The 70262-nt window shown below is 32.5% G+C and overlaps 7 protein-coding genes across 20 annotated transcripts; 6 read left to right on the top strand and 1 right to left on the bottom strand.

The window, feature by feature from the left end:
- The first annotated feature begins 8775 nt into the window (after nucleotides 1–8775).
- LOC129315904 (protein DETOXIFICATION 40-like) lies at nucleotides 8776–13135 on the top strand. Its single transcript, XM_054960057.1, has 7 exons — nucleotides 8776–9390; nucleotides 9579–10210; nucleotides 11917–11973; nucleotides 12080–12318; nucleotides 12431–12549; nucleotides 12660–12746; nucleotides 12827–13135. The coding sequence occupies exons 1-7, from the start codon at nucleotides 9052–9054 to the stop codon at nucleotides 12890–12892; spliced, it is 1539 nt and encodes a 512-aa protein (XP_054816032.1). The 5' UTR covers nucleotides 8776–9051; the 3' UTR covers nucleotides 12893–13135.
- Nucleotides 13136–15528: 2393 nt separating this feature from the next.
- On the top strand, nucleotides 15529–21026 carry LOC129315682 (glutamate receptor 3.7). 2 transcript variants are annotated; one of them, XM_054959587.1, is made up of 6 exons: nucleotides 15529–16386; nucleotides 16846–18197; nucleotides 18679–18956; nucleotides 19125–19156; nucleotides 19410–19895; nucleotides 20404–20541. In XM_054959587.1, the coding sequence occupies exons 1-5, from the start codon at nucleotides 16131–16133 to the stop codon at nucleotides 19850–19852; spliced, it is 2361 nt and encodes a 786-aa protein (XP_054815562.1). In that variant the 5' UTR covers nucleotides 15529–16130; the 3' UTR covers nucleotides 19853–19895; nucleotides 20404–20541. The 2 variants fall into 2 exon arrangements, with proteins under 2 accessions (XP_054815562.1, XP_054815561.1); XM_054959586.1 differs by having other exon boundaries at nucleotides 15536–16386; nucleotides 19410–19816; nucleotides 20404–21026.
- A 3204-nt stretch (nucleotides 21027–24230) lies between these two features.
- On the top strand, nucleotides 24231–28747 carry LOC129316311 (glutamate receptor 3.4-like). Of its 4 annotated transcripts, none has more exons than XM_054960664.1 (7): nucleotides 24231–24394; nucleotides 24806–25183; nucleotides 25510–26849; nucleotides 26938–27215; nucleotides 27474–27505; nucleotides 27644–28053; nucleotides 28138–28747. In XM_054960664.1, exons 2-7 carry the CDS (start codon nucleotides 24892–24894, stop codon nucleotides 28591–28593), a joined length of 2808 nt encoding a protein of 935 aa, XP_054816639.1. In that variant the 5' UTR covers nucleotides 24231–24394; nucleotides 24806–24891; the 3' UTR covers nucleotides 28594–28747. The 4 variants fall into 4 exon arrangements, with proteins under 4 accessions (XP_054816639.1, XP_054816641.1, XP_054816640.1 ...); XM_054960666.1 differs by having other exon boundaries at nucleotides 24231–24426; XM_054960665.1 differs by lacking the exon at nucleotides 24231–24394 and having other exon boundaries at nucleotides 24485–25183.
- An 8065-nt stretch (nucleotides 28748–36812) lies between these two features.
- LOC129316312 (septum-promoting GTP-binding protein 1-like) lies at nucleotides 36813–39606 on the top strand. 2 transcript variants are annotated; one of them, XM_054960670.1, is made up of 6 exons: nucleotides 36813–37259; nucleotides 37345–37465; nucleotides 37565–37661; nucleotides 37792–37831; nucleotides 37948–38031; nucleotides 38740–39108. In XM_054960670.1, exons 1-6 carry the CDS (start codon nucleotides 36846–36848, stop codon nucleotides 38767–38769), a joined length of 786 nt encoding a protein of 261 aa, XP_054816645.1. In that variant the 5' UTR covers nucleotides 36813–36845; the 3' UTR covers nucleotides 38770–39108. The 2 variants fall into 2 exon arrangements, with proteins under 2 accessions (XP_054816645.1, XP_054816644.1); XM_054960669.1 differs by lacking the exon at nucleotides 38740–39108 and adding an exon at nucleotides 39115–39606 and having other exon boundaries at nucleotides 36820–37259.
- Nucleotides 39607–41289: 1683 nt separating this feature from the next.
- Nucleotides 41290–42519, top strand: LOC129315079 (uncharacterized). Its single transcript, XM_054958599.1, has 2 exons — nucleotides 41290–41725; nucleotides 42147–42519. The coding sequence occupies exons 1-2, from the start codon at nucleotides 41402–41404 to the stop codon at nucleotides 42318–42320; spliced, it is 498 nt and encodes a 165-aa protein (XP_054814574.1). The 5' UTR covers nucleotides 41290–41401; the 3' UTR covers nucleotides 42321–42519.
- Nucleotides 42520–43182: 663 nt separating this feature from the next.
- Nucleotides 43183–48645, bottom strand: LOC129316004 (homeobox-leucine zipper protein HDG2-like). Of its 8 annotated transcripts, XM_054960226.1 has the most exons (14): nucleotides 48337–48643; nucleotides 48088–48176; nucleotides 47649–47897; nucleotides 46815–47026; nucleotides 46597–46714; nucleotides 46326–46514; nucleotides 45806–46228; nucleotides 45589–45690; nucleotides 45274–45474; nucleotides 44996–45170; nucleotides 44607–44878; nucleotides 44376–44471; nucleotides 43909–44285; nucleotides 43183–43607 (listed from the first exon to the last, which is right to left on the bottom strand). In XM_054960226.1, the coding sequence occupies exons 3-13, from the start codon at nucleotides 47751–47753 to the stop codon at nucleotides 43947–43949; spliced, it is 2232 nt and encodes a 743-aa protein (XP_054816201.1). In that variant the 5' UTR covers nucleotides 47754–47897; nucleotides 48088–48176; nucleotides 48337–48643; the 3' UTR covers nucleotides 43183–43607; nucleotides 43909–43946. The 8 variants fall into 8 exon arrangements, with proteins under 8 accessions (XP_054816201.1, XP_054816204.1, XP_054816203.1 ...); XM_054960229.1 differs by lacking the exon at nucleotides 48088–48176 and having other exon boundaries at nucleotides 45008–45170; nucleotides 48337–48645; XM_054960228.1 differs by lacking the exon at nucleotides 48088–48176 and having other exon boundaries at nucleotides 44382–44471; nucleotides 48337–48644.
- An 8472-nt stretch (nucleotides 48646–57117) lies between these two features.
- LOC129316329 (vascular-related unknown protein 1-like) lies at nucleotides 57118–58744 on the top strand. 2 transcript variants are annotated; one of them, XM_054960693.1, is made up of 4 exons: nucleotides 57118–57595; nucleotides 57715–57789; nucleotides 57916–58062; nucleotides 58310–58744. In XM_054960693.1, the coding sequence occupies exons 1-4, from the start codon at nucleotides 57320–57322 to the stop codon at nucleotides 58319–58321; spliced, it is 510 nt and encodes a 169-aa protein (XP_054816668.1). In that variant the 5' UTR covers nucleotides 57118–57319; the 3' UTR covers nucleotides 58322–58744. The 2 variants fall into 2 exon arrangements, with proteins under 2 accessions (XP_054816668.1, XP_054816667.1); XM_054960692.1 differs by having other exon boundaries at nucleotides 57916–58091.
- The last annotated feature ends 11518 nt before the right edge of the window (nucleotides 58745–70262 follow it).

Here is a 70262-nt window from a genome sequence, read left to right as displayed (position 1 = left end):
ATATAATTTTTAATTTTTAATTTTAATACGAGCTTTAAAGCTTTTTTTTTTTGGATAAAAAAAATGTTAATAGAGCTTTCCATTTTCTTTGTTTTCTGGCCAATTGAGGAAGAACTTCATAACAAAACCGGACCACCTGACAGAAAAGGCCAAACCACCAGAAGAATATGGCATGACCAGTCAAACCAAAGGGACAATCAAAAAATACATCACTAAGGACATGTATATCTTATTTCACTGTGTTTATTTTTTCTAATTATAAAACTATTTACTATTTAGACATTTTTACCGACATTTTAAAACCAAAGTAAGGTTCTTTTTTTTTTTTTGTCAGAGCCAAAGTGAGGTTCTTATTGAGTGGTTCATGTGGAAATTAAAATATTGATACTCCCTTTATTTAAAAATATAAAATATTTTTAATCGAGTCTTACCCCTCAATAAGGTAGTTACTTGTTATTAAATTAATATTATTTTTTTATGTTTACCTTTATTTAATATAACGCTTCACTTTAAAATAAATAAAAAATAATTCATTTATTAGGAACACTTTTAAACAAATACAATGATTACACATTAAAATATTACAAATGTCTTACTCTTTTTAATAGAGAGGGTATAGATTATTCCATCTTATTTGTAAGTCACTTTCTAACTATTTTATCAAAATCAACTAGTGGCAGTTAAGTTATTTATATTGTCCAATTTTTTTTTTTCAACTTGGCCTTATTAAATGAATCATTTTTAAAAATAATTTCTCTCTCATGTAACTTTTTACTCTTTGCCCATCAAAAATTATAAAAGGATGAAATTAAAAAAAATATAATTAATTATTCACTTTTTAATGCAAAGTGATTAGTAAAAAAGATTATGGATTTCTTCTCAGACTCAAGAGTGTAGTATTGGAGTGCTGTCTCATATATTTACATGATTTAAAATAACCCATATCATTCGTGACATTGGAATCATGCTGCACACATCTTAGAAGTTGCATATGTAACACTCGGGTCTCAAAATTTTAATTTAATAATAATTAAGTTTTCAGAAAATTTGCTAAACATTAAGTTGTAATGGTTGCAGATATAAAAGTTGAAGTTGCTGATCAAGAACTAGTGATAGTTAAATATTACAACTTGCGATCAAGATTCTCATATTTGTAACTGCTTTAATTATTAATTAATTTCAACTTACTCCTTATTCTTTTTAACAAGTTTTGTTGGGACATAATTATCATTAAATTAAAATTATGAAATCTAATTGCCATTCTCACTGTTTTATAAGAGACGTGAGATGTAATTTATCGTAAATAAAAATTGAACTTGGCTTTACTCGGTTACTCTGTGCATATTTGCTGGTCCTGGATCTTTCTCCAAAGAAAGACCCTTCGTAAGTGTAAATGCCATGACAGGCTTTTATGAAAATAACTATAGGTAAGGACTAAGGTAACTGCTTTTTCCCTCGCTACAAATAACTTTTTTTAACGTTGGGAAAAAAAAAATCAAATGGCACAAGCAGGACCCTCCAATAGAGATATGGCCAGTATGGAGTTGTTAATTAATCTCAATGCCGTCGAGCCAGTCCTTTTAAATTTAAAAATAATTAAGGCTGACTTATTATTTTAAGATAGAAAATGATAATTTAGAAGCTTAAGAAAACTAATCATTTTAAATATATAAATAAAAGAGTTGATCTCTTAGGGCCAAAGCTAGCCCTTTTAAACCTTTTACTGTTATTTTTTTAATTTTTAATAAAAAATAAAAGGCAAAGTATCTAGTTGGAAAAAATGAAAACCCTAGATTCATTTATCTCTCCCTCCTTATTCATTTATCAAGATTTAATTGACAATGCTAGTATAGTCTAATTTTTGTTATTATTAATTTTAATGTTACTATTTAATATTAGATTTGAATGTTTAAGTTTTACACTTTTGTCATAGTGTGGATTGACCTAAATTTATTTTCCCAAACTTAATCTCATGTATAATAATTTTTTATATTATAAATATGTATTTTTAGGGTTTTAAATTGAACAAGAAAAACATAGGGCTGAAGTCCGCACGGCTAGCCATGAGAGTCATGGCCGAGTCTTGCAAAATAAAACCTTAAGATATAATTAGGTTTATCAAAACCAAACTGTTTTGGCCTTGACTCTTCAAAGACTAATTTTAATTGATAGCTCTACTATTCCAACGTCACCACTAAATTATTGGGAAAGAGTATTTTAGATAAACCATTTTTTTTGGTAAACTAGATAAACTAAATTTTATCTTTTACACTAAATGTAGAGAAAGACAAAATTATGAACAGTTCAAAGAATATTTTGTAGGAAAACATTATTTTTGGCCCTTACACTTTGCTTTGTATAGGTTCCTGCTCTTTTTTTGATGCTCCATGTCCTTACATTGTTCTCCACTTACAATGTTAGTCTTTACATTTTTAAAGGAATATTGACATGACACAAATAGTATTAATAGTGTTAACATGTCAATTAACGCTGTTAATTTTGTTTTTTAATTTTTTAATAAGCAGTTTAAAAAATATATATATCAAATGAAATAAAAGGCCTGACCTAAAATCTTTAATTTTTTTTCTTACTAAAAAATTCATGTCAACATCTCTATTTCATTTGGTGTAGACTTTTTTTTGAAAAAAAAAATTGCTTATTAAATTTATGTGAACATTAGTTTGACACATAAATACAAATTAATGGTGTTAATTAACATATCAGCATTATTAATGTCATTTGTGCCATGTCAGTGTCCTTTTAAAAATGTAGAGATTAACATTGTAGGTGGAAACAAGTACAAGGATTTGGAATATCGAAAAAAAAAATACAAGGAGCTATACTAAAACCTAAGTAAGGTGTAGGGATTAAAATAGTGTTTTTCATGTTTAGCCACCATTATTTACCAAGTCATGCTTACCAAATTTTCATACATAATATAAATATAATATTCTTTTGTCTTAATTTATAAGACACATTTAAATAAAAGTATGCATATTAATAAAACTTATTAAATACACTTTATAATTTATTTTGAAAGATATAAACTTTCAAAAATATCATTCATTCAATTTTTCATTTAGAAAGAGAAAATGTAATGTTAAGAGTAATTTTAAAAAAATATTGTTACTGAAATATTATTTTTATTAAAGTATCTTATATTTTATGATGTTGAATAGATCTTTTTCAAAAATATTTTATAATTTAGAAGAGAGAGAAATAGAATAAGTCTAGTTCCGGCAATGCTCATCACATCATGAACAATCTAGACCAACCTAATTTTTATAATCTAGATGATCTAGATTTATTAATTTTATTTTTATATTTATTAAATAATAATAAATTTATCCTATCATCAATCTAGATAATATAAGTTTAATTTAAATGATATAATTTAATATTAATTTTTTTTATTATTTTTATAATTAACTATCCAAATATTTTCTATACAGTATAGATTTAAAATTTTCAAGTTGCAAATTTTTTTAAAGTGCTAGTTTAAAAATTATTTTTATTTTTATTCTTTAATATTATATTTATTAAAATAAAATATTTATAAAAGTTCTAAAAAATTACTATGAAATTTAGACTTTTTATGATATATCTAGATAGTCGATTAATAAAAAATTAAATATTAAATTAAATTATTTAAATTAAATTTATATTGTATAAATTGATAATAAGATAGATTTATTCAAAAATTATAATTTTTCATAATAAATTTCAAATAAAATATAAAAATAAAATCTTAAAATTTAAACTGCAAAAATTTGAACGGTCAAGCTGCCCATCAATGAAACCAAAAGCATAATAGAATAGAATCCGTTTTAATATTTAATATTTTTGAGAGTAAAGTCGATAATTTGAGTTGGTTAGGTTTATTTGAGTTGAGTTCAATTCAGATTGAATTTATTTAGATCAGACTTAAAGTATCTTATCTTTTTTAAAAAGTTTATATAGCCAAACCTAGCCCTAATACTTTTCAGTTTTAGTTTTATTTGGACTGGCTCAAATATCCAAAATTTTTTTTAAATTTTTTTCTTTATTTTTAAATTAATTTTAATTTTTAAATAATTCTATTGAGTATAAAATATTATTTTAACCTTAAAAAAATAAAATAAAAATAACTTATCAAGTTTATATTTAAGTAGCTCGATTGCTGTTTTGTTATATTGTGTATAATTTATTTATGAATACATTCTTTACTTGTAAATTAGTGTCTTAATTATTTAAATATTTCTTTTATCATAGTCATATATAAATTTTTTATATATTCTAATTAAATTATATTATTTTAATTATGATCAAGTTTATTTTAATTCAATCACAGTTAGATTATTAATTTAAAATTATTGTCCTAATTTATTTAAAGTTTTTAATAACTTTTAAGTAAATAGTACTTTTTATTTTTATAAATGTAAAAAATAGACATCATTATATTATATAAAGCACAATTATTTAATTATGAATAAAATATTATTATTTTGGAATCATTTTTCTTTAACTTTTATATTATTTAACCTTTACATACAATAAATTTTTATTTTAATTTATTTTTAATTTTTAACTAAGTCTAGCATGCATAATAATTAATTAATTATTTAAAAATATTATTTTATTTATTACATTTATCTAATAGTATAATCAAGAATTTGTATGTGCCCAAATTTTACTTTTACTTTAAAATTAATTATTTTATTTTATAAAAAATATAAAATTAATTTTTTATATGCAAATGATGTATAAGATTCAAAATTTTATTTAAAAAAACAGGGTGTTAAAATATAAAAATTAATATTAAAATATATTTTAAATATTATTTTAAAATATTTTATTGATTGAAAATAATAAAGATATGACAATGTAAATTTTTTAATTTTTTAAAAATAACTATAATAATATACTCAAATATATAGTATTTTGATAAAAATTAAAAAAATTAATTAATATTTATTATATTTTATATATTTTTTAAAAAAATATTTTTAAATTTTAATATTTGGACTAAGTTTGAACTTGATCGGACTTGATTCAAATTTTTTTAAATTTATTCTGAACAAGCCTAAATATTAAAATATTAATTTTTTTTTTTTGAATTTCATCTTAAATTTTTTGAATTAGTCAGTGAAACTTAATTTAAATTATCGGCTTTATTTAAGAGTGACAAGTTGCAGATATACCAAACAATTGACGTCATTGATGGTCAAAAAGTGCAAAACATTCCAACTGCCTTTCCATTTGGAGCAATCAAAATAGGCTGCGATGACTAATTCATAACACTACCTACCACATCCACGGCGATTTACGATTTACTCTCTCGTATTTTTATTGAAAGAATATTTTTTATTAAAAAATATAAAATATTTTTAATTAAATTTTTTTCTTTAATAAAATAATTACTTCCTTTTTAACTAATCTTATCTTTTCATATTTATATTTATTAAATACCTTATAATAAATATAAAATTATTATCAATAAAAACACTTAAAAGAAAGATAATAATTATATTTTAAAATATTAAAAATATTTTATATTTTTAAATGGAAGGAGTAATAATTAACTCACTAATATTTTTGTTATAAAACACCCTCAATTAATTGACTTTAGTTAAAGAATGATAATTAATTTATCAAACATGTTTTAATGTTTTTTTAAACTTTTCTTGTTACGAATAGGAAAAGAGATATATAGATAGAATAAGTGATAAAATTAAATTTATAATTTAGAAAAATTGAAAAAATAATAATAAACGACTTTCCAATTATCTTATATTAAAGGTCAAAGGATTTATGTAAAAAATATTTATTCTATTTTAATTTATAAAGCACTTTTAAATAAAATTATATGTATCAATGAATCTTATTAAATATGTTTATAATTTTATTTTTTAAAATTAAAAATATAAAATCTTGAAAATATTTTTTATTTAATACTTAATTTGTGAAAAAATATTGAAGAAAAATAATATAATAAAAGTAAAATTAATAATTTTTTATTAAAGTATTTTATATTTTAAAATGTTAAATAAATATATTTTAAAAATAGGGTCGGGGTATTGATGAGGTCTGCAAAAATGATTTATAAAAGGGATTAAATGAGTACTTTTTTTATTTAAAAATATAAAGTATTTTTTAAGAATTAAATATTTAAAAATATAAGACATTTTAAATTTTGAGTCTTTTAAAGTGTAATCATTATTTTTTTAATATTACTTTTAAATAAATTACTTTATATTTTTTTCAAGATAAAATATTTTATTAAATAAAATTAAATATATAAAGATAAGATTAGTTGAAAGATAAGTAAATATTTTATTGATATAAAATTTAATTAAAAATATTTTATATTTTTTTTAAAGTAGGGAGTATTTTTACATACGAAACTCACGAGGCATCAATAATTAAAGGACCGCCGGCAGCTTAGGACTCGTGGCGGTCATATTCAATTTGGAAGTGATGATTAATACCTTTTAAACCCCTGATAATTATGAAAATGCCAAAAATGAATGATTGTGACCACAAAGTATTAATATTGCGCTCACCTACTCCAATTGAAATCCAACTACCATATATTATCTCTACTTTTAAATATGAATTAAATTATATATTTAATTTTTTAACTTCACATAACGATTTATTTTAATTTCTTATTTTTATAAAATATTTTTTAATCTGTTAATTTTATGCCAATAAATTTTTACATTAAATTTTTAAATATTAACAAATTATTTTTAAATATTAATGTATTGAGTTTAATTTTTTTAAAAATAATAATAATTGACACAAAAAATAATTATTTAATCCTAACAATATTAAGTTTAAAGGTTTTAAAAAATATTTTACAAAATTGAAGGATTAAATTAAAACCTTATATAAAATTAAAGGATTGAAAGTATACTTTAGTTTTAAATATAAAGCAAAATAATTAATTCATACAACTTTAAACAATTGATTAAGTATAATAATTATACTTGAAGTTAAAAAAATAGACTAGATTATCTCTATAATTAATGAAACAAATTTATTTAATGAAAATGGATACAATCTGCTTATGGTAAAACTTTATATGGGTTTGATGTACTTTTATCTTCAACAAATAGTCTAGCATTTAATGCGAGGTGAAGTACACGGTTGTCTAGTTGGTTAAATGCTATTAATCAAAATAGTAATTCTCTATTCTTAACAATAGGGCCTAGAGACTTCTTGGTTCGTCATGCTATTGCTCTTGGTTTACATACAACTACATTGATTTTAGTAAAAGGTGCTTTGGATGTGCATGTGGTTCCAATCTATCTTAACTCGTTTTTATAGTTTACACACTTTTGTATTACCTCTTCTTATTATTGTATTTATGTTAATTCACTTTCCAATGATATGTAAGCAAGGCATTTCTACCCAATAGCTATTCCATCCCTATTATCCATTGAACTTGCTCTAAACAATCTCCTTTTTGTTGGATTATTGCCAATGTAATCATAAAAGGCTAATTTTTTGATAATTTTAGACCAAGCTTCTGATAAACTTTGATTTTCGGCTAGCCCAGCAATAACTCTTTAATATATTTCTTGCTCTTGTGATATTTTGTACCCAAAGCAAACGCACTACCAAGTCGTGCTACATCCCTCTCAATTAGTTTATAGTGTCATTGTAAAGAATATTTATCTTGAAATTTATAATTTTAGTTATAAGTAAAAAAAAGACATACTGTATGATATTTCCTCTATCCCAGATTATAAAATAATTTGAGACTGGATTATATATACCAATAAAACACAATAACAACACTTTTACAAACTTGTTTTTTTAAATAAAATTATAAACTTTTAAAAATGTTCTTACACAATTAATTATTATACTATAATATCATTTTAATTCTTTCTCTACTTAAATAGTAATAGTAATATTATAAATGTATCATTAATTAAACTTTATTTTTTTTAAATTATCTTATATCTTAGGATAATAAAATATCTCCAGAATTATTTTACAATCTAAGATGAATAAAATAGTTATGATACCCTTGAGCCTCAGAGTAAATGGGTCTATTTGAAGTTATTTTTATTTTATTATTCTGAGAGCTAATATTTTATAAAACATGTTGTGAGAATAAAAAATAATAAAAATATTTTTTTATAATTTTTTATTTTCTAGAACAATAATTTCAAAACATCTGAAAGTTATTTTTATTTTTTATTCTTAAAATAATATTTTATTTTTTTGCTTTTTAAAACACTGTTTAAAAACAAGTTACTAAATAATTTTTTCTTTTATATTAATTTTTAAAATAAGTTGTCAAGTCCTATATCTTTCTTGCCGTACTGCATTACTCATTCAAAACCTGCGTTTAATCTTCCCCTCTGTCTGGTAAAAAAAAAAAATTCTTTCTCTCTGTAAAAATATTTGTTCTGCTTTCGCATCCCATACTTAAACGTCAGTATATTTCTTCCATTCAAAAGTTTAATTTTATTGCCTTGTTGAAGGTTGTATATTGTGTGTACACAATTCTTTTTAAAATTTTCCACTCTTCAGGCGCAGGATCCTCTTGCAAGAGACTGAAAGCAGAGAATGCACTGATTAAAGGAAATCATTGAAAAGGAAATGAAAAGGGCGAGAGAGGAAGGGGGGGGGGGATGGAGAGGGATTGTGACATGGTTTGATTTTTCGGTTTACATGAATTTTGCTCCCTATGTCATTCCATGGAATAGCATTTTACCAAATTTCGTTTCATCGAAATAAAAACAAGCGATCACACGTGTGAATACTCTTCAAAATTTCATCCGACAGCTTGTTCGTTGAAAGGGGGGAAAAAAGTAAGAAACAAACGAGGAAGCTTAATCAATCACTAATCAATCAAACTTTTATATATGCATTGTCTTCGCTTCTGCTGTGCTCTGGCGGTTTCAGGTTTTAGAGTAGGAGTTCTGTGGCTAACAGGGACATCCCTCGGTTCCCACACAGCTTCTATTCTTCCAAGTGTTTGTTTTGGTGGTCCCTCGCATACACACAACAGCCTCCTCCTCCTTCAAACAAACCAAAGTTTAAGGCTTTCGCATGGGTTCCGTGAACGACGATGTTCGTCAGCCGTTGTTGCCGCGTAGCGACCTTCCGACTTCGTCGGATCAATCTTTCACGTCCAAGCACCACTCTAATGCCGACCTCGAAAGAATCCTCTCCGATTCCACCGTCCCTTTCCGGCGCCGTCTCGGTCCCGCCACTTGGATCGAGTTCAAGCTCCTCTTCTACCTGGCCGCTCCGGCCGTCGTCGTCTATTTGATCAACTACGTCATGTCCATGTCCACCCAAATCTTTTCCGGCCACCTCGGCAACCTCGAGCTCGCCGCTGCTTCCCTTGGCAACACCGGCATCCAAATCTTTGCATATGGCCTCATGGTTCTCTTTTCCTCTCTGTTTTCATCATTCTGTTTCAAAAACCGTAAAAAAGAAAGAACTTTGCCGTGTCTGTGATTGATATACTGTTGTTTCTACACTAAACATACAAAATAATGGGGCACGATTTGGGGGATGAATGGTGAGGTCAACTCTTGATTAACTGGTGATTTTGATGATCTGATGAACAGCTGGGCATGGGAAGCGCCGTGGAGACGCTGTGCGGACAAGCTTACGGTGCCGGTAAGTACGAAATGTTAGGAGTTTACTTGCAGAGATCGACAATCCTGCTCACGTTAACAGGAATACTGTTGACCGTCGTGTACGTCTTCTCCGAACCCATTCTGATATTACTGGGAGAATCGCGGAGGATTGCTTCCGCTGCTGCAGTCTTCGTGTATGGCCTGATCCCTCAAATCTTCGCTTACGCTGTGAACTTCCCCATACAGAAATTCCTTCAAGCTCAGAGCATAGTGGCACCGAGCGCGTACATATCAGGAGGCACCCTTGTGATTCACCTGGTGTTGAGCTGGGTTCTTGTGTACAAGGCTGGGCTGGGATTGTTGGGGGCGTCGTTGACGTTGAGTTTGTCGTGGTGGATTATTGTGATAGCACAGTTTGTGTATATTGTGAAGAGCGAAAGGTGTAAGTACACGTGGCAAGGGTTCACGACGCAAGCATTTTCGGGGTTGCCGGAGTTCTTCAAGTTATCGGCGGCGTCCGCGGTGATGTTATGCCTGGAGACCTGGTACTTCCAGATTCTGGTTTTGCTGGCGGGTTTGCTCCCTGATCCTGAAATTGCCCTCGATTCCCTCTCCATCTGGTGAGTGATTCCTTTCTTCCCCACTTCTGCATCCATCCGTCTCACCATCCGATTATTTGAAGTGATGAAGATTACAGATTAATTTCGTTTTTCTTCATCAAGCTTGGTCGTCTCCTTCCCCTCATGTTTTTGACTCCACTGATTTAAATTTTTTAATTAACCAACATTTTTTTACAATGTGTTAGATTTGACTATCTAGCTCAAATTGAAGCGTCGATAAATCAAATCATCAAGCAAATCCTATAAACATTTTTTTTTTAAAAAAAAGAGGTAAACAAGTCCATGTCAGTTTTTTTTTTTTTAATCCCATCAAATATTTCCCCACACGGAAGAGATTCTGCCCATGCATCACACACAATGCACATGGTAGGTACATGTTAAGCCATTTAGAAGTTGATCTTAAACCCCTTTCACCAAGGGGGAGATCATGCCTTGCCATTTCAGCTATAATTGATTGGCAAATGATATAATACTAATTAATACAAACGTGTGTGTGATTCTGAAATAATAAATTTAAATATCGATATATTATCTGCCAAAAATGATCAAATTACGCTTTTTTCCTCCATCTTTTATTTTTAATGCTTTGAATTTTGATTTGATATGCTTAAATGGTATTTGAGCTCCTATAACATGACTCAGGGTCCAAGCCTTCAATTGGTATGGGAGGAATATAAAGAGAAGAGTAAATTGAGGGAGAAAAGTAAAGAAAAAGACATTCTCTTCTCCTAACATACAGTTTTTCTTTTTAGTTTTCTCCCTTTTAATAAAAAATTAGAAAAAAAAAACTAAAAGAATATATTTTTCTCTCCTTCCTAATTTTTTCTCATCCAAAGCAATGCCTGAGAACAACTATTTCCTCCCTTCGTTCCAGTTTTTAGATTTCTTGTGTCTTTATTTATAAGGCTTATCGGCTATTGCTATGTTTTAAGTGCAATTAAAATGTTTTCACTGGAATATCCCTTATAAAGAATCAAAATTACCTATTTTGTTTAGCAAAGATGCAATTTTTTATGGTGGCTTTTGATTGTGGGTAGAACCAAAAGGATTAGACAAAAATTTAATTAGAGACAGGAGGGAGTATTTTTTCCTCCAATGGTTTTCTGGGTCAAATTGGGATGTTCAATAGGGAGAAAGATCCAAATTTACTACTACTTGATAGCCTTCATTCTTTAGAGCACAAATTTCCTGTCATTTCTACATTCTTCGTACGTTTTCTTTGTTGACCTTTAGCGGAACCCAATTCAAAATTGGACTCTTGTTGATATTACCTGTGGCGGCCGTTAACTGCGTCAGGATCATATCCACAAACCCCATTCTTGGCCGTTTCCACTTCCCATTATTTTCCTTCCAATTTAATGAAAATGAACCTTCACCTATATTATTTTCTCTGCCCTCTCCAACATCAAAAGTCTTTCTCTATCTTTACTTGCCAGTTCCGCTGTTCACACACGTACCATTTCAACAAAAAGACACGTACCCCATGAAGTCCAGGTGTAGATTCATTCAGCTCGAACACTTAATGTCAAAAGACAAGGAAAATTAATGTCTTCTCCATGGGGGCCACCAAAATGATCTCTGTCTTTGTTTTCTTTGTTTGGGGTCGCCACGGATTAACAAGTTGACAGCTGAAACTGTTGTTTGCTGCCCTGCCAGCCAGGCTTGACAAGTTTTAATAAATTTGTTCCTTGGGTTTCTGAGTGCAGCACCACAATATCCGGATGGGTGTTCATGATATCTGTTGGATTCAACGCAGCTGCAAGGTTAGTGTTTTAGAAGTTAACGAAGTCTTTGGAAATTTCCCTCTCGTTCGGCAAGTTTGATTATATATGATGATAATGAGTGAGTGTTGGGGCGAGAACGATGCAGTGTGAGAGTGAGCAACGAGCTGGGAGCAAGACATCCAAAATCAGCAGCATTCTCTGTGGTGGTGGTGACGATCCTATCGTTCATCATATCTGTTATTGTGGCGGTGGCCGTGCTCATTTTACGCGACGTGATCAGCTATGCCTTCACAGAAGGTGAAATCGTTGCCGCTGCTGTCTCTGATCTTTGCCCTCTCCTCGCACTTTCTATCGTCATCAACGGCATTCAGCCTGTTCTGTCAGGTAACTTGTTTCACTTCAATTCTCCAGATCACTTGCGCTTCGGTTACGCACGAGTCTCCTGTTTAGAAACTAATGCAAGTGCAAAATTTGGCTGTGCAAACGCATAATAAAGGTGTGGCTGTTGGTTGTGGATGGCAAGCTTTTGTTGCATATGTAAACGTGGGCAGTTATTATGGAGTTGGCATACCATTAGGTTGCATCATGGGTTTTGTCTTCAAGCTCGGTGCCAGGGTATGTTAGGTTTTGTTCACTCCAATGCTTTTGTGGGGAAATCTGTCGGGTTTTTGCTTGTATTCAGTGATTGGTATTGTGCTAATTGAAACTGGGGGGCCTGTGAACAGGGAATATGGGTGGGAATGCTGGGTGGCACGATCATCCAAACAATCATTTTGCTTTGGATCACACTTAAGACGGACTGGAATAAAGAGGTAACAGAGTGGCTAGGGTCCTCTGATGTTTTGGGAGCCTGTGAGGGTCACCGTCTTATGGAATTTTTGTGAAATTGCAGGTTGAGGAAGCGGTGAAGAGGTTGAACAAGTGGGAGGGCAAGGAGGGACCACTTCAAAAGAATTGAAATACGCTGCGTTAGTCCATTCAAGACGGCCTTCCTCCCATCTTTAATTTTTCGCTCCATCCAATATTTGTATGGAGAGACGCCTTTTTTTCTTTAAAAAAAAAAATTAATAAAAGGATGATTCAATCACTCCACTAAGATTACAATACAGTTGCATCAAACTGCACTTTTCTTTCCCCTTCCTCAATAATCAGTAGCGCCACTGTAGGGCGATGCCCTTGATAACAACGTGGCCTTCCACAATACGCGCACTCTGGTTCTTGGCTTAAAATTACAATTGCTACCCATTGAAATTCTCTGTATACATATATGTACTGATTGGCTGGTACTGTGTCTAAATGCGACTGAAAAAATGAGAGTTATGGTAGACCTCTTGATTGTAGGAAACTCTTGAATTGACATTCGTTTAATGGTCATGTTGATCAGGCTAGCCATCCGTACGTAATTTATCAAGGCTTTGCACTGAATGGATATTGATTAAGAACTAATAGCGCGGCCGATTTTTTTTTTTTTTTCCACAATGGACGCGTCATCCCTGGTTTTCTTTTCAACATAATTGCTTCCAGGGATTAAATGAAGACAACGAGCACGAGTTTGATGGATTTGGAGCACGAAAAGGAGGAATTGTTCAAGAGAATTAGGTGCCTGAAAAGCTCCGCAAGTTTGCATTTTAAAACTTCCCATAGAGCTAAAACGGACTCTTTCTCCTCCCTTGCTATAAAACATTGGGGGTATCCAATATTCATGGGCCTACAAAAGCCCGGATCTTTTGTCCCTTCCACTAATGGTGAGGAAGAAAAAAAAAAAAAAAAAGAACACCTGTGTTCAGTTTGGAATTGGAGAGCTGGTTCTATTTCGGACAAAGTAGATTAGGCGTCGTCATAAACGCATAATCAAAAGAGGGGAGGAAAGGATGAGCAAAAGATTACCTTTGTCTCAAACCACCATTATCATATCAATAAAGCTCCTTTAGCAAGTTCCTTCAAATAATGAACTTCACCTTTCTTCGTGATGCCTTTTTTTCCCATCAATGTCAACGTCCTATTTGCTTGTTTTTCCTATTTTAACACTTTAACCCAACCATTAATATTTGCACTGCAGATTTTAGATATCCCATAAATTTGTTATTACATGCCCATGAACATAATCAGCTGTTAATTGTTATACTGTTAAATATTTGTACTACTATTCACTATTTACTATATATCAATAATCAATATGAATATAAAGCACCGGAATCAAATTATTGAATTTATAAATGACTCTTTTGGTGTGAAATTAAATGCCTGATGGATCCAACTCTAAGCCATTAAAAAAGATAAATAATAGTACTGTTTTTGTTTTAAATTATAAGTCATTTTTAAATAAAATTTTATATATTAATAAAGTTCGTTAACTACACTTTATAATTTTATTTTTTTAAAATAAAAATATAAAATTTTAAAAATATTTTTAATTTAATATTTTATTGATAAAAGAACATTGAAGAGAAAAAATATAAAAAAAATATTATTAAAAAAATATTATTAATAAAATTTTATTTTTACTGATCGATTTTATATTTTAATATTAAATTATTTTTAAAAGTGTTTTATAATTTGAAGTGAGAAGAGTATAAATGAGAATGCAAGCAGGATGAACAGTCCAAAGTGATTTTGTGGCGGTGGGTCACGTGCAGACGAGACCACACATTAAGGGACCATGCACTCACATAAGAAGCCGTGGCTGCAAGTGTCTGTCTTATTTTTTAACGATTAATATTTATGTTAGCTAGATTTCTTTTTACGTAATTATCGGAATCTAAATCTAAAGTGGAATTAAAGCGGATTGTCCAAAATAAATTAAGTGGAATCGCAGTTTTAAAGCAGCCAACTTTATTGCGCGCCATGCGTGTCACAGAATATGACGTTTCAAAGTACGCGCTCGTTGCGCCAATTCGACACTATTTGGAGCTGGATCGTCAGAATTATTTTTTAATCATCAGCAATCTTAGTTTCATACTCTGGAAGATTACCCTGCTAGGAACATGGACTTTTATAGGGCAGCAATATGCTGATTTCCTGCCCAATCAATGCATTTCAATTCTCCCCTAAAAACTAAAATGGCAAGATGAGTATTTTCACAGAATCATAAATCATACTCCCTCTATTTTTATATATAAAAAAATTATATTATATAATTTAAAAAATTTGATTAATTATAATAATTATATTTAAAAATAAAAAAGTGAATCAAAATATCCTGTGTTAATTAACATAACTATATATTAATTATTTTTTATTAATATAAATTATGAAAGATAATTTAAAAAATATATAATAAATATTTATTAAAATGAATGATTTTATTTATAAAAAAATATAAGTAATAATTCCTCTAATAATAAAAATATGGAAGGAGTGTATAAAGAATGAATAATATATGTACAAAGAATCCATTCATACAGCTTTAGTTTTTTTTTTTTTTTTTTTTGCCAACAACTTTATACTGGAAGATGGATTATCTTCTGCGAAAGCCGAGGGAGAGCCAGCGACAAATAAAAAGGAAAAAAAAAAAAAAGAAAAAAAGATGGATAATCTTTAACCCCAAGATCGTCCAAAGCGAGTCAAGCCGAGTTTCTGTGCCCTCCTCAGTTTTTTCCCGTAACCTCCAGTTTTAGATAACGCGGGTCGGGTAGCGGGAGGTCGAATTGGAGTTTCGAGTCATTAGGACGGCTACCGTCCACGTCAACGAAATTGGACTTTGAAATCGTTGTCAACTTTGCTCTCTGTTTCCTTCTTTTACCCCTGAATTGAATGGACTCGAGCACTCTGACCGGACTGCGACGCATCGATTCTCTGTTTCTTGCCAAATCTTAACCACCGAAGGCACCGTGAGATTCTTAATTCCACATTGTGGGCATGTTTCTTTTTCAAATGCGTTTCATTCATAGGCGTCACGTCTTCCCTGATTTTACGCTATACTCACCAAGGAGATGCTCCACTTCTTGATGTCTTGGCCCTGTTTTCTTTTCTTCTTCTTCTTCTTCTTCTTCTTTGTTTTCCCTCGGCTGCCTCTTGTAAGACCAATATTATTATAGTTTCCTTCACATCATGAAGTATGGGTTCGGAGCTGCTGAGCTTCTTTAATTATGTATTAGCTGCCAGGGCATGAGTTCTGGGTTTGCTCATGTGAGTACCGACAAAACGAAATTCGCTGCACAGCTTACGATTGACGGGTGAATTGAAGCTGGTCAAGAATGAAACACTTTATAGCTGTGCCTGGAATAATTTGGATTTGGATAATCCTTTGCGGTCTTGCTCGTTGCCAAAAGCCAGCATCTGTGAATATTGGTGCGGTTTTCACATTTGATTCGGTTATAGGTAGAGCTGCGAAGGTGGCGATGCACATGGCTGTCGATGACGTCAATGCAGACCCCATAGTTCTTAATGGGACGAAACTGAACTTGGTAATGGAGGACACCAATTGCAACGTCTTCTTGGGATCGATTGGAGGTATTGAGAATCATCCCTGCTGAAACTTAATAATTCAAAGACAGCTTTTCTAGTCTATGACATAAGTTATTCGAAATAGGATGTGTGACATTTCATCGCAGAGTAAATATTTAAAATTAAAGGGTGCAACTTTAATTGATGTAATGGAATTTCCTTTCGGTTATCTCTGGTTTTCTGCAGAAAAGGTTAGGTTCTTGGTCAATATCAAAATTTTCTCGTACTGTAAGCTATAGCAATTTCCTTTTTGATATCTTTATCTTTGTCTCTTTTAATTTCTTGCAGCAACTTATCACCTAGACAAGTGACACTTCTCGTTAAACTTTCAGTATGCTGCACTTCCTACTAAACAATCATCATTTTATGGCGCTGCTGACTGGATATCTAAGTTGTCAAATTTAACTCGGGAGTTTTTGTAGCTGTAGTTTAAACTTATCTAAACTGAGCCTTCTCTTTGTACAGCGTTTCGTATACTTGAACAAGGGGTTGCAGCCATAATTGGTCCACAATCATCTTCCATCTCTCACGTGATTTCTCAAATCGCTAACGGTCTCCAAGTGCCTCAAGTTTCATATGCTGCCACTGATCCTACCTTGTCGGCCCTCCAATTTCCTTTCTTTTTTCGTTCTGTACCAAGCGACTCTGTGCAAATGACAGCACTGGCTGAATTAATTGATTTCTTTGGATGGAGAGAGGTCATTGCCGTCTTCTTGGATGATGATTATGGGAGAAATGGAATATCTGCTCTGGGTGATGAACTTGAAAAACGGAGAATAAGGATTGCTCATAAGTTGCCTATTAGCATAAAGTTTGATATGAATGAAATCACTAACTTGCTCAATCATTCCAAAGTGTTTGGTCCTCGTGTGTATGTTGTTCACGTCAACCTAGATCCTAGATTAAGAGTTTTTAACATAGCCCACAAACTTAAAATGATGTCTAGTGATTTTGTTTGGCTTGCCACGGATTGGCTCTCTGCTACTCTAGATTCATTCTCCCCACAGAATCAGACCTCTCTCAGTGTTGTGCAAGGGGTGGTTGGACTACGTCCACACATTCCAGATTCTTTCCAGAAAAGATATTTTGTTTCTCAGTGGAAAAACATGCAGAATGAAAGCGCAGCAGCTATTGGGTTAAACCATTATGGATTTTATGCATATGATTCAATTTGGGCTGTTGCGCATTCAATTGATAAGTTTATTGAAATACATAAGAATATTACATTCTCTGTCAGTAATAACTCAAGGCTATTGAATACAGAAACCACTGACATACGGCTTGAAAAACTCAAAGTCTTCACAGGTGGATCTGATCTGATCAACATATTGTTGCAATCAAATTATACTGGTGTGAGTGGTCACCTTCAATTTAGTCCAGATAGGAATATTGTTAGTGGGGGCTATGAAGTTATCAATATCAATCAGATGGAAATTACCACGGTTGGATATTGGTCTAATGATTTAGGATTTTCAGTGGTTCCTCCTGAAACTCTTAAGAAGAAAGGATATGGTAGGGTTCCCCAAGATCAGAAGCTTAACATTATTACTTGGCCAGGTGGAATGACCGGAAGACCACGTGGATGGGTGATTGCTGATAATGCAAGACCACTGAGAATTGGAGTTCCCAGGAGAGCAAGTTTTGTTGAGTTCGTCACTGAGCTGCCTGGTAGTCATCAAATTCAAGGGTACTGCATTGATATTTTCAAGAAAGCACTGGAGTTTGTACCATATGAAGTCCCCTATGTATTTAAGCCTTTTGGGAACGGTCAATCAAACCCCAATTATGGTGCGCTTGTGCAGACGGTTGCTGACAATGTAAGAAATGCTATAATTTAGGAAGTCTGGAATTTGTTAATCTGTTTGTATTTCATGAAAGTGATGATTTAATGAGTTATCAGACAGACTCTGTCTCAAGAACTCTGGTGCTTGATAGTGGAAAAAGAGCAGATGGATGACTAGTTATATTCTGTGTGATGCTTCCTTAATGGTTCATAAACATAAAAGGTCTATGAAAGTGGAGAAATGCTGAAGATTGTTGGGTGGAGAAATGTTGAAGGCATATGTATAGGGTAAAGTGTGAGGGGAGAAGGAGCCAGAAAAGGATTAAAAATGCAATTGCTTGCAACATTGTGCCCATATGCTTTTTGTTTTCAATGCTGTAGCGTTTATTATATGATTATTCTCAATATAAAATCACTCATTTAGTTCATTGATTTTGGAAGGCAGATTTAATATCTATTGGCTGTTAGAATGTTGGGTATTTTTGAGCTTGCTTATGATAAAATATCTGTTTCAGGTATTTGATGCGGTTGTCGGAGACATAGCAATTGTGACAAACCGTACAAGGATTGTGGATTTTTCTCAGCCTTTCACATCAACTGGTCTTGTTATAGTGGCTCCAATCAAGAATGCAAAATCAAGTGCTTGGGTATTTCTGAAACCATTTACAGCGGACATGTGGTGCGTCACTGCAGCTTCATTTGTAATGATTGGAGTAGTTATATGGATTCTTGAACACCGAATCAATGATGATTTCCGTGGTCCTCCTAAGAGGCAACTTGTGACGATGTGTATGTAAGTCTTATGAACTGCTATTACAAGTTTTCAATTCTCACCGGCAGATTAATTATTGGGATTTCATTACTTTCTGCGAGTTCATTTTGAAAAATGATATTGTTGGAGATGACCCGATATTTATCCAGTGCTGTAGATTCTAACTCTATGCTGTCATTTGTTTGACAGGTTCAGCCTCTCAACCCTGTTTAAGACAAATCGTAAGTATACTTTTGGCTTTTAAATCTGTTAGTTTCTTTTTTATCATTTTCTTTCACGGAGTTCTCATGTAGTTTCCTGTCTTTCAAGCTCATTTCTTCGATCAATGATATATAGTCATATTGTGAATGTGATAGGAAAAATAGAATGGTTATGAAATTTTAGACTGCCTCCTTTTTGGCGGTGAAATCATAAGGTTTCTGGGTTCTGCATTTTCTTCTACTTGACAAAAATTTCACCTTTTCATTTGTTCAGAGGAAAATACAGTAAGCTCACTTAGTCGAATGGTGATGATAGTATGGCTTTTTCTGTTGATGGTGATCACGGCTAGCTATACAGCAAGCTTGACTTCAATTCTTACAGTGGAGCAGCTTTCATCACCCATCACTGGCATTGATAGCTTGATTGCAAGTAACTGGCCTATAGGGTACCAAGTAGGTTCGTATGCTTTCAACTATCTGACAGAGAGTCTTTATGTACAAAGATCAAGACTTGTTCCTCTAGGTAACCCTGAAGAATATGCAAGAGCTCTGCAGCTAGGGCCTTCTCGCGGAGGGGTGGCAGCTATAATTGACGAGCTTCCATACATAGAGTTGTTTCTGTCAACACAAACTGATTTTGGTATTATTGGGCAACCATTTACCAAAAGCAGTTGGGGATTTGTAAGTAGCCTTCTGATCAGAATATTACAGAAGTGATTAAAGATCAGCATACACATTGTAATGCCTGACATGAAAAAAGGTGATTTAGAACGGGAGGAGGGTCTCTCCTTTTCCATCACTTCTTAAATCTTCACCATCCATTATCATTTTATTAAATAATTTTTTTAAATTATGGAATGAATGAAGGGTAAGGATTAGGGAAGTGGAGGAAAAAGGAGATAAAGAAAAAGGAGAGAATCCTCTTCTATTTAGAATTCCCCAGAATATATATGCTAAAATCAGTGTGCTCGTTTCTTTTAACTGGGCAAAAAAAGTATTTTGTCTAAAAGGAAAATTTTGAACATGAAACATTTTCTCCTATATTTTAAAGCTAATGCTTAGTTTCGTGGCATGCATCAACTGTGAACTATGATAGCATTGCTTGACATGGGGGGCAGTTCTGCTGTTAGTACAATTCAAAACTGCAGTTTTGTCCTTCAGTTTTTGACAATGGACATAATGAAGCATGTTTGGGAACTTCATTTTATGTCATACGCTACAAATTTTCTTGAAATTTTCTGACATATTCTTGCGACAACATATCTCAGGCTTTTCAAAGAGGGTCTCCTCTCGCCCTTGATATGTCTACAGCAATTCTGAAACTCAATGAGAACGGAGAGCTTCATAAGATACGAGAGCAGTGGCTCTGTAAGATGGGTTGTCCTGAAGAAAGGAGAAGAGATTCAGAGCCTAATCAACTTCACCTGATCAGCTTCTGGGGTCTGTATCTGTCGTGCGGTATTGTCACTCTCGCTTCTCTGCTGGTGTTTCTGCTGCGAACAATTCGCCAATACATCCGATACAAGCAAAGGCAAAAAGATATTCCTTCTGGATCCCGGGAGGGATCTGGCAGTAAATGTTCCCACGTTATCTATAGCTTTTTTAGTTTCATTGATGAGAAGGAAGAAGCCATCAAGAAGATGTTCACTCGTTGTGAGAATCCAGAACAGCAGCCGACGTGATTATGATTGTGTTGCTTGAACGGATAATACTTTATAGCACGATAAGGTCTGTGTATAGTTAATAGAAGTTAGTAATAGTACTTGTAATTGTATCCTCCTTGTAGAGTTGTAGTTTTTCTTTGTAACTGTTAATGATGCGGCTGTAAACGCGGAACCTACATGTTGGATGGGAAAAAAAGTGACGTCATGGATAAACATGTTCAATTGAAGACCTTGATTGTGGACGCTCTCTCGCCTATTGTTGGGTCGGGTCAAAGGCCCAAGGCTTTAGCTAGGACGACGAAGACGCGTACGCATTCGGAGGAGTGTTTCAGGCTCCGCCAGCCGTTTCAATCTTCAACGTGAAAAACGTTGTCCGCGTACGCATTTGGAGGAGTGTTTCAGGCCCCACCAAACGAATCCACATTTCTACTTTTAGGGCAAAACTTCGGTCCACCCATTGCCTCCAGACAAGATTAATATTTTAATTTGCTATACTTTCCAGTGAACCAAATTATCCTTTCGGAGATTCATTTGAGAGTACAATTAATATTTTTTAATTTATTTGATGTCAATGAAAATTCTTTACCACATGACATGTACTCTTTCCATTAAAAAATTTATACCTCCTAAAAAAATAGCAAGTTGTTTTCAAATGAGCGACATCTTTTTATTTTTATTTTTATTTAATAAGATATTTTAATTTAAAATGAATATAAATTAATTTATTTATTAGATATATTTTTAAAAAAAGTATGTTAATTACACCTTAAAATATTAAAATATTTCATAATTCATAACATTTAAATTTTTAAAAAATATTTTATATTTTTTGAACAGACAAAGGATTTGTTAAAAATTATCTAAACCTATTCTCTAAAATATAATATTAAAATTAAAAGAATTGATGGCACGTTAAAGTTAAAAGAACATTTTTTAAAATACACTATATATCGAAATAATTTTAAAAACCGGGCATAGTATGTTTTTAACAAAAATATATGGTTTGTCTAAATTTTAATGAGTTAATATATTTTACTTTTTTTAATATTAATTTGATCTAACAAGCCCTTCTTTAAAGTAAGATTAAAATAAATGCCTAGATTTGAGTTTCCATTCCCAAGGGTAGGTTAAAGGTTAGCCTTTGCGAGGTGGTTATATTATTTATAACGTATGAATGTAAAATAATTCAACTTATTATATTATTTTATTGTATAAGTTCATATAGATGGTGTTAACATTAAATGCAAGTTAGAACTACTTTTTGCAGCCGTTATACGATATATTTTTAGATTGTGCCAGGAAATTCTCGGAATTTTTTAAGCTGTAGCGATTTTTTTTTTTTGGGAATATTTAGAAGTGATTATATTACTGGAATAACTATACGACATTGTAAACAACTATACAACAGTGATATATAAAAAATATCTTGATAAATTTATATTGTAAGCAAAACATATTATTTTCAAATTAACATTCCACCAATTTTTTTTAATTAAATTGTTAAGGTGAATGAAAGGCTTGGCAAGAGACAGATAAGCATAAATAAAAAAAGTTAACCATGCCACTTTTTGAGGCAAGGAGTTAGAATGATATAGTGATTAAAATATGGTAAGTTGATTGATTAATACTGTAAGGCGGTCGTGAGAATGTGTTGAGACTGGTATACGAAGTGATGAGTGATTTGATTAATGCATTAACAAATGAAGTAGCCCTTATTCCGAAGCCCAAATGCTAGCGAGAAGCATAACTGAAGTAAATAAATAAATAAGTTGATTGTAAGATATTGAAACAGAATGGAAGACAAAGAACAAAGCTTCAAAAGATGAAAGATGCCCCCACTTGAAAGCAAATGGTTAGAGTTTGAGTTACGCAGCTCAACATACCCACATCTTATGACTATTTGAACATTCATTCTTAAGTATCATAATTAAAAATATTTATTTTTTTGTTAAATCTAAATAATTCTACATTATTAAATTTCCGAGAGAGTGTAGCTTATGAAAAAAACTGCTCGTTTTATCTCCTTTTCGAGGAAATATGAATATCAATGTCAGCGTGAAGAATGAAGACATCAACATTGATCGAGGAGCGAGACAGTAATAAATTTGTCATTACTTATCAGACATGAATTCAAATATTAAAAAAAAAATCTTTTGGGTCTAAAAATAAGAATGACAAAATCCTGCCAACGTATTCGCTAGAGTGCCTAGGCTGTAAATCAAAGCCATGAGGTCAAAGCTCAAGCTCACCCAAACAAAAATATTCTTACAAAGCCAAGCATGGAAGTCACGTAAGATACTTCTTTTTCCTTTTCTTTTTTTGGTGTTCTTCACCGGAAAAATATTTTGAAACTGCCCTATCAATATCTTGGATGGATAAATATTTCTCATACTCATAATTATAAATTTGTAATTTCTTGCTCGACGTGGAAAGTGAAGGAAATGTCAGGGAAGGCCCTTTTTTCTGCTTCTGAGTTACCAGAGAGAACATTGCTTTTGCCAGTGCCAACTGAGATCCCATTACAATGATGTGTGTAATATTCCTAATTTTCCCCCTAATGTTAACACTATTTTCTTAACCTAATTAAATCAAAAATATTTTATTATACATATAAAGAAGACAATAAATCAAACTTCCTAACACTTGATGTTTGCAAAGCTTCAGCCAATTATTGCTTGCATAAAAACCGATTATTCTTCTTCTTTTTTTTTGGAATTTGAACAATGGCAACAATTAATCAATATTGGATATTAATGATTTTTTAAAATTTTATTTAAAAAATTATTTATTTCTTTAAATAAATAAACTATTTATGTCAATGTTGCATGGACATACTCGAATATATAGTCGATTCTAGCGTCACACATATCAGAAATGAGATTCAAATATAACAAAAACTCATGGCTCGTATCTGGTTCGTACCAACGTAACGTGATTTGAAATATAAAGGAAAACTAAAGTAAGAAACAATCATTTTCATATTCTTAAAGTAAAGTAACTAGTTTTTATCTACATTTAGATTTGATGATTGTACTTAATATATGCATTTTGAATTCAATAATTGTATTTAATACCATCTGAATTGTTAAAATTTAGATCAATAGTTATAAATTTATATTCTATTTGATATTAATAAATTAATAAGTTCATTTATATCATTGATTTAAATTTTAATAATTCAAATAGTATAAGCATTTAATGCCTATATTGAATATAATTATTAAATCCAAATTCTATTTGTCTTCTTTGTTCATAAGATTGAGAAGGACCATTTAAGCAGAATCACACATTTAGCTATTGACAGCGGAATCCGCATGAACCACTTTACAACAGTGATCAAATTGACATCAGCATGGGGGCACCGTCCACTCTCTTCTCTGAGAATGAACTCTGCAAAACCATAATGTAAATCCTGAAGAATGTATAAAAAGAAAAATCAGACAATGTTCTGCTTCACGTTGAGTTCATAGCGCACAACATTGTAATTTTTCATTTACCATGTCAAAGTAAAAACAGACAAGGAAAAAATATGCAACTGTCCCTTTACCGTGAAGCTGTGCTTGGAAATGGGGGCTGGGCGGTTGCTTGAGAGCAAGTGAATGATTCTTTCCTTGAGCTTTCAACACTGTAACTTATTTTTCTTAGTTACTCCTTTAAGTTGGTCGAATCTTTTAATCATATGCTTTCCTCTGCTTAACTTCTTCTCTAGGTCTCCATTACAGCACACGTTGTTCCCCATTTTAGTAATAAATGAGGCATGTGGGTATTTTCGAACATATTTATATGCTTCGATGTTTTTCTCTTCATTGTTTGTTCGTTTGAATTCCACGGTACCGGATTTGAAATTTCAAACCCTGTTCTGGTTGAATGCCAAATCCTGTTTGGAGTCTAAATTCTACAAGTTTTAAGCTGGCCGGCTGTAGTTGATAAAGAAACACAACCCTCCTGTATTTTTCTTCTTCTAATTGTTTTTCTCTGTGCTACTGAAATGATTGATGCTTGACAGGTTTAGTTATCTCCAATCGATTATGGTCCAAAGGCTGACCTGAAGAATTGGAACACTAAATTGTGGGCTTTCCAAACCTTTCTCAAATGGCTGTGGCTCCGACATTGTTAGTCCTGGTTTTCTGGTTATGGATTCCCACAGAAGCTGTGGGTAGGACAGGAAATAACACCATGGCAAATAGTACTGTCCCTTCAAGACCGAAAGTTGTGAGGATAGGAGCCCTGTTCACATTTGATTCGATCATCGGAAGATCTGCTAAACCTGCAATTTCGGCTGCTGTTGATGATGTTAATTCTGATACAAGCATTCTCAACGGGATGAAGCTGGAACTTATTTTTCATGATACCAACTGCAGTGGATTTCTTGGAATGGTAGAAGGTATTTCTTTTTCTTAAACCCCAAAATTTCATTGCCTACAAGCTCAGTTCCTTCTCGTTGAGCTGTTCTTTTTAAGGTCTGTTGCTTCATTCTTGATTTTGGCATGAATATCTTTGCATAGAAATGGTTAATGCTTCCTGTATTTTTGCTGTAATAAGTTAGTGAACAGACAGAAACTTGCAGTTAGAGGGAATTCTTATTCTTTAATAGCATCTGAGAAAGACTTTGATGGTTTACATGCATGTTCGTTGGATGGAGTCTTGAGAAAAGAGTTTGTTCAAATTATGTTTCTAATTTCCCTTCTGATGAGTTTTGTGATGATGTAGCTTTGCAGTTAATGGAGAATGATGTGGTTGCCGTTATTGGTCCACAGTCCTCTGGAATAGCTCATGTGATCTCTCATGTTGTTAATGAACTCCATGTACCACTTTTATCATTTGGGGCAACCGATCCTACTCTTTCTTCCCTGCAATACCCCTATTTCATCCGTACCATTCAAAATGATCATTTCCAGATGTATGCAGTTGCGGACTTGATTGAATATTATGGATGGAGGGAGGTAATTGCTATTTTTGTGGATGATGATAACGGAAGAAATGGAATTTCTGTATTGGGCGATGCACTTGCACAGAGACGTGCCAGGATCTCCTACAAGGCCGCGTTCCCTCCAGATGCTTCCAGATCTGCCATATCTGATCTGTTAAATGGAGTAAACTTAATGGAATCACGAGTTTATGTTCTGCACGTGAATCCTGATTCAGGTTTGGCAATTTTTTCTCTTGCCAAAAAGCTTGGAATGATGAGCAATGGTTATGTTTGGATCGCTACTGATTGGCTTCCTTCGGTGCTTGATTCACAAGCACCGGCGAGCCTTGAGATCTTGAATCTTTTACAAGGTGTTGTTGCATTTCGTCATCACACTCCTTATACTAATATGAAAAATAATCTGCTCTCTAAGTTGAAAAATTTGAACAATCGTAAGACTGCAGGCTTCAATTCTTATGCTTTGTATGCGTATGATTCTGTTAAGCTTGCCGCCCATGCTTTGCATGATTTTCTCAATGATGGTGGAACCATAACTTTCACCAATGACCCTAACTTGCATGACACTAATGAAAGTATGTTGCATTTATCATCACTCCGAACTTTCAATGAGGGCCCCAAGCTTCTCCAGACAATCCTTGGAATGAATTTCACTGGTGTTAGCGGTCCAGTTCAGTTTGACAAGGACAAGAATTTAATTCGCCCAGCTTATGATATTCTAAACATTGGCGCATCAGGACCTCGTATTGTTGGTTATTGGTCTAATCACTCTGGTCTTTCAGACATAGCTCCTGAAACCTTGTACTCAAAATCACCTGACAGGTCAACTGGCAATAAACATCTGTACGGTGTGATATGGCCGGGATTGACATCAATCACACCCAGAGGCTGGGTATTCCCCAATAATGGAAAACCACTGAGAATTGCAGTGCCAAACCGAGTAAGCTACAGGGAGTTTGTTGGCAAAGACAAGGACCCTCCTGGGGTAAGAGGTTATTGCATCGATGTATTTGAAGCCGCGTTAAATTTATTGCCCTATCCTGTTCCGCGGCAATATATACTATATGGACACGGTGATAGAAATCCCAACTATGATGAGATCGTGAACCAGGTCGCACAAAATGTGAGTTCCTAATTCTAACTTACAATCTTGATTAGTTATCCTCTAACTTTGCTTCATGCTAATAGCTTTTTTCCTTTTCTTTGTTTAGAAATATGATGCTGCTGTTGGGGATGTTACTATTGTCACAAACAGGACAAGGATTGTGGATTTTACTCAACCTTACATGACTTCAGGGTTGGTTGTTGTTGTTCCTGTCAAAGAGGTGAAGTCAAGTCCTTGGTCTTTCCTCAAGCCATTTACTGCACAAATGTGGTGTGTCACCGGTGCCTTTTTTATTTTTGTTGGAGCTGTTGTATGGATTCTTGAACACCGGCACAATCATGAGTTTCGTGGACGACCGAGAAAACAACTTATGACAATCTTCTGGTTAGTATGTTCTAACAACCTGTAATATAGTATTGATATGATTAATCATGTTTCTTGTCACATCATTTCGTTTGTCATTCCTTTGTCGATTCTTAAACTCAGGCAACAATTTACTGTGTGTGTGCTTGAAGAACTCCTAGTGAACACATAATTTCAAATTTTCCAACCGATTATATCATTCTTTCGTTTTGACACCTGGAGTCTGCGCATATATAGCTTCAATTCTTCTTCTCATGGAAATTACTTCATCTTTTGCAGGTTTAGCTTCTCAACAATGTTTTTCTCACACAGTAAGCGTCCAGTGCATTTTAGTCATCCGTTGTGCAATTTTTTTGCCTGAAACTAAAATTAAAGCACCCTTATTTTGTATGGCATTTTGTACACTGCAAAGTTTCTAAACTGCCAGTACTCTGGGGTGGCATGTGCAGGAGAGAACACTGTGAGTTCTCTAGGGAGATTGGTGCTAATCATTTGGCTTTTTGTGGTGCTAATTATCAATTCAAGCTACACAGCTAGCTTGACATCCATCCTCACAGTGCAGCAACTTTCATCACAGATTGAAGGCATTGACAGTCTGATCTCAAGTACTCAACCAATTGGAGTTCAAGACGGGTCATTTGCCCGAAACTATCTCATAGATGAGCTTAACATAGCAGCATCAAGAATCGTTATATTGAAGAATCTGGAAGACTATATTGATGCCTTGGAGCGTGGACCCAGAAATGGGGGGGTGGTAGCCGTTGTTGATGAGCTTCCTTATATTGAGCTCCTTATGTCCAGCACGAATTGTGCGTTCAGAACCGTAGGCCAAGAATTTACAAAGAGCGGGTGGGGATTTGTAAGTATCTGTTTTATCATCAGTATGTCTGTGATTGGGGTTTACATGCAAGAATACTAAGAAAGATGACGTGTCTCATGACAGGCATTTCAGAGGGACTCCCCACTTGCGGTGGACATGTCGACTGCAATTCTGCAACTGTCAGAGAACGGTGACTTGCAAAAGATCCACGACAAGTGGTTACTGAAAAATGAATGTTCTGCGACACAAAACAACGATGAAAATTCAAACCAACTATCGCTGAGCAGCTTCTGGGGGCTGTTCCTCATAAGTGGGATCGCATGTCTGCTTGCATTGATTGCCTTCTGTATAAGGGTGTTTTGTCAGTTCACAAAATTCACTCCAGGCACTGATGAGGAGGCCGACCAGGAAATCATACAGCGCCGCATAGATACTAAACGCCCATGCCGGACTCCTAGTTTCAAGGACTTGATTGAATTTGCAGATAAAAGAGAAGCTGAAATCAAAGAGCAAATGAGAAAGGCTAGAAAGAAACGTGGACGCAGCGAAGCTGAGATGCGATCCAGTTCACCTTTCTAAAGAAGTGGCTCCTCTTATTTAAGTTTTCAGCTATCATTCCCAGAAATTATTTTTGATCCCGTGCTCAATTTCCCTCTTCTGTTTGATGTTCTTTACAATTTAAACCCCGTCAGTCATCCGCTTCGTGATTATAATAATGTGATCTTAGATCCTATGGAAAGGAAGTAAAACTACATCTTCCCACCCTCCTTTCAATTCCTCTGGCTAACGAGGGATTTCACCGTCTCCGCATTATGCTGGTTAAGATAGACATAGAGTGCGTATATATCATTACATCTTGCGTGTGCACTTGTTTGATGAAGAATATTATTATGGCTAGAAGGGCAACCAGCATCTGGATCCTTTTTTTTTTTTGTATATATATAAAATGTTTTCTTTTAATTTTAAAAAATGATGTAATTTATACTTTTTTTTAATAAAAATTAATTTTGATCATTAGTTGATAAAAAAATTACATAAAAGGGCTTAAATATTATAGAAAATGACCAAAAACCAAGCAAATTTTATTCTTTTTTTTTAAATTTTTAGGTACTTTTATATCTTTTTTTAGTCAAGTAACAATCAAACTTTATTTTATTAACTCTATGGTAGAGTTGCATAAAGGATGGATAGAATAAGACTTTTACTTAACCCAAACTCTAGTTTTTCTCGTGAAAAGAATTAGATTAGATAACTCATAGTCTTATCTAGTCTAGGCTTAACATGAAGTTGAACAGAACCAAACATGACTCATAAAACTTGAAAATTGATTTTACTAGTTCAATACCTTACTTTGCCTTTTCCCCCTTTTTTATTTATGACGAGTAATAATTTATTTCAACTTGATAAACTTGATTAAAATAACAAAAATACTTATTATCATATAAAATTTATTACAAAACATTAAAAGATAATCATAATAAATCAATTGATTTTATGACATTATAATTATAATTATATTAAAATAAAAAATGATTGTTGTTTGTTGTCAAGCATTATCGCAAGCTCACGGGGTCGTCACAAATATAGAATATTTTAAAGATATCATTCCCACATAAATTTAAGCAAGAGAGAGTTAACATTTTGCTATTGAACTTTGAATTAGATTGAGTAAAATCAAATGTAAGATTTGTGTGAAAGTATTAAAATTGGATTAAAAAGTGTTTTAACGCAAGTAAGAGCCTAAGATTATCTCCAACAAGCAAGAGCCTAAGATTACCGTTCCCTTTGTATTTTATAAGACTTAAATTAATTTCTTTCAAAATGATTTTTAATAAAAATAATTCTCATTTACTTGAAAAATATTTCTCAAGTCAAAATCAAGTATTTTTACAAACATTAAAAATTCTCAATCTCTTAAAAATAATTAACAAAAACAAATGTGAAGCTTCAATTTTAATTTGACTATGAAGGGTTTGTAAAACATCTCTATTTTATCAATAAAACTATCCATTTATTTATGTAAATTTCAAATCATATACTATTTTATCCAAATTAGCTTTCTCAAACACAATTTACATAAACAAAATAGTCCAAACAGTAATCAAACATTTAGAAGTATTAAGTACAAGATTAAATACATGCATACATACATACATACATACATATATATATCATTAGCCATCAAAAGAGAGAAATATTTAAGTCTTAATCCATGTAAAAGGTTTAAAATAATTCTAAAACAAGTAAACTAGCTACTTATGTTCAGAGAAGAGCAACAAACACAAAAACATTTAGCACCTATATCAAAAACAAAGGGAGAAAAGAGAAGAGAAACAGAAAAACTGAAGGAAATTCACTTAAATTTCTTCAAATCTTCATTCCTTAACTAAATCTCTTTCAAAAACATAAAACCCTAATAGAGCTATTATCACGTCCTAAAAATAGAGGTTGACCAGCACAGGATGTAAACCACTGCACATCCCTTAAACCTTAGATTGGGTAGTCTTTCCATGACTAAGATATAATTATGCTTTAGTTTGAATTAGAACATGCATAAATATTTTTTGTATTTATAAAGTATTTCAATATTTTTATATAAATTTCGACAAAACCTCCTCTATAGAGAGGATCTCTCCAAAATTCTACAATATAATATCTCTATCAAAAATATCAAGTCAATCAGGAGCAGAGCTCCTTCCAGGCAGCAAACAAAATATATAACAACATAAACAACCTAGTCACAGACTATGTGGAGCACCTAATAGTAAGTTTATAAAATAAAATTTCATAATTAAAACTTTACATCAAGAGAAAGTTTAATCATTAGCTCCTCCACGTTTAGTCAATCATAAACTCCTCAATGTTTAATGGGTGACTCAGCGTCAGTTACACTATCTGAGACCAAAATTATTTTTAGTGAATAACATCCAAAAAATAAATAATTAAACATGAATAAAAGGAAAGTTAAAAGCAATTATGTAAATTAAAAACAAAACAATCTCCATAAAGATTTAAATAAATTCAAAATAAAAGGATTCTATATAACTTTAGATAAAATCTTGATCTATTAAATTATTATATCAAAGATTGTTATCACTTGGTTTCAAGGAAGCTAATAAATGAAATGAGTAATTATAAATAGATTACTAATTAAAAACTAATGGGATATGAAATCATTAAATAATTAAATTTATTTTTTTATTTTTTTATAGGGACTTGTCAGAATAATTAACAAATATGGACACACAGTCCATGAGGACAAGTAACCCAATGCAGCTGAAGCCACGAAACAAATGTGAACACACAGTCTATGAGGATAAGTAATCAAACGCAATCGAAGCCACAAAACAGACACAAGTATGAGACCCATGAATAACAGACATGAGAACAAAGCTCATGAAAATCAAACTAGCAAGTAATTGATCATTGCGTGTCAAGGGCTAACGGAACTGTCGTTAGTAACCAGCGTTCTGTATACAGTTCCTTTTTAAATTCACTTTTAGACATGGAAGAAAATTATCACTTTCAAAATATAATTTCTCTTTTTAATATTAAACTCGCATAAAACATATAAAAGTACCAATACTTCTAAATATAAAAATTTACAATTAATATCTCATAAACTGTTCAGAAATTTTTATAGTTGGCTTTATCAAATATAGAACCACTAAAACTTATAAAAGCATTTTCATCAATATGAAAAATATAAGTCATGATTCCAAGAAGTAGGACAATTTAATTAATAAAAGTAGCTAAAGCAATAGAAATATACAAATATTTGTAAATTATTGAAAATAATATTTTGATAAAGAAAACTTTTAATATATAAAATTGGTTGGGACGTTATATACTTACCTGAAGTATTCTCGAAATTCAAAGTTTCTCTCTTACCATTTCAATCTAGTTTTTCTTCCTCCCAACACCCTATGGAATTATATTAAAAATTTAATAAACTTTTAGTAAATTTAATAATTTCCAACATTTCACTAACAAAATTTAGCCATAACAACTTGAATTTTTTTTAAAATTAAGAATTTACTCATGAAAATCCCTCAAAAGCCATAGTTCAAAACTCCACTAAAATACAATCTCCTACTAAACTTTTTGTTTAAACACCAAATGTATATTATTCTTAAATCTCACAATAAATTGCTCAACAATTTCTTAATAATCATATACCTCCAAAGAATTTAACCAGCTACATGTTACTTTCATTTAATAAAACATTTGTATACAATAGTAAGTACAATTCTTCAAATAATAACATCTAAATCAATTATGTCTTTTAAGAGATTTAATAGGATTTTTAAGAATTTTCAATCAAGCACTCCTTCTAACAAGCATTTTAACAAACACTCTATAGGCATCCAGCTTAAAGTATCTAAGCTATTTTCCTTCAATTTCATCCTAACCAAATATTCAGTAATAGCCAATTTAAACAAAAGTTGGTTTAATTCAGAAATTCTAATCTTTATGTGTCATCACTAAGCTTCAATACAATTTTTTTTAACTTAATTTAGATCTTCTTCTCCTACGTAGTCACGGCAACAACAGAACAAAAGAGGAAAAATTTGAAACTTCAACAAAATTACACACAAACTCACATGCACAGCAGAACCAACAATGGGAGGAAATTTACCATAAAATACATGAACAAAGAGGAGAAAAGAGTAAGTCGAATGTGCTACACCCAGCGAATGACGAAGGAGACCTGACGCACTCTTGACAGCAACAAGAACAGAGGAGGGGAAAGCATCGCTAATCAAGGTCAGAACCAGAAAAACCAATAGTGACACAAGGAAAAATAGATCCACAATTTGTACCTCACAAGATGTACATAGTGAACTTGAAACGGAGAAGAATGAAAGAATTTTTGTCAATATTCAGCTGCCACAAATGAATCCCCAGCACCTATCAATGGTGAACGGAAGAAATGGTGATAGTACTCTTGTTGGTGATGGCTGAAAATGGAAGAGAAGGAGGAAAAAACCAGAAGAAGAATGAAGGGAATGAAGGAAAACAGAGAACCTCTCCCTCCCTCTCTCTCTCTCTCACGTCTGGAGTGATTGAGGAATAAGGGAAGAGACATTTCAGATTTCAAAGGAGGGCAAATTGGTAAATTTATAAAGCATAAAGGTAGAAAAATAAAACTCTTTTGACCCTACCAGATTCGAACTCCAAACCAAATGGAGAAAGCTATATGTACGCTCCCACTGAACCAACAATTCTAATTATCATAATTGCTTCAAACATAATAAAAATACACTTTTAACAAATTATCATACATTTATTTTTTTATTTTTTTTTTTCAAGGTTATTATAGCTATCCTCCAAGAACCTCTGAAAATCACAGCATATCATCCCAAGTCTCAAAATTTTGCATGTGTAACCCTAGCTTCATGTATGACTCCAAAATGCATAGCTCCAATAAATGAATTTTAGCTACGACTTAAACACCTTTGTAAGCGTTTTGGTTACTCTTAGCTGCAACTAGAATGCTTCTATCATGTTCTAGTTCTGGCTTTCGGCTGAGGCTAAAAGTGGTTCAACTAAAGCTTAATTTTTCACTCTTTGTCTTATTTTTTTCTTGGAATAATAACTTCATAACTTTTTATTTACTTCTCAAATAGTGCTCCAACAATCGAAGAAGACAAGTAATTTTGTAAAATCTTAGTTTAATCTTAATCAAGATAAAAATTATGCACAATCTAGACCAATATTTTGTCACTTAAGCCCGAGTATGAGATATTTATATTTTCCTACTATGTGTACTAAAAGTATGTATAACTTCATCAAAAAGCATATGAAATTGCAAAAAAATACATTGAGAGGACATAAATTTCTATAGGTTATTAATTATACTTATATTAAAATAATTTATAAGATTGAACTAAACCAAATGGTTTAAAAGCTCTATCTCCTTTCCAGTTCAATTTAAAGACGAAGTCTAATCTTATTCATTTTTTTTTATTCTTTAGGTCATCTTTTGTAACACCTATTTTTTCAAACACAATTGTTAAAACCTAACACAATAATTAAATGACAAAACTTATCTTTTGAAAAGTTTATCATGGCAGAAAAAAACCCACAGTCGATATAATGAAAACTATCTTTTAAAAATGTTACTATAATAAAAAAGAATCTATTGTGATAAAAAAGAATAATAATGCTTAAACAAACTTGGCGGAAAAAAATTTCACTCTAGTCATTTATAAATACTTAAAACTCTCTTGAAATTTGAAAGAATATACTTAACTTGTATATTTTGCTCAGTTATTATTATTTCTATAATTATAATATCTTAAGTTAAAGGATATAATTTAAATATTTTTATTTAATCCACCCATCCTTATAAATTTTCTCTCTTCTTTTTTTTTTAATATCATGGTTCGGATTATATTCTTAAAATTTAATCCATCTTGGCTAAATTCTCTCTTCTCAAATAATTACCTAATAAAATTTAAATAACATGAAATTAAATAATTCTATCAAATTCAAACAAACAATAATAAGTACTTATTGCCCGCAATTTATTTGATAAATCAATTTCTAACATTGCTTAAATTAAGTAAAAATTGAGATGTTATGTCTTTTTTATAAGCCAGACTAGATTTATTTGAATTGAACTAAGTTGTATAAGATTGAAGGACTTTTGTATAGCCCTATTATAGGGGCTAAATTGCATTGTTTTAAAAAGTTAAAAAGAAACATTACACTAAAAATAAATTTAGAGTCCCAAATGCTTCTGAAGTTATAATTGAGGAGCCAATTTTTTCTTTTATCTTATTATTATTAAGATTCATATATAGAGCAAGTGATAAGCATTATGTTATCCTTTTTTAGTTTTCCCTCGCTTGTACTTTTTATAAGTCAATTCCATCTTTTGCATTAAAATCAAGAAAAATTTTAAATTTTATTAACTTACACATACTTTAAAAATAAAACACTAATCTTCCAACATTTATTAAAGACCAAAGGATAAAGATAAATACAATAGTCATTGAAGCTTTTCATAAATAAACTCAAAATAAATACTCTCTCTTCTCAATAAATAGGAGTAGAGGAGTATGTTCCCTCTCTTTCAAAATTTAGTGTATTAATGTATTAAGATCTTAGCTGGTACTGTATCTCTTAAAAAATATTAGGTATTTTTAATCAAATTACATCCTAATAAGTTAGTTAATTATCTTTAAATTAATATTATCTTTACATACACGCCTCTATTCGATAAGATGTCTTACTTAAAAGTGAAAGATTGAGCGGATATTTATTAAGAGTATTTTTTTAAAAAAAACTCATTAATTATGCATTAGAAACTAAAAATGTTTTATATTTTTTAACATTTAATCTTAAAAAATTATCTTGTATTTTTAAACAAAGAAAGTAATATTTGAAATTTTCTTTTACATTCATAAATTTGTCCCTAATTTATTTCACAACTAATAAAAATAAAATTTAAAATGTAATTGCCCGTAACTGCTATTATAATGGAAAAAACATTGACGAATGTTGCGTTAAACTTTTCCAGTAAAATGATAAATAAAACAAAAATCTTCCTACAAAAATATTTTGTAACTAAAGGAGTATAAACTCCCTCACTCACTTATAAGACAATTTTAAACATAATTTTATAAAAATAAATTTTTGTTAAACATACTTATTTATATTACATTTCTCTCCTAATATTTCCTGTCTCCCTCTTTTTAATATTTTTAAAAATTTGTTAAAAAATAAGACTATAAAATATTTTTAACAAACTTTATTTATATGCATTGTTTTGTTGAAAATTATCTTATAAATTAAGATAAAGAAAGGATTATTATATAGGATTAATGAGGATCTTAGGCTCTAAACTATTATAAAAATGACATATTAAATCATAAGTTCTTAAAATATGCAAAAACTACCTTTAATTTTTAAATTTTGATGACTTGAAACCTCACTGTTAAATTGAAAAAAAAGGTCATTATTTTTTAAGGTCAAGATGAATGTCATATTAATAAGCGACTGAATCTCACAACTATAAAAGTAACTGTAATTTTTGTAACCTAATCATGCTTTTAAAATTTAGAAGTTAGGGAGGTTTTTATTCATTTTAAAAATTAAAAATTAAAATATTATTTTTATAATAATTTAAAATTTAAGATACTCATTTATCATGTCATATGTCGCAAGTGTATGAGAAATTACTATCCTGTTAATGACTTAAAGTCAAAATTAATGATGACTTTTTGACTCGAAGTCAGTGTGATCACTTTTTTAAGAAAACTTTCTCATTTTAAAACATTTAGTTCACCAACACAGATTGGCATTGGATACACATGCAGATACAGTAAATTGGCTTAAGATAAAGATAAGACTGATGAGTTCAGAAACGAATAGGCATTTAAACGGGTGAGTAGGTGCCAAATTGACAGGGTGATTGACCTGTCAATGTCAAAATATCCACGGAACAAACAGCAAGACGAGGTAAAACGGATGATTGGATTTAATTAATTAATAAAGTTTTGACTGATAATCAGAAATTCCCTGCTGAAATACCCAACATACCCCTGTGAACCTGTAATGGAATTGCCTGGATTTAATCGGTCAACGTTCCCGTTAAATCCGTAATCAAATATCAAATATTGAATCAATGTGAATTGCCCATAAAGTCGTTGCAACGGAAAGCAGTTTGATATCAAAATCAATTTATACTATTTATTTATAACTCATAATAAATTCATTAGATTAAATTTATACTGATGAAGGAGGGAACGATATTCCGAAAGTGCCCCGGAGTTTGTGGAGAATTATAGAGGATCAAAAGCTGAAGCGAAATTTGATTCTTCATGGCCAAAAAAAATGGACGAGAGACTCGCTTGGGCTTGAGAGAGGCCATCCCATGGATATTCAATAATTTTAATTTCAATCCAGAAACAATGACCCAGTTCGGCCGGAAAATCATAAAGTCAAGGATTCGCCGAACGATTCAACACCGTATCTCCGTCGTCCGCCCATGCGTTCTCCGCCTTCTGCACCGCTTCCCCTCGTGTTATGGAAGGAATAGATACCGCATGCTGTCGCTGCCTTCGCTGGCCGAGCCACCGTCTACGCCACCCTCCGCAGCCGGAGATGTCGGGGAACTGGTGGAGGCGATCCCACCGGCTCTGTTCCATACCCCTGACTTGGAGCTGGAGTCTGATTTGGTGGCTTTGAAGATCAGCCTCCTGGGTGACTGCCAAATTGGAAAGACCAGCTTTTTGGTTCGTGTCTTCAATTTCATCAATGTTTTTGCATTTTAGTTGTATTTGATTCATATTTTTAATTAGTTTTTTTCCTTGGCCGAAGGTAAAGTATGTGGGGAATGAAAATGAAGAGAAATGGGAACACAAGGAAGGGTTAAACCAGATGGACAAGACTTTAGAAGTAGGAGGAGCCCGCATATCATATTCTATCTGGGAGGTTGCAGGTGAAAAAAATTAAAATGAAAGAAAGAAACTGTGATTTTGGGATAATTTGGAGCAAAAATAAATCCTTAAACAATCAAACTTTGTATGTTAACCTGCAGGTGACGGAAAGTCAGAAGACCAGATTCCATTGGCTTGTAAGGACTCTGTTGCAATTTTGATTATGTTTGATTTAACAAGCCGCTGCACCTTGAACAGGTTCGTTCTTTACCAAGTCACTCTTGATTTTGGCTCATAATTTAATTAGAATCTTATCCAGAAAATTAAATCATCCAAAAACTCTTAAAACGTGTAATAAATGTTTTCTTTCCTTGGGAATATGTTTCAGTGTCCTGGGGTGGTTCAGGGAAGCCAGGAAATGGAATCCGGTAACAATTTTTTTTCCCAACTCTAATCACTGTTTAACTCTAACCTCCATTCAAATCCAGTAAGTTATAAGAATATTAAGAATGTGAATTATAAAATGGCGTGTGTGATTTGGCAGAGCGCAATTCCAGTGTTGGTGGGAACCAAATTTGATGATTTCATTCAGCTTCCCATTGATTTGCAGTGGACCATCGCCAGTCAGGTAAACATTCCCTCAACTTCACCCTCACATTCATGTGTATTGAAGCAGTGGAAAACTGAACTTTTAACATCATAAATGTACTCTCTCCATTCTAAATTACAAACAAGATCATGCATGTCAATAAAACATAATAATAACTTTTTACAAACTTATTTTTTCATAATAAGACTATAAATTTTTAAAAGATGTTCCTACACATTTAATCATTATACTAAATTTTATTTCAATTCTTTTTTTACTTGAGGAGGAATATTAAAAAAGTGTTAAATCTTATTTTTTTCAAATTGTATTATATTTTAGAATAAAAAATTTCTTTAAAATTATCTTATAATTTGGGACTAAAAGAGAACTTAAGTTTTTAAATCCAGAACAAAATAAATTTACGTTATTCAATTTAAAAATAAACTGGTTCATAATTTATATTTTTAAACAAACTTTCAAAAATGCTTTTAATCTTAATCTCTATTTTATAATAAATTGAAAACTTAAGCTGCCCTCCGACGATAAGAAAGCAATTGATCTTGTTCGAAATTGTTGATCGTCCAGATATTGTAAAACGATATTCTGATCCAATGAATTATGAGTCATGGATAAGAAGGAACATTCAAGACAAAACTTTTCAAGTCAATGCTTGAAAGTGAAGCTACCATTCTCGTTTCTTCACTCTCACTCTTACACCGTTACACATACGTTATTTTATAAATGTAGTTGTTGTCGGTTGCAGCAAAGACTCCTTAAAGTGATAGGGACTGCGTCTCAAAAGCAACAAAAAGATGCCCCAATCAAGTCGAATTCAACTTTAATTTCCAAAAATAAATTAATAATTGTGACTGCTTGATAGTATTATATAGTCTAGTTTTCCTCTAGTGGCCGGGCATACGACTATCTTGTAGATTGAATTACTCGTCAGATAGCTCGGCACCAAAATGTTGTGCAGATTTTTTAAGATGTGGGTGTTGAATGATGAATGATCCTGAAGGCAGGGTTGGCTTCCCATGCCTTATTGTCTGTGTATTGGCAAGCAGTGCATATGTTGTTCTACTTAAATGCTCATAAAGAATTGATATGCATGGGATTGAGCAGGCAAGAACATATGCGAAGGCCCTCAATGCGACGTTGTTCTTCTCAAGCGCTACCTACAACATCAACGTGAATAAGATCTTCAAGTTCATCACAGCCAAGCTGTTCGACCTGCCCTGGACAGTGGAACGGAACTTGACTGTTGGAGAGCCCATCATTGATTTCTAATCATGTACTCACGTTGAAATATGGATGACGCTGGGATTAACGTTGTCCAAACTCAACCGGGCCCCGCTGTAATCAAGTCATAAAGGGGCAATCGAGTTGTTAGCCTCGCACGATGATACACAGACAACGAAGGTTCTTGGATCTTGAAGGAAGGGGAGCAAGCAGTATCCCAGGTGCACAGAACAGTTAAAGAAGACGGCGGCCATCTTTCACTGTGGAATATATACTTACTGTGTGTCATGTAGCACTCGATTGATTCGAAAATACCAGTACTTGAATGACCCTCTTTCATGTTCTGGCATCTATAAGAAATTATTCCCTTGTCTACTTCACCTCTTCGCACCTTGCAATCGATTATCTTCATCTTTTTAAATTTATGCGTACGGTTGGCGCAGGAAAAATAATGGGAAGCAAAATTGAAAGGTGCGAGATGAAATTGTGAGAAAAAGGCTAGAACTTGTTTGATATTTGTGCGGTGGAATTGTGAGAAAGTGGAGTTAAAATTAAGGACCACACAAAAGCAACACTGCCAAACTCGTTCTTGACGCAGTTGTCGAAAAAGGCACAACTCAAACGTCGCACTGCTCTCAGGGTATTACCTGTAAAAAGTTACACGGATCTAATGTTTCCTTCCTCCAATAGCCACACGTATCACACCGCACAGCAGTACAATAAAACTACTTGTTAACTGTGAAAATATAACGTCAAATTTTGGTACTTTATTCAGGTTTTATTATAAATTTTTAATTTTTTTATTACTTTAAATCTTTATATTTTTATTTTTTAATATTTTAAATCTTTATAACAAAATTTATTAAGGAACTCAGACAATCAAAAAATAAAAATTTAAAATTTAAAATATTAAAAAAAATATAAGGATCTATAATATCATTTATTAATTTATTAAAAATATTTGAAGTTGAAAGTAAAAAGACAACTTTAGGGTGCAAATATTGTAAGAAAAATAATTTAGCTAGTTGTTATATCTCATATTGAAAGGATTTGGAAAATGTCCTAGTTATATAAACGAGTGTGCTACACACTCTAATAAGCTAGCTTTTTAGAAAGAGAATAATGATCTCATAATAAAGTGATATTAAAATTAAATTTAAGTTGATTCAATTGGTGAATTTCTTTGATGGGCCACTTGTGATGGAGTCATCACATATTATTTGAAAAAGTAATGTTCTATATTGAAAGAATTTAGAAAGGATTCTAATTATATAAATAAATGCATTTCACACCCTAACAAACTAATTTTTTAAAGAAAAAATAATGATTTCGTGACATAATACCGCTAATGCTACGATCTTAGATAGGTTTTTTAGAGTCACGATACATGACACGAATTCCACTGTTAACGTATTAAAATCTAAAACTTTTCGTGCAAGATCAGAATCCCCATAAACAAAAATCTGGAACATACATAACCCAATTAAAAAAATAGAAACCTTAAATCTTAATAGAAGGGATTTGTTATGTTAGTGAACTTTTATATATATATACACACACACTCCTTCAATTCTTTTTATTTCATTTTTTCCACCAATTTCATTAATACTAATATAAAAAATAAAAATATATAAAATTTTAAATATGATTTTATATAACAAATTTAAAAGTGATGTTATGTTATTTTTTTTTATGAAAGATAATTTTAAAAATATCTTTTAAATATTATTTAAAAAATAATATAATAATTTATAAATGAAATTAAATAGGCTTTCCAGAACGTATCGTATAAATGGGATAGGAGGGAGTATATACATATACAAAGTGAACTTTTTTATTTACGATATAACCTCTTCCTTCGACGGCCAGTGAAGTGCTGCTATTTCGGCCCGAGAGAGCAAAGTGAGATAAACTATTTTCAGAACTAGAAAACTTTTTTATTTTTTATTTATTTTGAAGAATGCCAAATGAAGAGAGAGAGAGAGAGAGAGAGAGAGAGAGGAGCCACTATTTTTACGATATTAATCCCAGGGCGGAGTGGCGTTGAATTTTTAGACTTTCAAGATCCTGTTTTTGCTGCAACCCCATCTGTGTCTCTTTTACTCATTCTCGTGTCCCATCTCTGAGAAGCCTGCAAGAAATTGCAGAGGAGGTCGCAAGGCTAAAGGAAATGGGTTGTTGCGTAAAGCTGATAGACGCAATTCTGTTCCTATACTTTCTGCTAATAGCACTGGTAGCTCCACTCATAGATGCTCAGACATGCGTGCCTGCCAATTGCTTTCCACAGCCCCTTATCAAGTTCAGGACGTGGTACAGCCATGAATACCAGGACTACCTCGTCATCGAGAAGCCCCATTTCTTTGTAGGCTTGGTTTGGCTTGAGCTCATCTTTCAGTGGCCCATTGCTCTCATGAATCTCTACGGCATTCTCGCAGCCAAATCTTGGTTCAACACCACTTGCCTCATCTATGGTGTTTCTGTCTTTGCCTCCATGGTATGTATTCAATTTATTTTCTTCTTTTCTCCTTTCTTTCTTCAATATCATTGTTACTTTTTTTTTTTAACCCAAAAAAAAAAAATATAATTGTTAGCTTTTGTCATGAAATATACGTACGTACTTTAGAAGATGAGATTTCGTAGTCATAAATGCGCTTCTAAAAAAAGCTGCTTTGGGACGCGGCTATCATTATTTTCTTGTTTTGGACCTGAAAAAAACAGAAAATTCATATTGTTGTCCGGCGCCTTTGTCATCAATCAGAGATAACCAGAACTAGCATCTCATCCAGATTAGCATCAAAATTACTTGTAGATTTCTAATAATTTGCACTCTCGGCGTCATTATCATGAGAAAATTTTAATTTAACATGGATAATCTGTCTCTGCCTTTTTTTTTTTTTTTTGCCCGTTTGATGCAGGCTGCTGTGTTGGGAGAATTGATGGGGTCTGGAAAGGCATCAGAAAAGCTAGTGATGGTGTACTTTTCTTGCATGGTGTTCAGTGTTATAGCAACTCTGCGAGGCTTCATGCCCAATTGCAGCTCCGCTTCGTCTGGCAATGGCAAGAGAATTCTCAGGAAAAAGCGAGCTTGAATGAAATTAAACAACACTAATTACACCATCATTCACTTATTAGTTCAACTTAATTTCGTCATAGTTCAGTTTTTCTCTCCTTTCTTGTTACTTTTGTGTCTGCGATGTCCTTATGGAGCTGAGTTTATGTAATCTTGTACGACTCTGATTCTTTTCTGAGCGTCCTATGGTTGCTCCAAATTAAATGATCACGCATAAATATTCCCTATTTGGTTACTTTCAAGGAAATTGAAATTCCATATAGCGGGTCGCTTAGCATGAATTTGTGTGACTAACGTAAATTGCGAATGGTTATATTGTTATCAAATTCTTTTTGCTTAACATTTTCGATTTTACCATACGATTAAAACAAAAGTTAAGTGGCAGCATGGGCTAAAATATCACGACTAAGTTCAGCCGTATTTGTTAACTGCAGCCGGCCGATTTAAGAATGACAAAGAATCACTGGTAGTTTTTCAACTGGTGACGCTAATACTAAAATAATACTACCTTCATGAAATTTTTATGAAATTCTGTTAGTAAAAAAAAGTGAAATTTTTATGAAATTCTTGAATAAGTTATATATGTTTCAATATGCAAAGCATTATTTGAAATTTTAAGGACAATTAATATCTTAACTTTTACCTAAATTTTTTACAGGAATATATATATCAAAATTACTTGCATCACATTAATTAGAAACAAATAATTGATGTTTGGTATTAATTCTGTAAAATATTTTACATATTGAATTATAGGACTTTTCTAAAAATGCTTTATAATTAAATAATTTTCATTTCGAAGCCTACTGGATCACCCAAGAGAATAAGAGAATTGCGTAAACGAAAGGGACTACTTAGCAGAATAAGAAGCAGCATTGATTTCAAAACTCTGTAAATGCGTAAAATAGATGGTGAGAAAATTAAGCAGTGTACACGAGTGGGTGCAAGCTTTCCACCAACTAGTGCTTAATAAATTCTGATAACACCAAAAAAAATAACAAATGAAGAAGGGGATAGATAGTAATGGAGGTACATGGAAGCTGATAAAGTCCAAGTTATACAAAAAAGCTAGCTATAGCCCTAACCATGCAGTCTTGGATAGACTAATTTGGGTTAATGAAGGGAAGTCAAATCCCGAACCTCAATCCCCTCAGTGATCTGTTCAACAACTGAGAAGGGATCATGCAATAAGGTGCGCTCTTGACTTCTCGTCTGCTTTATATAAGCCGAAGTTCAACACACCGCCTTCCCATTATCTACATACGCATCCAATGCTTCCCTTCTTCAAATCCTCCTCCTCATTAAACTGCAACACAACCGACCAAACCAGACCATTGCAATGAATCACAACCAGCCTAGAGTAGATAGAAGGGTCATTGAAAACTTAATAATAAATCGCCTATATCCTTTGCGTAGTATTTTGTTTACACAGCATATAAGACATAATCTGCAGTCATGTGAGACATCTCATAATGACAACTAATTTTTTTCCGCATGTATATCTCAATTTTTTTTTAAAAGGACATATATGCATATTCCGTTAGAGTGATAAATAGAATATATATGATGCTCGGGCATAGGATGATAAGCTCAGATCAAGTAATTACCTTAAATTAGTCTATTCTTGTAACAGTGATGAATATCATCAGGCAGCTTCACAGGACAAAGAAGCCTTGATTCTCTCAACAGTGCAGGCAATGAGATTATTGACAGTGGCAACAGATCCGAGAGAGAGTTTGGCTGTCGGAACTGAGTCGACCAAAATTTGGAAAGCAACAGTCAAGAGAGATCCACCATGTGCCATGGTTCCATCCGGCAGTATAGCGAATCCAGAAGGAAGAAGGGCCACGTAGTCTGGGTCCCCTCCATTCAGAACCACGTTCATTGCAACTATATCCACGGGTGCATATATCACAAACGACCCCGTCGCGTCTCTGCAGCTTTCTTGCAGTATTAACATATTGCTTTGGCTGGAATTCGCACTCTACAGGGTTTAAAAACTCATGTTATTATTCAATTTTGCTGCAAGCATGGTCTGGAAAATAATAATGAGGTTCACATTCAATCATCTTACATTTACCCGAAGTAGAGATACACAATTCCCTGTGTCCTGACCATTAGCTATATGTGCCATTTCTTGGACTACTCCGCCATTCGAAAGAATATCCCACTGTGATCAGATGAATACGAATACATTCATTCAACGACTAAACAGCAGATGATCTAACACATGCACGTGAAGCACCGATAACGCTATAAAATTAAAAGAAAACAGATTTTTGAGAGGTTGCGTGACTATATATACCTCACTTCTGGAGTTCTCATCGCGGAGGAAATCAAAAACTCTAATAGGAGGAACTGGAAGCCAAAAAGAAGTTGCAGCACTGAGAACAATACCAGGAGGCCTTCCAGGATCATCCACACTCTTACGGGTCATGACCCTTACATCGTCTGCCCCGGTTCCAGACAGTGTAGTCCACGTGTGAGCAGTAGAAGCACCCACTCCGGCACAAAAGCTCATCACCATTCTCTCTGCCAGTTTCAGCATACTCTTCCTCCCTTCTTGGCTGGTTATCACTACACGGACAATAAGATGCAGCTCTCGTCAATTAATCCGCTTTACTGAACCCTATCTCCTTTTAGAAGAGAAACTGTAATTACGGATGAGAGTTGAAATTTTAGAATTAATAATACCGCCAACATCACCAGTGGGAATATTGGTTGCCATGGAACTGGCAAGCCTTTCACATTGTCGATCCAAAGTAGCCACCCAACGTTTTGCCCCGAAAGCATGTCCAGAGCTGACGAGCTGCTTGTATAGATCATGAACTCCTCGATCGTCCACTTCTACGTGCTCAACCCACGTCACCTGCGCCAGCAAGTTTTTCCAACGCATAATTAAGCTACAAATTAAGAGAATTGATTAATTAAGCCAGTACCAAAGCATATATATACGTACACTTCTTAACTACCTTCGAGTAGCCATTAGGCATTTCATGAATTAAGCAGCCGGAGGGCCTTCTTCTACATCTAAGTGAAGGACTAGGGCGCAAATTATCTAACGACACATCCACCACTGCCCATGTCCCTTCCCCGTGTTGTTTGCAATATCTTACAAAATAACTCTCTCGAGATGGCACCAGAGGTGTAGGTACTTGTAGCTCTGCCGTCATCTGCACAATCAAAAGCCCGATTTTCTTTTTGTTTTAACTTGCCAAATTGTTTTTCATTTTTTCGTGCTGTATATTAATTTCAGAGAAGAAGAAGGGAAGTTCTGATTCAGGTACCACTTGCAAGGCTCCGTTGTAGTTCCCAGCCACCCCTGTTGATAATACTTCAAGAGTCATTGCTCTTGAGACTATCCCTGAGAACACTGTATACCATTGATTCTGAGTTTAAAAAAATCAAATAAAACGAAATGTCAAGTCCAGAAACATATAAGGTAGTAAAAAGATGCAAAACTAACCAAATAATACGATTATTGAAGCCCTAATATGTCCCTACCACATCCATGAGAATCTCAACAAGATTAATATGGTCCATGATGACAACAGCAGTTTCTCGAGAAGCTTCACACTTGAATCCAGTAGGTTTTGGACCAATACCACGAGGGAAACTTCTGATATATTCATCCTCGTTAAGCACAGTGGTGGTTCCATCAAGAGTGGTCAGCCATAAGGGATCACCCATTTGTGCCATCCTCACCAGCTCTTCCATGGCAGCCACAGCTAGCTCTATTATTATTGGCTTATCAGCATCCGTAGGCCCACTCATAGACCTAACAACATCTCCACCTCCGTATGCGTCCTCACCAAAACCACCCACACCCAGTTCCAGTGGACGTGGAGGAACAGTTGGGGGAAGCAGTGGATAGTTCACCACCGGCTTCCCCACGTACTTTGCAGCAATTGCCGAAATCCTGTCAATCTGAACATATAACAGAAAATGTCACCATTAACGCGCGCGCTCGCACGTACTTAGCTTACTCGAACAATCAAGTTCCAAAAAGTTTGGATTATTATACCTCTTCTCGTAGACGGGCATTTTCCATTCTCAAATGATGCTCATCAAAAGACATTTCACCAATGGCGGTTGGTCCACCACAGTTTGGACATGAGGCATTGCTAAGAGCTTCCCTGTACCTCATGTTGTCTGCTCGAAGCTTCTCATTTTCGGCTCTAAGTTGTGAGTTCTCTTGCCGCTCATGTTGGGTCTGCAATAATTAACAAAACATATCAAATATATATTGAAGCCTTTCGAAGGGGTTTTGCAACTAAACGATTCAATCAAAGTACCTTCATCTGAGTTCGCTTGTTTTGGAACCAAAACTTGACCTGCAATGGCTCTAACCCTAATTCTCGGCTCAGTTCCTTTCTCTGCTTGTCATCTGGATGCGGGCACTCCTTAAAGAAACTGACCAAAAAAAAAAAATATTGTTCTCGCTGAGATATCAGTATATATGGGAAATTGAGAAGAAGAAAGCAGATGCGTTGTATTGGGTTAGCATTCATACGCTTCCATTTCCTGGATCTGGTGCTGCGTGTGGCGGTGGTAGCGCTTCTTTTTGGGGCGGGGATCATGGTCGTCGCCGGAGGCGCCTTCCTGGTTTTCACTGCCGGACTTGGTGGCACTGTCGAAGTCTTCTCCTCGGATGCGGGGTACGTCGCTCTCGGAGGTGTTGGGAGCCATGTCCAATGGGTGTAGCTGACCTTCCATCATGTTTGGCTGGAACATATCTACAGATCTTTAAGATTCCCAAGGCTTATGGTTTTTCAATCTAACAAACACAATACCAGAAAACAGTACCACTCAAAAGAGAAATTAGACAACAACATTTTCTTTAACACGTACAACTACTTATGTCCATGCTCGAGCTTGACAGGATTAATTTTACTATTATTTTTTACAACTAAAAAAGTCGAGTTGAAAGAGATTTGACTAGTTTTTTCAGTGGGGTAAACCAAATGATGTAAAAGTAAGTAGATTTGAACAGTCCTAAGAGAAAGGATGACGCGGTTTCCGAATATCGAGAAGGATTTACATGATATAATACATGAATTTCTCCGCATCAGCGAGATTAAATTTCACTAATAAAACGGGTAAAGCCTTGTGAACTTCCCACGGAACATAAAATTAACGAGGTTTAAGAAGAAAGCGCAAATGCGAAAATTAAAGATCAGAAAAATGAATCTAGTCGCAGCCAGCAAATTAGCATCTGAATTTCGGGAGAAAAAAAAAACGATGAAAGAGGTTAAATGAAAAGCAAGGGGGGCAATCGAGGAGACCTTGGGGAGACAAATAGAGACACGTTGGTTGAAAGGTATGAGGTTGAAAGTGAAGCACCGACCTGGCCGAGAGTGAGACTTGAGGGTGATCCAAATCCACCAACGTTGCCGTTCCTTCCAATCACGGACGTCATATTTCTCGCCGGAATCATCATGCCGACCGGCATATTTCACTACCAAAAACACTATTTTCCTCTTCCTCTAACTTTCAGCTGTCTCAGTATCCACTAGCCAGAACCGATGGGGTGCTTATTATGAACGGAGAACTTGCGGTTGAGTTGCTTAGCTGTCCCAACTAAGCTTTGGAAGCACTACAATGGAGAAAAATACAAAGACCATGAAATTACAGGCATTAAAAAGTGACACAGCAGGAGAGAGGGATATCATGTTTCATACCCCCAGCAAACGCGCTACCTATGACATGAAATGCAGACATATGAAGCGTCAACAATTTCCAATTTTCTCTTATGTACAGCTTTTGACAGAATAAAATTATCGAACCTAATCACAAAATTCTCGGTGGATCCAAGGCCTCTTGTTTTTCTATATCTTTCATACCTAGCTACTGCTTCTTTTCCTTCTAGCCCTAGCTGTTCACACAGCAAACTGGCTTCATCAAGAAAAGAAAAGAGAAAAGAGGAGTCCAATACAGTGTTGCGCGGGGATTTCATTACGCAAAACAAGTGATCTGAAGACTGTATATGTATGTGAGAGTCAAATAGAACTTGTAGAAACATGCTTAACAGTTACCAGTGAGCAATAGCTATGTTGAAGAAGATCAAGATCCGTTTTGGGGGACTAAAAGAGGACCCTTTTGCGAAATGCATAAAGCTGGTCGATCTCAGAAAGTTATGGTATGTGCTAACACGTTAAGCAACGGAAAGGTTGTGGAAGGCATGATCAGCTGGAAAAGCTTGTTGACGGAAAAACGGACGGGAGGAAGAAGAAGAGGAAGGAGGAAGAAAAGACAAGGAGTTGAAAGAGGGGAGGAGGCAGCAGATGGAGGAAAAAATGACAGTGATGAGTAATTGCAGAGCGTGTTGAGAGGGTGCAATTGCATTTAATGGTAGGCGAAGGAGGTGTAATTGCTAGTGTGAAAGGAAGATATACAAAGCCTATTTTTCATCCATTACTATAAAGTTTTGCCCTTGGGATCGTTCCTTCTTTAAAAAAAGAATATATATATGATCATTGACGGCTACGAAACCCCTCCTGTCACATTTTTCTTTCTTTCCTTTTCATTGCCTCAATACACTAACTCAGTTTAATATTTTACTACTCCTTCTGTATCAAATTATAAAATATTTTTTTAAAAAATTAACATTCTAAAATATAAAATATTTTAATAAAAATAAAATTTAATTAATAATACTTTTTTATTATTATCCTTTTCATATATTGTCTCTCTTTAATATTCTTTTATCAATAAAATATTAAATAAAGAGTATTTTTAAAAATTTATATTTTTATCTTGAAAAAAATAAAGTTATAAAATGTATTTAATAAACTTTATTAGCATATAAGATTTTATCTAAAAGTATCTTATAATTTGAGACGGATGAAGTATTATATTTCATATATATATATATAATACTAATATATTATATTATAATATAATTATAATAGTATAATACTATTATAATTGTAATACTAACTAGTAAACTAAGTATAATATAATATAATATAATATAATTAATGAATGTTATTATTTATTTTTGAAACAATTTTCTTTTTCTTTTGCTAAACAAAATCCATGTCTCTGAGTACACGGATTACTCCCACTCCCTCCATTCTTATTTATTAATCACACGTTAGAATACCACTTTAGTCCTTAACGAAAGTCATTCTCTATTATTTTATGCTATTTTTATATACAATTTCAAAAATATTCTCCTGCGTATTTTAAAAAAAGAAGTGCAACTATGTTCTCAAAAAAAAAAATCCCCATTCCAAATCACTTTTATTTTAATTTAGGGGTAAAAATATAAATTATATACTCTAACTATGGAGAAATTCTTAGGTAAATCAGGTGTACCACGTTATTTATAGTTTGTCCAATAAAAATATATTATTTTAATTATATTAAATATAAATTAAGTTTGATATTAATGATAGTAAAAAAAGAAAAGACAGAAGATCAAATTTGCATTCTATTTTTTAAAAAAAATTATACAAGATTTTATTTATATTATTTAAAATATTTTAATTGGACAAACTATAAATGATGTAATGTACCCAATCTACTTAAGTATTTCTCCTAAGTATATTGCTTTGATTTTGATAGGTTAATTATAAATTATAAAAATTATAAGTTACTTGTATAGAGGTTTGGAGGGAGTATGTGTGCTTTTTTTTTTTTTTTGCCAACGAGGGAGTATTTGTGCTAATAAGTATATGAAGGGAGTTGAATGACTTGATTTGGTCTTAAATATAGGATCTTAATCTTCTTTAACTTCCTCAGTTAATTTCTTTTTTTTTTTCAAATGACCTTCTTGTCTCCCATATTTAATACATCAATAAAAAGTGGGATATACGACCAGCAGGAGTCGGTTTAGCCAAAGCTCAAATCTTTGTTAGAAGAGATGCTCATATTTTGGAAAAAATGACACATTTTTTATGTAATACTAGCAAATAATCAACTTAACCATTTTTCCTAATCTCCGTAAATCAGTTAACTGGGTAGATAGAGTGGTTAATTGTAGATTTTTTCATAAAAAATGAAATTAATTGTTTAATACTTACAAGGAATCGGGACTGTGTGCAAACCGATCATTCCAGCCAAAGAAACCCGGTCGCCATTCGGCTGTATAGATCCATATTTTAAGGAATGTTACTTAAATTGATTGTGCGTTAATTATTTGCATTACATCATGCTATTCAATTAGATGCGGTTGATGAATGCTTTGGATTCTCTTTTTCTCTTTTTACAATAAATGCTTTCAGTTCTGGATCCGCATACGTTGAAATATGCATATGTTCAACTCGATCGGTTCTTGATACTCCATTCGTTTATAATTACAAGTCACTTTTAATCAAATTGCATCCTTCATGTGTTGGTGAGTTTTCTTTAAAATCATACACTATTTTTTTTATTTATCCTATTTAATAAAATGTCTTACTTAAAAAATATTATTAATTACACTTTATAACCAAGACATTTTAAAAAATTTATTAATTATACCATGAAAGACCTAAAGTGCCTTATATTTTTTAACATGATACTTTAAAAAAATACTTTTATAAAATGGATGGAGTAGAAATTACTAAGTGGGGTCAGATACAAATTTTTTATGACTATTCAGAATGCAACTTATAATTTTAAATACATATAAATTTAAAAATATATTTTATTTTTAAATAAAATGAATGACATAATTACCTTTCCTCTCTTCTTGTTTTAAGTGAGGTGGATAGGCTTGTAATAGTACAAACGAGTATAAATATTAATCTTTAACTGTAATAATTTTTGGAAATGTTTTTAAAATAAGAGGGCAAGAAATAGAAATTAGAGGGTGGATAGAAGAATGATAAGTAAATATATATTTTATAAAATTAATAACACGAAAATACAGATCAACCCACTCATTTGACTGTTAAAATCAATGTGTCTTTACTAGTTTAATAAAAAAAATTATTTTTGATCAATTTGTTTACAGTTCAACTATGATTTTGGTCATTAATATTTGAATCGATGTTTTGATGATTGATTCAAGGATTGATTTGGTTTTCAATACCATAATATAATCTCACTGTTTGCATAATTTTTCAAACAATATATGTATATATCGCCTGATCTATACTAACGAACTGGAAGTTGGTTTGGATACATTTTCTTGACATGAATTAACGAATTTGAAATACTAGTATGCTCGTGAATTATAGACTTCGTTGAAATTGTTGATTTATTTCAAGGAATAAATGAACCGAGCAAGGTTGATCATTGATAATGATTTTGGTAGTAAATTACGACGATGTCGATGTACAGTATATCATTGTCAATAATAAAGAAAGAAACAACCTGATAAAATACTAGGCCTTACCATAATTATTCTTTCTTAAAATTGATTTGTCAACAATATATTACTATAATTATTCAAGTATCATATACTCGTTTATGCGCGCGCACGGAATGCATTTATTAGAAAAGGAGAAAATTGAAAGCCATATTATAGTGGGATATGAATTCAAGGAAAAGTGGGAAATGGGCCTTTCACAGCATCCTCTCGTATTCAACGGGGACAATGCAAAGCATTTCGCATATTAATTCGTGGTTGACCTCATTCCCACTCCTTTTCTCTTCCGTAAATATAATTAGAATTACTTAGTAAGTTGATCACCACCCCAGACTTTGTTCAAGTGGTAAGGGTCAAGTAAAATGTGAATAGAACTTAAAAAGTTAAAGATTTAGACCCTTCTAATGTACTCTTTACAATACGATCTATTTAAAAATTACTCTTAATATGTTTTACGGGAATTAACTAAAATTTTAAAACCCATCAATTCTTTTTAGAAATTTAACAAACTTTCCACGTCGTTCCTGTTAAATACATATTTATTTTAATAAATTAATTTTTCTCATCAAGTGAATTTGCAATAAAAAGTCAATGATATGCATTATAAAAATCATTCTCTATATGGCTGTATACCTGACACTCCTAAGCGTAAAATATGGTAAGCTGTTTTTTCCCATAAAATATAAAAAGTTTAGCATTTATAGATTTTTTTTTTCATTTTTCCGTTGCATTTATTAACCTAATTTATTGTGTAGCATGAGAATTTATCACATTGGTTGCAATCTATTGACGAGTTTTATATCATTTTGACATTTCCTCATTAAAAAATTATTGACATAAATAATCATTACTGGTAATTGGGGCTAAGATTGTAAAAAGAAAAAAATTATACAAATAATTAAATGTTAGAGGTAAAAGTTGCTTATAATTTGTTTGGACAGGAGGGAGTAGGAAGAGGGGTTATGTGATTGGAGGAGAAAAAGAGGAGAGGGCATAGGGACTCTCAAGCGTCATCCCATTTACTCCGCTCATGCTTTTCTCGCTCTCTTTTGCTTCTTTCTATCCCTTCCCTGTTTGAATTCTCCAAATACTCGCTCCCGCTCGCTTCTATGCAAACATGAACTTGGGGATTTCCCTTTATAATGCAATCAAATTTCAAAATTACAATATTGATTAAATTTCAGTGTCCTCCATCAATGACTACAGCGGGTGTGGGTCCCCCTATTTTCTTGATCTTAGCACTCTCCCCTGTCCCCACTTTACCCCATCGGCTCAACCCTCTCCCCTTTCCAACTTTCTTGCCTTCTACTTCGGTTCCTCTCATTTTTTGCCCATCTTCTAATCCTAGTATCCTGTTTGTACTGTTTCCTATCTCATAATCAAATTATAAGATATATTTAGAAAGATTTGATTATAAAACACTCCTCCAAATCATAATATCTTTTAAAAACCTTACTTAATTTAAAATATAAGGCATTAGATAGTTTTTATATTTATTTTTTTTAACTATAACCCTACTTTATTTATTACCTATTTTGAAAAAAATATACATTAAATTTTTAATTACTATTATTAAAGCTCTTATATAAAGTATTAATGAAAGTATAAATGAAAAGATGTAAATATTTTTAAGAATTTAAGGTTTCAATTAATATTATTCATGAATTGTAAATTAATTAAATATAACTTATATTGTGATTTGGAAGAAGTAATTAACAAAAAGAATTTTATTAATTATATTTTTAAATATTATCTTTTTTTATTATATTCTCTCTTTAATATATTTTTTTTTTACAAATCAAGTAGTGCGTGAAGGCTATATTTTTTTAAAAAAATTAAGTTATAAAATGTATTTAATAAATTTTATTAATATATATGATTTTACATAAAAAAATCTTATAAATTGAGATGGGAAGAAGATATATTGCTGCCTCTCATGTGTTCTTTAATTTGTTTTTTGGCTTGGCGCGTCAACTTCTTCTTGTCGGTTCCCTGTATGCTATTCAAGCTTCCCCACCCCCTTCTCTGTGAGATAATTTATTTTCATTTTGCTCATCCTTGTCTCGACAAAGCTCCGTTTACCTACCTTATTTTTACCAAACAATTTCCACCTTATTTCCCCTTTTTAATTAAATTAATTAACCAGGGATCAATTTGATATGAGACGAATTAGTTCATCTGCCATCGTTTTTCTTCAATTATAAACTTCACGGCCGCCACGTCTAAATGATCCTGACAAACCCATTATTCCAATATAAAAAGGTGTTATCATCAATGTTCCATCACCCAATTTCCTTTCCTTTTAATTTTTTTGGTCAAATTAAAACGTCATTTCTTTCGTTATTGATGAAAATGCATGCCCTGTCCCGGTTGCATGCATTTTAATGCTCCCTTCCTCCTCCATGCATGTCCTTTTGCGGGTTGTAATCAGAAAATGATGTTTTAATTAATATACACAGATCGTATTCATGACAACATTTGAGTTGTTTTATTACATAGCTTCATTCAAAGGGAATAGGAAGCACCGAAGCCCATAAGGGGCGATATCAATTAAATATGGATAATGAATACTGCATGTGCATTATATACTACATCTTAACTTCAGATTTTAAATTAAAGCTGGGATTTATGAGCCCTTATATTTTATTATATACGATTTACTAAGCTAAACTTTATGTAGTGCATATAGAACTTTTCATGTCATTTTAAGTTTATTTATACTTCAACATTGTAATAATCTTCTCATAATTAAAAATGAGTCTACAAACTCTCTCAATATTGGATACCATAAAAACACCGAATATTTATATTGTTGCGATTAGAGTCAATGGTATAGCATGTAGAAGTCGCTAAGCAAAGTAGAGCCAGTTCTAGTCAAATTCAAATATTTAAAACAACAGAACAATACATTTTGAAAAAGAATCGTTGCTAGTCTTGAAAATGAATGCGGATGCAGGTAAGAGAAATGGAGAGATATTTACGTATCCGCCACATTATTAATAGAGAAGCTCAGGTGGTCCTTGTCTTTTCATTGAAACTCAAGCTCTTGTTTGATTGTAGTACCGTTTTATTAAACTCTTCTGCCTCTATTAATAATATTATTGTTGGATAGAAGTCCTGCCATATGAATAATTCCTTGCATCGACCCAGCACGACTTTGTGTTTTTAATTAAAGGAATGATTTCACGATCCCACAAGACTTGAATTAACATTCTCTCTTTGCTCCATCAATTCCTCACACCTACGTACTCATTACAATTCTCGTGATATCATCCATCAGCTCTCTTTAATGAATGCATGCGTCTCTACGCATAGCTTTCTATCCGTCCCTCTCTTTTCCCCTCAGAGTTTAAACCATTGGAACACAAAGGTGAATCTAAACCGAGAGGTTGGATGGTATATGTTTATCTTCTTTTGGGTATATACATCTCTGATTTTACGTTGAGGAAATGTCATGGTCATATTCACCTTCTCTTTTAGCGTATGACTGCGCGATTTCGTTTTCAAGCCTTTTCCCCTTGTTTACAATATCTTCTGGTTTAGATGGGCTTTCCATTTATTGTATGAGTTTTTCTTTAAATTTTAATTTTGTAGACTATAGAGATAGGATGTGACAAAATTGCAAGTTCATTTGGGGTAGGGCATGGGTGATGCAAGCTTGCATGGCCCTGAGGGCAAAGGCAACTGCCTGTTTGTCGTCTTTCACTTCAAAAAGTAAAAGCATCTGAGAACCCTGCATTAGAATTCCCGGTCAAACCAAAGAACCCTTCATTTAACAAGCTTTCTCCTTATATCTAGCTTCTCGAAACAGTAAGATTTTGGATCTTACTAGAATTACGCGTTGTGGTTTCTTTTGTTCACATACACATAGATTTTGATCAAATTAAACCAATCAACTTATATTTTAATAAAGAAATTAATTAAGCACGTAGAAAAGTTAGAGGTTAAAAGGTTGAACTATAAAACATGATACATTTTTAAAATTGTGTTGTACACAATCTGTTCCCCAATGCAGAAAGGTACGGTGCATTGATCACTCTCAACTTTGGTCAAATCATACACCTACAGGCCTCATGGCACCAAGAGGCCTTCAGAATGGGAAAAGCCGAGTGTTCAACTCATCCGATCCCATGTAGGTTACTTTAGTAGGAACTAGATAGGGAGATTATACTTGAATTATATTAATCAATGAGGTCATTACTCCCTCTATAAAGAGTCGTCGATACTTTTATGTGGGCACACTTGGGTTCAATTATATATAAAATTAGTAGTTTTAATTTCTTTTTTTTTTAAAAAAGAAAAGAAAAGAAAAGAAACTTTGATGGACATGACCAGAAGGTATGGGGCCCCAGCTGGCGGGCTCTCGTTTTACGCAGGCACATCCTAATTTGTTAGGCCACTTTTTCCCCTTTAATTTTTAGCACCTTGTTGAAGTTTCTTAAGAAAACATTTTTTGTCGAATTCAAACTAGTTCTCGGGATACTTGGACTCTCGCTCCTTTTTCCCCAATTCTGGCTATTCAGTACATGCCATCACTTTACTCCTTTCACTTTTGTAGTTGTGCTGTCTTTTCCTCTCTTTCCCACCCGACGGAATTAAAGATTAGGCTCCACACTACACCTGCCCAATTCTCCATTAGGCCCGGCGCTCAATTTATCTCAACAGTTCTCCATCTTGGGTTCAGGATTGAGTTTGCTTTTGTTAAAAACTTATAAAAAAAAATTAAAAATGACTTCGGAAATTTTTATAAATTATTGTAAAAATGTATATTTAATTATTTTTTTTCTAATAAACAATATACATGTTTAGGCTTGGCCCGACCAACCGTAACGTTTAGCTTCGAACCTTACTTGACCGACATAATCTGTTTTTTGTCTAATCCAACCCTCCTCAATCCAGGCCCAAACACGGCTATTTCCATATTGGACCAGAGCAGATTTGAGTTCATATTACCGGACCCATTATAAAAGCCCGTTTTGTTAATATTCAGAAACTGCAATCTGAATGCGCTGTACTTCATAAAAAAGCGTTCCCCGATCTGATTAAACAAATTTGTGAGCAGACCATCTCACTCTACGACTTCTCTCAGAAATCTTATATAACCACGGGCATGGTAATGTTTTACGATATCAGCTTCAAAGAAAAACAAAAAGAGGTAGACAATTAAATCAAATACACTAATTGGATATTGCCAGGGGGCCTGAATTTCTCAGTTTTTCACAAAATATAAACAATCTGGGTATAGCGACTGGCTAGGCCTAGGTTGCTGGTAGTAACAGATGTGCATATTCTAATGCTCAGAGAACACGATAAAAGAAGAGGACATCCTTCACTACTGATTGTTCGAAACAAGGTGTGTGGGAGTGTCGCTGCTTGTTAGGCAAAAACTTGTACTGGGGGCAGCGTGGACATGTAATGACAATTAATCAATCAGGCGGGGTATATGGGATTGCTGAATGGGTCCAAATATGAAAAGGAGGGTTTGTTATATAGGCTCATTAATTGAGAATGGTTGAAAAGGGAGTCATGGGCTGCCAATTCCTAGCGAAAATCCTTTGTGAACCACAAAGGTCAACCCCCTGCTCTCCGTCCCTTTCCCTTTGCACGTTCTCTCTTTTCTTTTCCCTCCCAGTCCCAATTCTCCAGTCCTCATCACCCCTTTAACTTTCTCTTTTATAAATCCCTCCTCTTCTTCTCCTCTCCCTTCTTTTCATGCCCAGATGGACCGCTCTCTCGCTCCTTCTATGTCCCAAGCTCCACACCCTTCTGCCGAGGAAAGCGGCTGGACTTCTTACTTGCAAGATCTCTCCAACGCTTCCTGTTTCAGCGTTGGTGGCTCTTCTCTGCTCTCAGATGCTGCTTCTTCTGCTGCTTGGAAATTCTCGCACCCCCATCATCTTCCTCGTAAGCTCACTTTCAAGAAATCTAGAACCAAACAGATATCTCAGGATGACCCTCTCGAGGACACTGCTAGCTCCCCCGTCAATAGTCCCAAGGCATGTTCATTAATCATTCCCCTGCTTTCTGATTCCCTTCTTCTCCAATTCTTCGTCTCTTATCATTAACTCTTTCTTCTCCTGCTTCTTTCCCTCAAATTTGCCATCCTTACCATCAGGTTGGGAACTTGCATCCGACTGAAAAGATTTCCATAAAGGTTGATGATCATCAACCGGATGTTGCTGCTTCTATGGTAAACCCGGAATTTGATTTATTCATGCCATTCCCTTCTTCTTTAATAGCCAAACAAAAATAAAAGCGGAAGGGTTCTTCCATGTCCTAAAACCGACTCGTGTGGCTTGTGTCGATGGTTGTGCAGGCCAAGGAATTCAGAGGAGCAGAACATTATTCAGAGTCGGTGAGAGAAGATGATGATAAGAAAGAAGGGAGTTTAAAGGCAGAGAGTACTATTGACTGCACAGACTTGAAGGAAAGGGGACTCTGCTTGGTTCCTTTGTCCATGCTGGTTAATTATTTTGGCTAAGTCATACTTGTGTATATATATATATATATATATATATTCTCCCCTTCCTTTTCTGCTTTTCTGTGTTCTTTCAAAATTGGACTATATACGGAACATGACCCATGATTATGTTAATCGATCCTAGTAGCATACTCATCAGTATCGCGTAATCTGTTGATAATTTTTGAGTCCAGATTTAGAAATAGCATATCATACTCTCGTAACCTTGAAATTGTTTCTTCATCGCCAGCTGTCGACTTGATCAAACAAAGAGAAAGAAGAAGACAAGTTGATTAAGATGATATAGTTTGGGCACTTTTGAGGCAGCTATTGGATGCAGGTAACTAAATGGTAGGGAAGTGAAGTGAAGAACAAGGTGGATCACAAGATATAACAAGTTCCCACTTGCTTAGATTTATTTGTGTATGGGGGAGATTCATTTCATAATGTTTCATCACTCTTCACTTTAACTTTGCCTAAGCATAAGAATAGGAACTTGGAAAAAAAAAAAAAATACACAACCCAAGATAGTACGGTGTTGGCAGTTATTGAATCTGTCCTAGATATCATGTCGAATAACTGATATGATTATCACAATTCAGCTACTCTCTGTCACTTTCAACCTCAAAAATATCTGTACATTTGTTTACAAAACTGAAAAATTCAAATGAGTAGTTCTCGGTGATGGAACATGGAAATTTCAAATTTAGTATCATTCAATGTAGTAGAACTGCCGGGAAACAAAATGGTTGCAAGAATGTGCGTAAATAAAAATATACATGCCATGGTGTTATATATACAAGTTTCGAGCAGTTTTCGCCCTGTTGATATCGATCTAATATTTTATGCTTCGTGAATATAGTTAATGTGATTAAGCTGACAAGTTATCTAGCTAAGTAAGGAACATTACTGATTACGTATTCGAAGAGATGAGAAAATCTAAAGGACAGAGAGATCCAAAAGATGAGAGAGTTTTTCCTGTAACATCAAAAGATCGAGATTCGTCGAAATATAATATCCAGACATTTGTTTAATCCAAAGGACAAGCTTTGGGGAAAAAATACTATTAATTCGTCCTAGCGTCTACTAGCCATTCATTTAATGGATAATAAAAATAGCAGAAACAGCTGCAAGGAGACCCCTCCATGTGCTTCTGCATTTATAACAGGTGAGCACTTAAGAAGCCTGAAGCCCAGAGACGCAGACTTGAGCACATTCATATAGAGTATATTATTTATATACGTACGCTTGTACACACACACACACACACACGTGTACAGAGACACACACTCTTCATCAGTATCCCAACCCTCACAATTACTACATCTTTTCTTTTTCTTTTATAGTGCAAGGCTGTTGCATGATATCTATTTTCATTCACTGCTAAACTGTTTACGTGCGTGGATAGACAATATTCCCCCTGTCTAATATTTATACCAAGAGTTAAAAAGAAAATAATCACAGCCTTGTGTAAAAGTCACCCCTTTCAATTTTCATTAATTTATATATTCAAGTGTATATATCGCATTGTAATTTCATGTTATAGACTGTTTAACATAAGAGATATTCTTCATCTTGGTTTTTGATTATTCCACTTCAAATCTCTGTTAGGTAAAGTATCCATATTTAATACTTTACTGTAGTTTGAGGATTGTTTTCGACAGAAAGACAACCAAAAAAAATACAAAATAATTTAGCAAGTTTTAAATGTATTTCGCATTTCTGGGAAGTAGAGCCCATCTGGTCAACATCAAGGAATGCTTGAAAGCTTCCAAATGGATCAATCCGCTGCCAAAGCTAATAATCAAAGCATATTCATTTGCCTGAGAGGTCTGATATGCTTTGTATATTCACTTCTTCCGCCAACCATCCAAAAAAGCATCCATATAATATAACGCTTGGATTAGACTAGACAAATTCAATCACCAAACAAAAGAAAAGCCCCAATATTTACCAAATAATATGCAGCAACACTCTTCAAACGGGATAAACTTGTTAGATCGATATACGTGTGAAAAGACAATTATCAATATAATTATGATTAAAAATATAATTGATTAACATCAAGGGTTAAGTAAGCGGTCATATTTATACTAATAATAACAACCACACCATTCAATAATGATGTGATTTGTGTTTGATGAGGTAGATCCGAGGTCTATTTCGGAGCTTAAATTAACCAGACAATTATATTAGAGGATCAACTTCGCCTTTTCATTATCATTAATTGGGCCTTTTTCTCTGATGGCTGTCAATTTAATCACAGCCTTTTTATTAAAATCACATACATGCAAAGTTAATCTACAGACAATAATCAATGAATCAGCGTCAAAGCACGGAGAGGTCTCATTTTTTGACGTTTGACTGTGAATTGAAACTTACAGGTCGAGAGACCAATACATATAGATTGGAAAGAGGTGAAAAGTACGGAAGGGTTGCGAACATATTCTTTGAATTAGCAGTGTTTCTGGTCTAATCTCCATCGCACTATCTAGATTCTAGAAGTACTCAATTAATCTTCTTATCCTCTAATTATAAGAAAAGTGCTCGAATTAAACAAAGTCGATAATGAAAGAATTCAACTCGATAAGACGGCATGCCCGTGTGAAGATAAGTAAAATAGGCCTCATTATTAATTAAGCTTGCCACTGACCTCTTGGCATTGCGAACTTCAGGAAAGGTATATGAAAATGATAAATTATACATAAAAAATAATTCTGTTTTAGTATTTTCAGAAAATAAAGTGTATTAACTTGACATTCATCAATAAATTTGAGTGATACAAATATCTTTTTACTTTGGGAAGGAAGTAAGAAAAAAATAAAAATGAAATTTCTTAAAAAAAATCATTACTCATTCTAATAAAAGTTGAGAAACGGGTAGGCCTGAGCCCATCTCCCGATTCCTCTAAAAATGCTCTATTCATAAGGCTCGGCTGTGATTTAAAGGATTCAAGGCCAAGCTCTTAAATTCATTAAAAAAAAGAAAAGAAATGTCTCAAAACAATTGAAATATAAGAAGTAAATAAGATATTAATTGAAATGCATATAAATCCATTTTTGATAACCAGCAGAATAGCTCAACCTTCTTAATTATGAAGGAGAATCCTATCACTCCGAAACATAAGAATCTCCACACCAAGAAAAAATATATTTTGATATGTGTAATTATAAAATATATTTAATGAGTTATTGATGTGTGTTATTTTTTTAAAAATATTTTATAATTTAAGATGGAGGGTAATTTTGTTTAAAAAAAAAATTGTTCAGCTTACAGCCAAGGCTAGTATAGAGTGTAATACTTTAAATTCAATGTCCTTTGTTTAGAAATGGAACAATTAAATAAAATAGCTAAGAACGAACAGTTGACTTAATTTAAGATAAAATATTACATGTAAAAGATTCCTATAAGAGTGTGGCTACTAACAATGATAGGGTGCTTCTGTGGAAAACATGGTGCTGTTTTGTCTCTGCGTGGTTGTGAATAAAAATCAGACTCATTTTTCATGGCCCATGATTCGAAGGAAGCCAAGTTAGAGGAGCAAGTTCAGAAAATGACCACATTTTTGTTGCTTAACACAAGCTCTTTACCCTACACAGTGCATCCCCACACACATTTAGGAGCATAATGTCTTTATCCTATTTTAGTACATATGTAAACTGATATTACTATAGCTATTTCTCCTACTGATTATTATTCTATTAATAATTTTACACAGATGATTACTGCAGACATTCTTTTACAAGTATTATGTACTACTCCTATAGCTGTTAATTATTATTATTATGGCTATTGCTGCTGCTGCTGCTATTCTACTGCTGGTGCCGCTGCTGCCTCTCCTGCTCTTACTATCACTACTACTACCATCACTACTATTGCTGTTGTTGCTACAACTACTATTACTACTGTTGCTACTGCTACTCCTACTACTACTATTACTACTAATTAAATGGCCATCCCACATCAATTGCCATTGTCTGTATTGATGATCAGTTCACTGGTATCAATGTTGCCCACTTCTTTGCTTTATAGGAGAGGTTATAGGATCAAACCCCAGGAAGTACGCAATATGCCATGCCCCTTGGAATTTCAATCATTGGGATGGCTATACTATTAGTATACCCTGTCCTGAGTAAATAGGTTTAAAAGGGTTTCACTCTTCACCCCACTAAAAAAACATGGGAGATAAACTCTAAAAAGAGGAAGGGCGAACAGTCTTATTCCTAAATAGGGCCATTATTCCTAAATAACCAAGAAACTTAAAATTGGCTCTACATTTAGTCTAACTGAGTTTCTTTCTTAACAATGAGTATTTAATTTAATCTTAATCATATATGGACCATTCTTTATTACTTAAAGAAGTATGTTAGCGGAACTTAGAATCAAAAATTTGAAATCCGAAAGCTTCTATGAGTTTCCATGTCTAATGTCCTCATCTTAGAATAGCTTATTCTCTTATCCTCTTTTTATTCCGAAGTAACCACCCATTTTCATCTTCAGGAATTATATTCCAGAATAGCCCTCTTTATTTCAGAATAGTGGTTGCTTCCTCAAAAGCTCTTTTTTAATACATCATTTCAAAACTACCACATCTATTCAAGAACAAATCTTCGTATTTTGAAGTATGTTTCCTTACTTCGATATATAAGACCCCTTATTTGGGAATAACTTTTTTATTCCTAAATAAAGCTCCATAAATCACCATCTTATGTAAATTTATTCCGATATATGAGAGTTGTTCCAAAATAGTAAACAATGTGCTATTCAAGAAACATTTTTAACTATTTTGGTATAAGCATCACTATTCTAAAATAAGTATGAAAACTGTTGCTCTATTTTTTGTGTTACTTTTTATGAGTTGTGTTAGCTCTCTAATCATCCTGAGATCCTTTTAAACACAACTTTAGATTGGATTAAGCACTTAATGATTATTCCAATATTCTTATTCCTGAATAGCCTTTGTTCTTCTGGTATAAACTCTCACGTACTTTTTGTTAGCACATTTATTGTAAAGAGTCATTACTTTCCTTGTCTACCGTAAAAGAGAAATGTAACACACCAGATTTTAAAATAATTTAACTCAACCATAATTGGGTTACAGCCACCCAACACATTCTTATATCAATAATTTCAATATAAAATATTTTATAATTGGCTTCAACTCACACACTATAACATTTCTGATAAATTTTTACCTCCCACATGCCATTAGGCTAAATCACATTTGTCCATCCTTATACTCTCAACAAGTAAAATAAGCAATTTAGTCAATTTTCAACACAAGCCAGTTATTTAGCCTTATAATCATGCTATTTTAACCAATCCAAAATAAACCAAATATTAAAATTACAGTCATCCAAATTGTACCAAAAATAGAAATAGTTTGAAAGGCATGATTACATTTATATATTCATATAATTGACAATAAACAAAAAGCCCTAATATTGATAATATAACACATTATAAATCATAAATTAAATACCCAAAAGAGACAGTGGATCTATACCACTAAGCCTCTGGGACTCCTCCACGTATCACTCGTGGCTCTTCTCCTGAAAATTATTAACCACATAATGAGACTCAAAAGTCCCAGTAACCAAAGCCAATTTATGATAGTGTATACAAACAGTTAAGTGTGTACTTACTAAGTGAGAATTAAAAATAATATAATTCCAACAAATATAAGAAATATTACAATACACACAAACAACCATCCTTATATCCCTCCATTAACCTCGAGCTGTAACCCTCACTCGGTGCTAAATTACCTGGCCAAAGGTAGATTAGCTCGAGCCCTTACAAGCCACCTATTGAGCTCCAATAGGGGCGTACCACGTGACACATAAATACAACAATAATAGCAAGTCTCCCAACACCTCCCACAATAATCAAACAAATTCATAATAATATTGCACAATTATACAATATTACAAAATTCATAATTTTCTCAATAATCACCCAATTAACATGAAGTAACACTAATCACAAATTAAAAGCATGGTTACCTTGTAGCTTTTTCAATAAATTATTTCTTAAAATTTCTCTCTTACCACAATCTTCACCAGTAATACAATCTACAAATAACATATTATTTATAAATATTAGTTTCAATTTTTGAAACTAATAAAATAATTCTAATAATAGAATTAAAAATATAACATAATTCCTAATCTCAATCTTAATACAAATCTATAGTTAATACTATTAAGTAAAATTTTTAACTCCTCTTTTACTTATCAATAAACATTAATAATCTAAAAATCAACTTCTAAACTAATTTCTATTATCAAAATTTTCTTTTTATTTCATAAATTCGTACCTAAAATACCCAAAAATTAAAAATTGAGTCTCTAGCTTAGAATCATAATCCTATAACCATAATAATTCATTTCTCATCCCAAATAATCATCTAAACCTCAATAAATCAACATATATTTTCAGATCTAGTTTAGAATTTGATCCATAAGCCACAAATTCAAAGATCATCAACAAATTTATACTCTAGAACATTTATTATACTACTGACAACCTCAAAAACCATATTTATTCAACATAAATTCATCCCTCTTCCAGATCTTAAATTTTCTACCACCACAAAATCAGAAACCAAAGAGGAAGGATGACTAAGAAAATTTTTTAGAATAGTCTTGAAAAGTTTAAAATCACACCCTAAATATTCTATTAAAAACTCTTACCTTAAAACCCAGCACCGGTGAACTTGGCTCATAGATGCTCTCTCTGCCTCAGCTCACGCACGAAAGAAAGAATGAAAAAATGAAGGAACATGTGAGTTTTTATAAAAATTTAGTGGGTCCCACATCTTTTTTTTTATTATTTCTTCTTTTCTCTCTCTCCTCTTTTTTTCTTATTATTTTATATTACTATTGATGCGGCGGCCGAAAGTAAATTCTCTTTTTCTTCTTCTCTTCTTTTTTTTTTTTGCATACCTCTTTTTTTATAATAATAATTTAATAATATTTTTTAATTAATTAATTAATAATAATTTTTTTAAAATTTTTTTTAGAATTATATCCTAAGTTAGATTTAATAATCATCTCTTACTAATTTTCTTACCTCTAAATATTATTTTTTTTAAATTTCTATTAACCCAAATTACTATTAAAATTTAAATTGAGATGTTACAAGAAACTCCACAGAAAAGCATTGCAACAACTCCTCTTTTTTGAAGAAAGCTTAGAGGAGAAAAGACAATAACTCTAACGGCTTATTCATGAGTCTAACAAATCTTTCTCAACGAACATTATATAAAAGTGCATTTATAAAGATGATGAACAAGAATGAATAACCAAGTTAATATGTAAGTATATTTATTTATTATTTCACCTCCCATCTATTGTATTCATTACAAGTAAACTTCATTAATTGTAAATCAACTCTTTGACAGAGTATTTAATAGTAATAATTCATTATTAAACTTACATTGTTTATTCTTGTTTTCTATTCTTGAAACAAAGGGTCTTAAGTTTGAGTAGTTTAAGAGGGTTTAATCATTATCTTTGTAAGAAGAAATGATTCAGACTTAAATGTAAGTTTGGAATTATATCAAGGCAACTAAAAGCCCGACATGATATTGGTGGGAGAAAATCTCACGTGTAACTTGAAATTTAGATGTAGGCTTAAGTAATTGGAATCGAACCAAGATAAATGAATTGTGCAAGCTACTCTCCCTACTCTCATAAGCATTTAGTGATATCTTTCTTTCTTATATTTTATTTTTGTAATTATTAGTCAATTTTTTTAAAGTCCAATTCACCCCCTCTTAGATAGACTTTCAATACCAACTTTATAATAGAGGCTAGATGGGAGGTTGATGCAAGCGAAAGATGGAGTTCATTGGTGACCGCCAGGTCATTGCTCATCAACATACTTGGTTGGTCAAAGATTTTGAAGGGCCATTGCAAGAGGAGAGTACAGAGGAAGAGGATGAAGGTGATAAGCGTTGAGAGATTACAATACAGCCTTACGATTATCTAGCCAGGACCAGGGGGCTTCCTTCTTTGTACAAGAAGTGATTGGGAGGATTCTGAAAGGCAAAGACTTGCGAAGAGTTAGAAATTCCATATGGAAGAAAGTTGGTTTTGAAGATTAAGAAGAATTGAAAACTCTCTAGAGTTATTGGATCATACATGCATGGATTCCTTTCCATGAGTTCTGGCTATCACCTAATTAGATATCAATATCCTTAGACTCTATTCTGCTCACACCCTCTTCTTATTCTTTTGTTTGCAAAGAGGAGGATAGTTGAAGGTGAAGAGGAAGATGAGGATGAGAGTGGCAAGTAGATAAGCCATGGATAGATTTGAGGGAGAGTGGTAGGCGAAGGAGCCATGGACAAGGAGAATAGCAAGAGGAGAAGATGAGATTATTAAATGAATAAAGGGCCTACAATAAAAAATAAATGAATGTTTGTTTAGATTAGACAGAGGCTTTTGGATGTTACATTTTAAATAGTTAATAATTTGTTTTGCATTACCCTATATTGTATAGGTTACCTAGTGTTTCTCAAAAAATAATTAATGATTAAATTTATACTTTACTCTTCATAACATATACTCCCTCAATTTCAATTATAAGAAAAACTATCATATATTTTTTATTCTAAGCAAAATTATAAATTTTAAGAAGTATTAATTGTGTATTTTTCTTAAACTATCCCTCATAATTGGATGATATCATTAAATTAGAGAGAAAAGGTAAACATTAATTACATGATCATTTTAGTTCTCCAAACATTTCAATTTCATGTATAACTATTATTCCCTCCATCCCCAATTATAAGATACTTTTAGATAAAATCTCACATATTAATAAATCTCATTAAATATACCTAACAATTTTATCTTTCAAAAATAAAAATATAAATTTTTTAAAATATCCATCATTTAATATAATAAAAAAAGAAGTAATAAAAATTAATTATAGAGAGAAAATGGTAATATTGAAATTGGAGTATTTAATGAAACATTAATTTATTCAAAATGTTTTATATTTTGGGACAGAGAAACTCTTTTAAAAGTACTTTATAATTTGGGACAGAGGGAGTAGAATTAACTATTAATTAATTTTCTTAAATTGTATATGTTTGTTGAAATTCTTCAATATTCAAAAATGAACGGAGCATAGACAATAACACTCGCATCGCGTAATTAATTAAGAGGGAGGAACGATGCCCATCGTGCTAATCACGTGTATCTCTCCGCCTTTGGGATTTGGACCGCTTCTTCATTTCTTATTTTATTATTTTGATTGCATCTTATGTTGTTTGCATCCCAGAAGCAACTCCAACGCGCACAATGTGCTTTGTTCCCTCCAGCAAGTCTTTTGCTTATATTCTTTTTATATATAAAATATTTTTAATTAAATTTTGTATATTAATAAAAAATTATTATTTATTTGTGAACTCATAAAATTGTAGCATTTTTTTAATTTTGCTCCTAATAAATGCCACAATTAATATTATAATGGTGGATAAAACACACAATTAATATATTATTTTCTTTTCAAGACAAAGGTAAAATTGTACAGCTACTTAAAATTATTGTGACATCTCTTATATATAAGGACAATATAAGCTTTTAAAAAATATTTTATATATAAAAATGAAAAAAGTATTTTATACTAACAGGGTTGGGTTTAGCGAAAGCGTCAAATCCCTTGTATCATAGCGGATCAATATTCGAATCTTAACTGAGATAACTGTTCACATGTAATGTCCTACAGTACCTCAGACTTGTCTTCAATAAAATGATACTTGTAGCAAATCAATATTATCATTTTGTTTTGTTGAGTATAAAGATTTATTCTATTACTCATGTACATTATCTATTAAGATTTATTCTATTGATATTTAAAAAATATTTTATAATCATTACTTATTATTAAGATATTTATTAATTATTAATTACTTTGATGACTGATATCAATATAGTACACCACTTTTTAAAGTCTCATTTCTTTCAATCCTAAATTTCATGGTTTTATCATTATTCATCTCTTTAGGTTAGCAAATTTTTTGCTACGTGTTATGTCATAAGTTATTATAGAATTTCAATACAATATTTAATACAAATTTTTATTAATAAATATCCAATTAACAAGTCATGTAATAGTGTAGAGAGAGGGGGGGTCAATTATTTCATATTAGGAAAAATATATCTGCAAGTCTTTATACTTTTACTTAATTTTAAATTAAATCCTAACAGTTTATTTTGTTTTAATTGAACTTTTATAGTTTAATCAATTAAATTTTTTAACCTCTAAAAGTTAAAATCTTTACATTTTTTCTTTAAAAACAAAATTGAGAACTTGTATATTTTTAATAAATGATTATATGACTTTAAAATTAATTACATAATTTTTATAACTCAAAATTTATATAATTAGGTTATCTTCTAAATATATTTTTTATACATGTAGAATTTTCAAAAAAAAATTATAACAAAAATATAAACAGTGGATTAAATCATTTTTTTATTTTGGTTAAAAGTATTAAATTAAATTTTCTACAAACTTCAAGAGGTTTTTTGTTTTGTAAAATTTAATAATTTATTATTAATTTTAATCTCAAGAGATCAATATGTATAATAAATGAAACTATAAGGGTTTGATTAAAATAAGATAAACTGCATGAACCTAATTCAAAATTAAGTTAAATTATAAGGACTTGAAAGTATATTTTTCTTTCATATTATTAAATTTTAGTGTGCTAGTTATACCATTATGGATAGTTTATGGACAAAAATGTCTTAATCTTTTTTCTCTATGTGGAGTTAATCATCATTTAGCAACATTGCAATAATTTTAACACATGACGAGTAACACTATTGCAATCAATAATTGGGATAATCGATATAATGTTTCTTGCAAAATATTTTCAAGGTAAGAATGCCATTTAATTCTTTCATGTTTCATCTGCGCAGTGCATTACGAGACCAAAAGAAATTCAATGAAATTTATAATAAATTAAATTACAGTTTTAAATTATAAAAATTGCCAGTGACGTATTTTTAATAAATTCTTATCCTTGTTTTAATCATCTTTTGAGGGCCAAACCCCCCCCCCCCAAAGAATGTAGGGTGTTTATGTATTTTAAAACGAATAAGAAATTGCTTGATTCGAGTATATCGAAATAAAATCAGAATAGTTTGTCCTCTAGTTTGTTGACTGAGTCATAGAATACGACGGATATTTTTTAAGGAATACAATATTTGGATCTGAAAAGGGATTCAGGCATTGTTACCCCTCGGGCTATGAAGAAATTGAATGATGAATAATTGACATCAAGAATCTCCCTGTGTGATCTTTATTAGGCATAAGAATCACTGAATATGGACACGAATACGATTTTGTCTAGGCCAAATTAATTTCATAACTGTTAACACATTTCAAACGTTGATTAAAATAAAATAATGTTGTATTTGACAATTAGGGTAGTGTGTGTGTATATAAAATATGATGGGCATAAGCACCGCGCTAGCTGTCTGGTATTAAGCATATGGTGATTCCAATCTATTGATATTAAGGTTGTATTATTTGGGAACTAAAAATATTTAATTCCTAAAATCATCTCATATGAACACTAGAAAAATCATTAGGTAGGTGGCATATCGTGTTCTATGATCATTCTACTGCAATTGTTTTTTCTTTTTGTATATTTTTGGCCTAATGTTCAACAAAAGTTAGTCACTTATAGGCTGTGTTGGTCTGTGGTCAATATGGGCTATCTAACGACAGCCCAAAACGTGACAGCGCATGCCATTTTCATCAGGGCAGATACTAGTTATAACCCAAACTAGCAAGAATTCATATCAGAAAAAAAATATCAACTTGATTTATTCTCAAATTTGCAAAGACAAAATAATCTTTGTAACCAAAAAAAGTTAGGTCTAACAGAAAAAACTCATCTCTTATAACAAAATGGATTAAGATTTATATTTTTTATTAAAAGATGTACTTATATTTAATATCCGATAGTTTTTGGAACAGAATTAACTCCAATAAAAAAAGTTGTGGATAATCGAAAAAAATAACCCTTGCAATTGTTTTTTCCATTAATCCCTGCAGCTTGCAGGTCGAGTTCGAGGATAGAGAATTATTAACACAAGTTTCATGAAAGGGATGGAACAAATAAAATAAAACAATTAATACTATATAAACTACTACACAAAGAGACTTACATCGAG

Source organism: Prosopis cineraria, unplaced genomic scaffold (genome assembly GCF_029017545.1).
Source record: "Prosopis cineraria cultivar Desert tree isolate PC_DT_omini unplaced genomic scaffold, ASM2901754v1 PC7, whole genome shotgun sequence".
Taxonomy (NCBI): domain Eukaryota; kingdom Viridiplantae; phylum Streptophyta; class Magnoliopsida; order Fabales; family Fabaceae; genus Prosopis; species Prosopis cineraria.
Note: the sequence above shows the minus strand (reverse complement) of the source record. Positions and strands in the feature narration are given on the sequence as shown.

Bases quoted from the DNA above. Each gene is read 5' to 3' on its own strand.
- LOC129315904 (XM_054960057.1), top strand. From the start codon at position 9,052: ATGGGTTCCGTGAACGACGATGTTCGTCAGCCGTTGTTGCCGCGTAGC. The intron at 9,391-9,578 runs GTTCTCTTTTCC...TCTGATGAACAG, and splicing joins TCTTTGCATATGGCCTCATG to CTGGGCATGGGAAGCGCCGT. The intron at 12,319-12,430 runs GTAACTTGTTTC...CGCATAATAAAG, and splicing joins CATTCAGCCTGTTCTGTCAG to GTGTGGCTGTTGGTTGTGGA.
- LOC129315682 (XM_054959586.1), top strand. From the start codon at position 16,131: ATGAAACACTTTATAGCTGTGCCTGGAATAATTTGGATTTGGATAATC. The intron at 18,957-19,124 runs GTAAGTCTTATG...TTTGTTTGACAG, and splicing joins CAACTTGTGACGATGTGTAT to GTTCAGCCTCTCAACCCTGT. The intron at 19,817-20,403 runs GTAAGTAGCCTT...AACATATCTCAG, and splicing joins CCAAAAGCAGTTGGGGATTT to GCTTTTCAAAGAGGGTCTCC.
- LOC129316311 (XM_054960664.1), top strand. From the start codon at position 24,892: ATGGCTGTGGCTCCGACATTGTTAGTCCTGGTTTTCTGGTTATGGATT. The intron at 27,216-27,473 runs GTTAGTATGTTC...CATCTTTTGCAG, and splicing joins CAACTTATGACAATCTTCTG to GTTTAGCTTCTCAACAATGT. The intron at 27,506-27,643 runs GTAAGCGTCCAG...TGGCATGTGCAG, and splicing joins AACAATGTTTTTCTCACACA to GAGAGAACACTGTGAGTTCT.
- LOC129316312 (XM_054960669.1), top strand. From the start codon at position 36,846: ATGGCCAAAAAAAATGGACGAGAGACTCGCTTGGGCTTGAGAGAGGCC. The intron at 37,466-37,564 runs GTGAAAAAAATT...GTTAACCTGCAG, and splicing joins TTCTATCTGGGAGGTTGCAG to GTGACGGAAAGTCAGAAGAC. The intron at 37,832-37,947 runs GTAACAATTTTT...GTGATTTGGCAG, and splicing joins AAGCCAGGAAATGGAATCCG to AGCGCAATTCCAGTGTTGGT.
- LOC129315079 (XM_054958599.1), top strand. From the start codon at position 41,402: ATGGGTTGTTGCGTAAAGCTGATAGACGCAATTCTGTTCCTATACTTT. The intron at 41,726-42,146 runs GTATGTATTCAA...CGTTTGATGCAG, and splicing joins TTTCTGTCTTTGCCTCCATG to GCTGCTGTGTTGGGAGAATT.
- LOC129316004 (XM_054960226.1), bottom strand. From the start codon at position 47,753: ATGCCGGTCGGCATGATGATTCCGGCGAGAAATATGACGTCCGTGATT. The intron at 46,515-46,596 runs GTACTTTGATTG...TAATTATTGCAG, and splicing joins ACAAGCGAACTCAGATGAAG to ACCCAACATGAGCGGCAAGA. The intron at 45,691-45,805 runs GTAGGGACATAT...TTTTAAACTCAG, and splicing joins TTGAGATTCTCATGGATGTG to AATCAATGGTATACAGTGTT.
- LOC129316329 (XM_054960692.1), top strand. From the start codon at position 57,320: ATGGACCGCTCTCTCGCTCCTTCTATGTCCCAAGCTCCACACCCTTCT. The intron at 57,596-57,714 runs GCATGTTCATTA...CCTTACCATCAG, and splicing joins CCCCCGTCAATAGTCCCAAG to GTTGGGAACTTGCATCCGAC. The intron at 57,790-57,915 runs GTAAACCCGGAA...ATGGTTGTGCAG, and splicing joins CGGATGTTGCTGCTTCTATG to GCCAAGGAATTCAGAGGAGC.